The 71,020-nt window shown below is 47.5% G+C and overlaps 1 long non-coding RNA gene across 1 annotated transcript; it reads left to right on the top strand.

Annotated features, from left to right (window-relative positions):
* Positions 1-54,158: 54,158 nt before the first annotated feature.
* Positions 54,159-59,950, top strand: LOC135188168 (uncharacterized). The gene is made up of 3 exons (XR_010307584.1): positions 54,159-54,202; positions 55,308-55,394; positions 58,502-59,950. It is a non-coding gene; the product is annotated as an uncharacterized LOC135188168 (long non-coding RNA).
* Positions 59,951-71,020: the final 11,070 nt, after the last annotated feature.

Genomic DNA, 71,020 nt, shown 5'->3' with positions numbered 1-71,020 from the left:
TGCAGTGCTGTTGGTACAGCAGAGTGGGACTTTTCTTTCTGGTCCTTCTTACCCCTCCTGAAATTGACAGCCCTCCCTAAAAGGCAAAATCAACACCTGCTGAGGCATGGTGAGAGGCAGTCAGGAGGGTGCAAGAGAGAGAAGCAGCTTCATGATCATGAGGAGAGGCTGAAGGAGCTGGGATTGGAGAAGGTTGAGAGGAGACCTTATTGCGCTCTACAGCTGCCTGAAAGAAGGTTGGAGTAACACTTGTGTTGGCCTCTTCTCCCAAGTGGCTAATGGCAGAACAAGAGGTAATGGCTTTGAGCTGCACTGATGGAGGTTTAGGTTGGATATTGGAGTTTCTCTACTGAAAGAATGGTCAGGCATTGGAACAGGCTGCCCAGGAAGGTGGTGGAGTCGCCATGCCTGGAGGTGTTCAAGAAATAAGTAGATGTAGTGGTTTGGGACATGGTCTGGTGATCATGGAGATGTTGGGTGGAAAGCTGGGCTTAATGATCTTGGAGGACTTCTCCAACCTTAACCCTTCTATAAATCTCTTGAGCTGTGCTGTGGGGCTCAGCTTGCGCAAAGCCCTCATTGATGTGATAATAGCCACAGGGCTCAGCAAGAAGTGGGTGTCAGGTGTCTTGGTGGGTGCCTTCAGGAAGGGCTGGCTCTTGCTGTCCCACCTTTTTCAGGTGAGCAACAGTCCTTTGCACATTTCCTATGTTTTACATGTTCCGGCCTTGCCATAAAAGAGTGAGACAGAGAGAGGGCAGGATCCTTCTGCAGGGACTGCAAACTGGGTGGGTGAACAAGTTTTAAACGTGCCACTAATCTCAGAGCAGCTCAATGCTGGCTGCAGACCCTGCTGAAAATAAGGGCAAGCAGAAAGCAGGCTGGCCACCCTGAATTGGCATTGGTTGGGGCTGAGAGGGCAGGAGCTGCTTGCAAGGTGGAGGGTTATTAAGAGCATATCTGTGTCTAGTCATCAGAAGGGTCAAAGGGACGTGAATAAAGCTGGACAGAGGACCCACAGTGCAGTGTAGCCTTTCTGTGCCTGCACATCACTTAGTGGGGCTGAGAGACAAGCAGCTGTTTAGCTTGGAGAAAAGCAGCTTGAGAGGGAAGAGGGAATCTTAATGCTGCTCACTAGCTAAAGGGAGAGTGTCAGAAGGATGGAGCCAGAGTCTTCTCGGTTGTGTCTAGTGCCAGGACAAGGGGCACTGGACACAATGGAATATAGGAAGATGCCACATAAATATAAGGAAAAAAAAATGTCATTCTGAGGGTGGCAAAGCACTGGAACAGACTGCCCAGAGAGGTGATGAAGCCTTCTCTGGAGGCATTCCCAACCCGCCTGGGTGTGTTCCTGTGTGATTGACTCTAGGTGTTGGACTGCTCTAGGGGTTGGACTGGATGATTTTCAGAGGTCTTTTCCAAGCCTTACAATTCTATGTTTCTGTACAGGATCCTGAGTGCATTCTAACACATCTTGTGTCTCCCCAGAGCTCATTACGGTGGCTGAAGCATAGAACCTGCACAGCACCCAAGTTGGCTCAGTTAAAGGTAGTTTGAGTAGCTCTGCACAGACATACCCTGAGGGGAAAAGCACTGATTATTTGTTCTGCACTGCAGCTTGGCTACCTGTAAACAGGCATGAATCTTGCTAAATGCATCTGTGGTAATGAGCTGGGGCTGATGTCTAATTAATATTTCAAACAGTCCCAAGCTAGATTGATATACTGTAAATGAACAGTGTCAGGTGACAAGAGAAATTAGATAAGGAGCAGCTGGCAGTGATCTGCTTGTGTTTAAGATCTAGCACTGCTAGGAAACTGTTTTATTAGCAATAACTTGAAAAAAAAGCTTCAGGGATTTACATAGGAGGGCTACTGATGCTGAGTGAGAAGGGGGGTGCCCCAATCCAGAGGGATTTTGACCGTGGGGGTTTGGATTCTTGGTCACAGAATTAAGGCACAAAAGGTGTCAAATGCATAGGCTAGCTTTATGGCACTCACACAACCTCTGCTCTGCCCTGGTGAGGCTGCATCTGGGGTACTGTGTGCAGATCTGAACCCCCCCAGTTCAAGAGGGACATAGAACTGCTTGAGAGAGTCCAGCACAGAGCCACAAAGATAATGAAGGGAATGGAACAGCTCTGTTATGAGGAGAGCCTGAGGGAGCTGGGGCTGTGCTGCTTGGAGAAGAGGAGACTGAGGGGTGACCTCAGCAATGGTTATAAACATGTAAAGGGTGAGTGCCAGGAGGCTGGAGCCAGACTCTGCTGGGTGATGCCCAGTGACAGGGCAAGGGGCAATGGTGGAAGCTGAGGCATAGGAAGTTTCATGTAAACATGAGGAGGAATTTTTTTAACCTGTGAGGGTGCTCAGGGGGGTTGTGGAGTCTCCCTCTCTGGAGACATTCAAAACCCACCTGGACACATTCCTGTGTGATCTGCTGTAGGTGATCCTGCTCTGATAGGAGGATTGGGCTGGATGAGCTTTTGAGGTCCCTTCCAGCCACTGACATTCTGTGATTCTGTGACTTACATGAGGATAAAGATAGGGAGAGGGAGACAATAAGAGGTGGAGGAGAAAAGAGAAAGAAATACCCCCACGCAGAGAGGCCACCCCAGAGAATCAGCATCCTGAAAGTGTGTTTGCAGAGTGGGTGAGGAACATTCAGTCCATAGGTTGGAGCTTCTCTTCTTTCACCTGACTGCCTCACTGAATATACATTTCCCTCTGGGAATCACTTAGCATTTTCCAGGAGTGATTAGCCAGTGGTGCTGGCCATGCTGAGTGTCATCACTGGAAGGGCTGAGCCCCCTTTGTCAGGCTGATTTCTTTGAAAGGGTCACTCTGTTGAGAAACAAGGAGCTGCCAGTCTGCAGTTGGGTCAAAATGAGCATCACCTTCCAGAACAGGAAGCCTCTGCCTCCTGTCTGTGGTAGATGACATTGGCTGGGTGTTCCAGCTTTGGTGATCCAGAACAGTGGTCTTTTAGTCCATGCAAGCTGTGCAGTCAGACAGGTTGTCCCAGACAGCAGCCACAAGCTCACCCTGCGTTCCACTGGTCTGGTTGTTTGCATGTTAGGGAGCTCTTAAGGTCTGAGCTCTTGCAAGGGGATTTTTGGGCTGGTGAGTGTAAGCAGGATGCCTGCTTCACATTTCTCAGAAGCTTCATTGTTTTTGAGATGTTGGGACATCTTGTTTTCCTCAGTCTCTAACAGGGGGACTCACCATTTTGCTCCCCAATACCTGCCACAAAGGTCAGGCCCTTCATAAGCACAAACCAGAACCACTGTGCCAACCGTGTTTGTTAGCTGCACGCAATTGGCTTGTGGTTTGGAAATTGCATGCAGGGTTTAGTGGCAGAGCAGCTCTGTCTGGAAGTCATAATAAAATGAGAAATTGGGTAGCTGAGCAGAGAGATTTGAATTCCAAGTGAGGATGCTGTGCTTAATGAAAGGTAGGATTTCTTCAGCGAGGATTCTATGATTACCAAGGGTTACAATTTGTAGGCTCTCACAGCAAAAAAACACAGCTGCATACACTCCCCACCCCTCCTTACCCCTCCCCGAGTGACAAATTTGCCTGTTTCTCTTAATTATTATCCATCTTAGTCTACAGTTTGTGGTTCATTTCTGGCAGGGGTTTGGTTCCAGATCTTTGATCACTAATAGATGATTCCGTTGAGCGCCGCGGTTTGTGTTGCGTGTGTTCCGCCTGCCTCGGGTACCTGACAGATTACACATCCTTTCCTTCAGAGGAGATGCTCTGTCCCCTTCATCCTGAGCGCTTAACAAAAGTTTGAAGGCTGGCTGATTTGTTTCTGTCAGGAGGAGAAAGCAGTGATATGTAGCAGCTACATTTTCTCTCTAGCCCCTTTGTGTTAATCATTCGCACGCAGACACCAAACAAAACGAGAGGCAAACGCTGCATCCGTCTTGTTTCCTTAAGCACAATAGAAATGATTCAGGCGGATTCCTAAGCCAGAAATCAACACGTCTGCCACACTAGCGACGCTGTGACCGGAAAACTGAATCTCTCAAGCCCCCCATTTGTGACTTCTCTTGGCTTTCTGCCTCTGGAGCACAGAGCGTGTGAGCAGAAGGGCAGCTCTGCCCTTGCCTGCCTCCTGCCCGCACCTCCTGCGCTCTCCCAGGCTGCAGGCATCCTCCCTGTGAAGGTCCTGGCTGGCAGAAAGAATCTTTGGCAGGCTGGCCAGATTGTCTGGCAGAGATTGAGTCTGAGCAACTCGAAGAAAGTCTTCAGGATGCTTGTTTGGTACCAGATTTTGGGAAAGGCAGCTGGTAGATGTTGTTGTCCCATATGACACCATCTAGAAGACAGGATTTCTTGTCTCTCTTTATTGTGGCAAACTCTGAAACATACAATTTTGTCGTCGTTTCAGACTACTGTGGGCTGCTTTTCCTCTCACAAAACATACCCTGTTCAGTATGGAGTATGTATCTATCCAGTATGTGTTTGATACTTGTGTGTTTCAGGGGTCTGGAGCCATTCCTGGATTCAAAACAGACCCAGTAGCAGCCATTAGCTGCCTGGATTACAGTTCTTGACAGGGAACAAAACAACTCTTTGGTCTGTTACGAGACATGGGAACAAAACTGACAGAGTTTGTTTTCATTCTGGATGAAGAAGAAAAATAAAGCAATCTCTGTGATAGTAAAACTCATTTCAAGAGAGGAAGAGGAAAGTATTCATTTTATGAAATGTAAACTCCCTGCTGTGGAAAACTATCAAGGCAAGTAGATGGGGAAGATTATAAAAAGGATTAGATATGGATTATCCAGGATTAAGGCAACGAACTCTCTTGGATAAAATGCACAAGAGGTTTTCATCCTGAGTGTGTTTGGGCTCCTAGATAAACTGTTACTTCTCTATAGGGAAAAAACCCAACAGCCAAACCCTCCCCTCTCCTACATTGAGAGGAACAAAAGGTTGGTTGGGGTTTCCCCCTTTCAGTCCTTACAACACTCCTAACTCCCAGACTGAACAGGGGTTGGGTCTAAGGACCTCACAATAGTGCATAGTCATATCAGTGCCTGGTGACATTCAGTGGAGTTGAATATAAAGAGTTCACATGGTGGGGAGGAAAGGCAAACAGTTTTTAACTGTGGCTATATCCATACAAATATACATATGTGTATATGTGTGTGTGTGTGGTGGTCCTTGGTGCCTTGAGGAATGAGATGCTGGAGCTATTGCAGAGAGTTTCTAACAAAGTTTAGGCTTGGTGCTCAAGAGCAATGAAATAGGTGAAGTGTGAGGAATTATCAAAGGATAAACAGAGAACAGGACAAAAGATTCTGTCACAGCACTGTGCAAACAGGGCTTCTCTGAGCCCAGAAGCCAGGTCTGTCTTTCTGCTGCAGGATGCCTGGCAAAGCTGGGAAAAGAGAATAGGGCAGCTTCTACCTGGGGACCAACAACATAGAGCCAAAGAGTTCAACTTGGAAAAGAAGAGGTGGAGAGCAGATTATGACAGTGCTCAAGAAAACCAGGAGTGGCTTGAATTGGCAAGAGAGGTTCACTGCCTCTTCTAGACCCACACAGGCTCCAGCAGGCTCAGAAAACTCCAAAGAAGGGTTTGCTTCAGTCAGTGGACTGCTGAGAAGCAAAACTCCTGTGCACAGGACTTTGCAAACCAAAATCCTGGTATTAAGTTTGAAAAATTGACTTAGCAAAACTGTGTGTGTGTGAAAATCACCAAGGACTTCTCATCTCAGAAAGGCACAGACTCAGCATGCCCTTGAGCCAGAGGTTGCAGCACCCATCCCAGGGTTGTCTGAGTACTTGTCCTCTTCTTTCACATAGCTCCATGGCACATGTCAGTGGTGGCTGCATGAGAATGAAGAGTCAGACCAGGGCTGTCGCATGGTGGGGACATGGACACAGTGCTGCTAACAAGCTGTACTATGTTGGAAAGAAAAAGCTTTGTAGACATCATTCTCTGAGACTACCAGCACTGTCCTGCTGGAGCAAAGCTCCGTTATCCAGCTGCATCACCACAGAGCTTTAATCCTCAGCATCATCTTTCACGAGTGTTTGATCTTTGAGCAAGTTTGGAACTGCAACAGTCCAAGCTATGAGCTCCATCCCTGTTTCTAATAAAGGAACTATTGCTTGCTTGTAGACAGCAAGAAATGATTTTCAGACGTTGCTGCTACTCTCAGCAGGGTGTAATAGAAACTCATTATCGTTCACAAGTCTAACTTAATTACACTTTTTCATGAAGGATTTTGTGCTGGCTCAGCTGGAAGGGGGAGGGGGACACTCCTCTACATACATTTAGGGGCTGTCTGCTCAAAAACTTAGTAATATTGATGGTAAATGGCTAAGAAAGGTGGAGAATTACTTTAGGAGCTTCTTTTAATCACTGTGAGTTTTAACATGGACCCACAGGAAGCATTATGAAGCCCAGCAGCTGAATCGATAGACAATGAGATGTTGCTTTGCTGCTTCTGTGCTTGTTGCTTTCATCAGATGGTCACAAAGTCTGAAAATTAGTAATTTCTTCATTGGTCAGGTCTCAAAGGCTTTAATTGGTTTGTTCTTACATTTCCTTGGCAGAAAGAAATTTTCCTTCACAGAGGGCTCGAGGCGTTAGTGAAAATGGAAAGAGCAAAAGAGAAGACTTTGGAATCCAGCCTAGGGTGGCAAAAGCTGTCTCTGGTTGCTTGCTGCTGCTGATTGAGTATAACCAGGCACTGTGTGAGATGGGTTTTCTTACCTCTCTTGTGGAGCCATGGGGTGCACTGCTGCAGGTCACTCAGCAGGTAGGAGTGGAGAGCCCTTCTCTGAGGCTGCTTTCTGCATCCATACTGTTGTGCCAGGTCCCAGCATGGTGCGATCCAGAGGTTACATCAGGGAGATGAAGATGCCCAAACACAAAATGCTTTTGAGTGTTTTATTCATGAGTTGGCTGTCATGAGGGTCAGCACGAGGGTCACAAAGCTGCTTTCTAGGTCAGCCTGGGAGGTCTTTGCAGTCTGACCCCAGCCTGGCAATTACTGCTTCTGGTCACAGGTTTGGGTGGGTGGTCGTCGCCTGCACAGCGATGGGTCAGAGACGATGAACTTTGCAGGCAGGCTCCAAGACAGGAATAAAGAGGAGGTGAAAGGAGCCATACAATTAGCCATAAAACTAAACTTTCTCTGGGGCAAGGAACTCTGGTCCAGTTCTGCCTCCTGTGAACTGTGGTGACACCTCCAGCACCTCTGTAGAGAAATCAAAGCAGTGCCTTGAAGCACTCCTGCGAGGGGGAACGCAGCTATAGGAACAGTTCCCGTTGCAGGTTTAGCAAATGTCTTTGGGGTTAATCTAGAAGGATTTCAGCACCAGTATGGCAGAGGAGGTTGCTTGGCAATGCACACGGTCCTTGTAGGGGAGAGAGAGAAAGTCTGAAACAAAGCAAAAGTAATTAAAGCCAAGCAAAGCAGGCAGCACTTCTCTGCTGATAATCTATGCAAACGACAGGGCTTATTGTTCAGGCAATCAATAAACCAGCCCATTTCATTTTATTTTTGTGTGGTTGCATATACTGCTTGTATTGTGATAGAAACATTGCAAAGAATTGATTCCCAGATAGAACTGTATCTGGGTTGCTTGTGGTTTATTAAGAAGATCAAGATAACAAGTGCTGCATTATTGATCAAACCCAGAGGGACACTTCCTTTCTTTCTGCTTGTCAATGAAATCCTGTTGTAATTATTTTTTGCCCCTTTTTCTCATTCATCCTTTTCTCTCAGCCCTTCCTGACTCTCTGCAAATGCAGTGAATGAAAACAAAATGTCAGTCAGGGCTGGTGGTGGGCTGGAGAAGGGTAGAAGGAGGAAGACAGATGTTGCAAGGCAGAATGTGTTTGCCAGCATGTAGAGGAGTGCTAAGCTTGCACAGGGGCAGCAGCTTAATGGGAGCTGAAAGAGCTTCTTGGTTTGTGTCTAGAAATCTTTCACTGTGGATAGAAATCTTTATTTACAGCACAGTCAGGCCTCCCTGCTGGGTCCTATCTAGAGATGGATTTACCAAGCACAGATATTGTTGTGGGCCAGGGGGAAGAAGAGCTGCTGGCCTGCTGGTTTTAGCAGAAGAAAAAACTCTTTTCCCACCACTCTGCAAAGAGACTGCTCCATGTATACACGTCAGGGAAGACCATGGTGCAGCCTGATAAAAGATCTGGGCTGCAGAGATGAGCTCTGAAATGAGATCAGTGTTTAGTTGAGCAGGGCTTGGTGAATCTCACTGCCTCTCAGTTTCAGATGAAACTTTGATCCTCTGTGTCAGAGAATTGTTAGGGTTGGAAGGGCCTTCAAAGATCATAGAATCAAGCAGGTTGGAAGAGACCTCCAAGCTCATCCAGTCCAACCTAGCACCCAGCCCTAGCCAATCAACCAGACCATGGCACTAAATGCCTCATCCAGGCTTTTCTTCAACACCTCCAGGGATGGCGACTCCACCACCTCCCTGGGCAGCCCATTCCAATGCCAATCACTCTCTCTGGCATCAACTTTCTCCTAAAATCCAGCCTAGACTTCCCTTGGCACAGCTTGAGACTGTGTCCCCTTGTTCTGTTGCTGGTTGCCTGGGAGAAGAGACCAACCCCACCTGGCTACAGCCTCCCTTCAGGTATCTGCAGACAGCAGCAAGATTACCCCTGAGCCTTGTCCTGTCATGGGCAAGGACACTTCACATTAGATCAGGTTGCTCAGATCACCATCCAGGCTGGCCTTAAAATCCTCCAGGGATGAGGTTTTACCACCTCTCTGGACAACCTGTTCCAGTGCCTCACCACCCTCATGGTGAAGAACTTTTTCCTAACATCCAATCTAAACCTACCCACTTCTAGTTTGGCTCCATTGCCCCTAGTCCTACCACTACTTGAGACCCTAAAGCATCCCTCAACAGCTTTCTTGTAGCCCCCTTCAGATACTGGAAGGCCACAATAAGGTCTCCCTGAAGCCCTCCCAACTTTTTCTCACTCATCAGCATGCAGGTCACACAGAACTGGGCAGGTTTCCAGTGCCTCCGTGCCTGTCAAGTTTTCACTCCTGTGAGTTTGAGCTCATCTCAGCAGTTCAGAGGAGGTAGACTCTACAGGTTTTCTGTCCTTCATTTTTGCAGGTAGCCATTGGTACCTTGACTGTGCTCTCCCTGTGATAGATTCTGCTCAAGCATCAGGTCGTAAAATTCCATCTGTGCAGATCTGAGTAACAGAAACATTTAGACCTTGAGATAGTCCAGCTGTCCTGTCCTTCATGGCTGTGTCTGTCTGAAGTGTCTCACAGCTGTCCTTACAGTAAATCAGGAGTTTGTGTGCCACCACAAATTAGTGTTTCTTTTCCTCCTGTCCCAGGTCTTTTCTTCCCCTTGCCTTCCCCTCCCAAAACCAGAGAGGAGTTCACACTTCAGGTAATTTATCACAAGCCAGGGACAGCACCAGCTGCAAGACTTACAGTCACTCTACAATGCTTGGCCACGTCAGTGCTGCTCTTTCAGCTCTCATGCCAAAGCCTGGAGGCTGAGGCAACCATAGCACATCTGTGCTGTGCTGCCAGGGCCATGGCATGTGCAGGGAGCCAGGAAAAGTCCCAGCTGGCAATGCATCTTCAAGTGTCCTGCTGCAGCCTCGGGGACTGCAGAATGGGAGGAAGCCTTTTTTAGGCCTGAGTTTCATAGAATCAGAATGCTTTGGCTTGGAAGGGACCTTTAAGAGTCTAGTCCACCCCAGCCTGCCGTCAGCAGGGACATCTGCAACCACAGCAGGTTGCTCAGAGCCCCAGACAACCTGACCTGCAGTGGTTGCAGGCATGGGGCACCTACTCTTCTCTGAGCAACCTGGGCTAGTGTCTCGTCAGCTTCTATGTAGATGACTTCTTCCTTCTGTCTAGTCTGCATCTCCCACTTTTAGTTTCAAACCACCACCCTTTCTCTTGTCACAACAGGCTCTGCTCAAAAGTCTGTCCCAATCTTATTATCCCCTTGCAGACCTGAAAGCCTGCCAGAAGCTATCCCCAAAGCCTTCGCTTCTCCAGGCTGAACAACCCTCTTGGCCTGTCCTTACAGCAGAGAGGTTCCTGCCTCTGCATCGTTGCTGTGGCCTCCTATGGCCCAGCTCCAATAGGACTCCAGAGCTGACCCCAGCACAGCAGATGTGGTCTCAGCAGTGGAGCAGAGGGGCAGAATCCCCTCTCTCCATCTGCTGATTTGCTAATTCCTACCAAGGAAACACTCACTGGCTTTTAACATACTGGATTTAAAGTTCTTTCTCTTCCTCCCACTGCCTCTGTTCTATTTGTGCAGGCTGAATTTTCCCACCACATACATCCCACAGTCCCACAGAATTTTAAAGATGTGCCTGGGCATACTTTGGTCGAATTTTCTTTAGATAATCACACCAACAACACCTCCAGCATAGGAGGAGAGCAAAAAGTCAACTATGACAGAGCTAGGGAGAGAACTAAACTGGTTTGCACAGTTGCTTTGAGGACATACATGTTATGAGCATCTTTTAATTGCCCAGTGGTGTTTGAAAGCTCCCTGCTAGCACTTCACATCTTTGCTGGGAAGGTGAGGTGCTCCATCACTCTCAATTAAACCATCACTAACCAGTTTGATTATCTTTCTAACACAGGAGTGGTGTTGGTTGGTTGGTTTCTCTCATTGCCTGCAATACCTGACTCATTTTGGCTGAGCTATTTCAGAGGACCTCTTTAGGCTGAAGCAGGGATGTAAAATTCTAACCTTGTAGAAAATTTGGTGTTCTCATCCAAAGAGAATGGGTCTAACAAGGGACACTTCTCCTGGGGAGTGCTTCTGCTCCTGATGGTGATGCATGTGGCTGACAAATAAGATTTACTTAGAGGAGAAAAATAGAGACTGTTATTGGAGACCTATTGTTCCACTCCTATGTGGGAATAGGTGGGCTGGTCCCAGAGCAAACCAGGGGCCAGAAGCTCCTCACATGTCAAAGAGAGATGGTGTTGCCTATCGACCTTCCTGCTGGGCTTGGATTGACACTGGAACTAAAAATGGTTGTGAGAAGTTTTGCTTCTGGTAAGCAGCTGCATGAGGAAGGACCTTGGAGTCCTGCTGTCATCCATGGGACAGTAATGTACCTTTGTGGCCAAGGAGGCCAATGGTGCCCTGAGGAGCATTAAGAAGAATGTGATCAGCAAGTCTAGGGAGATTCTCCTTCTCTTCTCTTCTGCCCTAGTGAGGTCACATCTGGAGTATTTGAACCAGTTCAGGGCTCATTAGTTTAAGACATAAATACTAGAGAGAGTCCAAGGGAGGCTGTGAAGATAATGAAGGGACCAGAACATCTGTCTTAGGGAGAAAGGCTGAGAGGTTTGGGATTGTTTAGCCTGGAGAAGAGAGGCTGAGAGGGGATCTTATTAATGTTTCTCAACACCTGAAAGGTGCATGTCAAGGAGATGCCAGTCTCTTCTCAGTGGTGCCCTGTGATAGGATGAAGGGCAAAGGGCACAAACTGAAATCCAGGAAGCTCCTCCTCAGCAGGAGAAAAAAACCCTTTGCTGTGAGAGTGCTGGAGTTCTGGAGCAGAGAGGCTGTGCCCAGAAAGGTTGTGGAGTCTTCTCTGGAGACTTTCAAAACCCTCTTGGGTTGCACTGCACTAGGTGATCCTGCTTTTGCACAGGGTGGCACTCAATGATCTCCAAAGGTCCCTTCCAACTCCTACCATTCTATAAGCCTATGATCCTACATGTTAGGACCACTCTAGGTTTGTCCCACTGTCAGTGAAGGATGAAGCAGCTCCTGAAAGCAGTTCAGGACTGCACTCCTAATGGAAGTGGATGTGAGGTTGGCTTACTTGTGCCTCAATGAAATGACTGCAGCAGCAGCACCAGCTTTACTTGCAGAGGTGGGAGAGGGAATGAATGCGAGAAGGTAAATTTCCTATTCAAAGGTAGTCTGGCAAGTTCTTATGGCACTTAATAGCTGGCACAGTCCCACTGCAAGGGAAGCAGAAAGCAAATTCAATCATTTATGTTACAAAAATCCCACTGCTCTTTATTATGTGCACAGATGGTGTCTCAGGAGCTTTGCTGCCAGTGCTCTGCATGCCTAATGCCAGGCAAGAGCGTTGCTTTTCCAGCCCAGGTGACACTGGAAAGCTCCTTTCTCCATTTACTAGAGCTATGCTGGTTTCCAAGCACTCCCATTTTTCCATTTCATTTAAATCTGTCTTCCAGCAGAAAGTCAGAATGTTACTGCAGACTGCATTGAGCAGAGGTACAAATGAGACCTGGATATGCACTGTGGAGGTGAGAACCTACTGCAAGCAGAACAGCAAAGAGAAAGGGCTTGCAGGACATCTACTACGACAGCAAATGGAGCTGCTTGGTCTTAAATCCTTTCAGGCAAAGAGGTAAAATGTGGAATCAGCTAGATTTGGGGAAATAATTCAGCTCCACTGATGGCATAATCTCACCAAATGCCACTCTTTTTTTATGGAGGCTTCTTAAAGCAGCAACAGCTTTTGTGAGACCTGCATTTCTGCAGCCCTTTATAAACAGTTCTAGCCTGGCCTTTTCTAATAAGCACCATTTTTCTTGAGCTGGCCACTCTTTGCTGTAGCTGTGTACCCTGAGCTTGCTCTGTTCTGCTGCTAGCTGGGTTTGGGACAGTCTTCTCAGCAGAATTTGCAAGACTGTAGACAGGTCAGATGTGCTCAGCTTCTTCTTACAAATGCCACACAAAGACTGCCACTTACTTTAAGCAATACAACTCTGTAGGGTTATGATTCACCCCTCCATGCCTGTAGCTCTTCTAACACTTAACAGCCACTTTTCATGTGCCCTAGTAGTGTTGTATACCATAAAAAACACCATCTCAGGTTCTCAGATCAGAGGAAAAAGCCACAGAGAACCTGGCAGACTCCAGAGAATCACAGATCCTATCCCAAAAAATACTTTAGGCCAATAGAATTTAACTCCAAGGTTCCCCAGCTGACAGGATTGGCCAATTTCATGCTGATAGAGTAGTTCCTGTCAGCTGATGCCTTTGGGGGCTACAAGCCAAAGCCAGAGGAGATAAATACCATCAGGCTAGTACTGGTGTGTTCTGTTATTTGCCTTAATCTGTAGGCTGTGTGCTGTTGAGTGGAAATATGCTTCAAAAGGTGACCTGGAAATGGCCCAGAAGCCTCAAGGTATGTGGAATAACTGTAGGCACTTCATTTTAATGTGTGGCTGTATCTTGAATCCATTGAAGCTTGTGGATTTAATGTGTATGACATGTATGAGGCCATGGGCCAGCAGAGGTACTGACTGCAAAAGATTCTGGGTAGAGTTCCTTCTGTTGCAGAGCATCTGACCTTTGGTCAACTCAAACCCCAAAAGATTTCACCAAACCACAGTGCCTCTGAGCTGTCTTCACCTCTTACAGCTGGGCCAGGGTGAAAGTGAGATCCACAAGAGCATTGCTTTGAAAAGCAGACATCAGGTTCTTGGTTCTTTACCATGGCTTCTACATCTACTTCCTATGGACTTCTTGGCAGTGGTAGATTAACAGTTGGGCTTGTTGACCTAAAAGGTCTCTTCCCACCAAAACAATACTGTGATTCTGCATCTAAAGTGTTGCTCTGCTAACCTGACTGCTCAGAGCTGAACATCCAGAGACAGAACTTACTGGGAGGTTTCACAGAATCCCAGAATTAACCAGGTTGGAAGAGACCTCTAGGATCATCCAGTCCAACCTAGCACCTAAACCTTCTCATTCGCTGAACCATGGCTCCAGGTGCCTCATCCAACCTCCTCTTAAACACCTCCAGGGATGGTGACTCCACCACCTCCCCAGGCAGCCCATGCCAATGGGCAATCACTCTTGCTGTGAAGAATTTCTTCCTTAATGTCCAGCCTAAGCCTGCCCTGGGGCAGTTTGAGACTGTGTCCTCTTGTTCTGTCTCTGGGTGCCTTAGGCTTTCACATTTTCCTACCTTGTGTTTGAAGGGCCTTTGCTACAGGACTTTCCAGATTTCTCTACTGATCTCAGTCCTGTTAGGCACAGAGCATGCTGTGGGTCTGTGATTCTTCTGTATTTAGTGATTGTTGCTACAATCAGTGCTTTTGGTCTTGTTCCTGCTTTCCTGCTTGTGAATTAAAAGGTCAAAGTGAAGAGCAGCTTTTGTTGGCTGTGCCCAGGTTGCTTTGATGCCCTGGAGGGAATTGAGGAGTGGCTGTCTGTCTTAGCATAACTATTTTGCTGTCTTCTGAAAGGACCTGAACGTTTCTAGCCTTTCACCTTCAAGGACAGCAGCAGAGCTGACCTGAGAGGCTGGCCCAAAGGACACTAATGAGACAGATTGTGCCTGAAGCTGGAGGAGTCGATAATAATGAATATTTAAGTGGTGGAATTTTCCACTGCCACCACTGAACTTTCTTTATGTTTTCCCCCTACTAATTACTGCCATTAATAAGGTCCTGCCAACACCTGACTAATGAGGACTCAGCCTCAACTTTACTTAAACTGTGGCCTTTTGTCTTCTTGGTTGTGCAATGTGTGTGATGATTGCCAGGCTGCTGCTCATGAAGGGTTTGGAGGTGTTCATAGAACGTGGAAAGAGCCTTGCAAGGAGTCCATACTGATGAAAGTATAGATTCTTACTGAAAAGAATGCCTTTTGGAGCTGAGGTGAATGCTAGGCCTGCTGGTCTCCAGCCTCATGTTCAGAGATGATGTATTTTGTCTCTTGCTTTCTAGGGCAGCTCTTGATCACAAGATGTTAGGGATTGGAAGAGATGTCTGCAGATCATTGAGTTTGATGTTTGAGTTAGCTTCAATCTGCTCATGAGTCCTGCAGGAATAGGAATATCTGCTCCAGAAAGTAGTGAGGACAGTTTATGCTTACAGTGTTGCTCCCTGCCCTGTAACAACAAACAGTGTGGAGCTGGAGCTTTGTTTTCTACTAGTGGAAGCCAGAATGAAATCTCTGAGTTCTCTCCTTCCAGTTTGACTTGCCATAAACACCAGTTTGTGAAATGAAGTGCACAGAGGGAGGAAAAGAAACTCCTTTAGCTCTGAGCTGGCACTTTGGAATGTGGTTTAATGACCATAGTGGTGTTAGGTTGATGGTTGGACTTGATCTCTGAGGTCTTTTAAAACCAAACCAATTCTCTGATTCTCATCTCACTTCCACCTGACTGAGTCTGGATGAGGCACTTGGTGCCATGGTCTGGTTGACTGGATGGGGCTGGGTGCTAGGTTGGACTGGATGAGCTTGGAGGTCTCTTCCAACCTGCTTGATTCTATGATTTTCTTGTCTCAGATGGTCCAGTGATGGGAAAAGTTGTCTGTAAATATTTTATGTGGAGGGAGCTGAGGGGAAATTTCCTCCAGCCTGTGTGTCTGGGGCAGTGCTCAACCCTCTTTCTACCATGGCATGAAAGCAGACAGCTCCTTGTCAATCAGCTACCCACAGAAAGGATGTGACAGGGATTAGAACTGTGACAGCTAAAGATGAAAAACTGCTGCTTCCACAGAGTTGGAAATAAAAGCTTCATCTGGTGTTTTTTATTTCCTTGTGTTCTGCCTTTGTGTCTAAAAAGAAGTGAGAAGAAGGGCACAGAGTTTGCTGGTGACACCAGGCTGGGTGAGTGACTGCCACGGTGGAGAGTTGTGCTGCCATTCAGAGAGACTTAGGCTGAGAGCTGGGCAGGGAGGATGGAATGAAGTTCAACAGGGGCAAGTGGAGAGTCATACACCTGGGAAAGAACAATCCTATGGATCAGTGTAGCTTGGGGACTGAACTGCTGGAGAGCACTGAAGGGGAGAAAGGCTTGGGAGTCCTGGTGGATGGAAGGATGACCATGAGCCAGCAGTGTGCCATTCTGGGGTGTATTAGAAGGCACGTGGGAGGTTCTCCTTCCCCTTTACTCTGCCCTGGTGAGGCCTCATCTGGAGTATTTTGGCCACTTCTGGGCTCCCCAGTTCAAGGAGGACAAGAAACTGCTTGAGAGAGTCTGGTGCAGAGCCACAAAAATGATGAAGGAAGTTGAACATCTTCCTTATGAGGAGAGCCTGAGGAAGATGAGGCTTTTTAGCCTGGAGAGGAGGAGATGAAGGGGCGACCTCATTTGTGCTTATAAATATACAAGGGATGAGTGCCAGGAGGCTGGAGCCAGGCTCTGCTGGGTGATGCCCAATGACAGGACAAGGGGCAATCATAGAATCAGTCAGGGTTGGAAGGGACCACAAGGTTCAGCTAACTGCAACCCCTGTGCCATGGACAGGGACACCCTACCCTAGATCAGGCTGGCCAGAGCCTCATCCAGCCTGGCTTTAAAGACTAGGTGGAAGTTGAGGCAGAGGAGGTTCCATGTGAACCTGAGGAGGAATTTTTTCATTGTAAGAGTGACAGAGCACTGGAACAGGCTGCCCAGGGGGGTTGTGGAGTCTCCCTCTCTGGAGATATTCAAGAACCATCTGGATGCATTCCAGACTGATCTGCTCTGGCTGAATCTGCTCTGCGCTGGACCAGATCATCTTTTGAGGTCCTTTCCATCTCCTGATTCTGCAATTCAAAGAACAAGTTTATGTGGAAAAGTCAAGTTAAGCAACAGAAAAAACCATCAAGCTTCAAGTTGCTTATTTCTTTCTCATTTTGTGGCTTGGTTTTTTTTTTCTTTTGACCTTAGATGCATTGCTCCCCAGCATCTTCATAGGCTGAGGAATAAAACATGACATAACTAAGATGTACAGTGTGCTTTTGGGCTCAACTCTGAGGCTGGCAAAACATTGCCATCATATCTTTGGCTTTTATTTGAAATCATAAAGAGTTAAAGTGCCTCAGTTTGCTGCAGTTATTTTTGCTTCCTTCTGATGAATAGAAAAAAATAGTAAGAAAGAAGGATGTGGCAGTTAATTTAATGGTTTTTGGGGGGAGAATGGGCTGATCTGTGACAGCATTAATAGAGATGAAGGGCAAAGAAGAGTCATCTGCAGGAAAAAAAATATATATCTGAGGGGATATTTGGCAAATGACATCAATTAAAATAGGAGATCTGAGGGCCCATGATGACTATTAATACAGTTTCCAGATATCTTTCAGGGGCAAGGAGTAGCCCAACAGGGTGGCCTTTGGGAGAGGATTTGGGCTTTGAGTTGTTTGATGGTGTTATTTTATCCTTCAGAACATCATAAACTAGTAGATATCTGCCAATGAATATTCACTTAATTCCTACAGATTATAGAATCATAGAACCAAGCAGGTTGGAAGAGACCTCCAAAATCATCCAGTCCAACCTAGCACCCAGCCCTGGCCAATCAACTAAACCATGGCACTAAGTGCCTCATCCAGGCTTTGCTTGAAGACCTCCAGGGATGGTGTCTCCACCACCTCCCTGGGCAGCCCATTCCAATGCCAATCACTCTCTCTGCCAACAACTTCCTCCTAACATCCAGCCTAGACCTCCCCCTTGTTCTGTCACTGGGTGCCTGGGAGAAGAGCCCAACCCCACATGGCTACACCCTCCCTTCAGGTAGTTGTAGACAGCAATGAGGTCACCTCTGAGCCTCCTCTTCTGCAGGCTGCACACCCCCAGCTCCCTCAGCCTCTCCTCATAGGGCTGTGCTCCAGGCCTTTCACCTGCTTCGCTGCCCTTCTCCCCTTTAAGGGTTATACAGCAGCTGAGGAATGAGTTTCCAGACATAAGCATTTACTAAGGTAATCACTAAATCCACGTGTAGATACCCAATCTTTACTATCAGCATTTTACCTTCAAAGACTGATGGCAAAGAAATGATAAAAGATGTCTCTGGGTGCCTGGGATGAATATTTAGGCACATTTGTAGAAGTCTTGGAGGACTTTAGATGCAAGAAAGTTTGTCCATGATGGACTTATTGTAAATAACATCCACCAAATAGTACACCTCAAATAGAATCACAGAATTAACCAGGTTGGAAAATGACCTCTAGGGTCATTGAGTCCAACCTATCACCCAACCCTTCTATTTAACTAAACCATGGCACTAAGTTCCTCACCCAGCCTCCTGGAACATCTTAGATCCTGGTGTCTTTGAAAGCCCTACAGGCAGCTAGAAGGCACTGCTGATGCTTCTTCATCCATGCTTCACTTCATTGGTTACTCTTAATGGTCCTATAGGGCAAAACAGAAAGTGCTGTGATGCTGTGGGATGTAAACCTCTCTAACTGCTCTCATTTGCCTGACAGTAAGAGTGGAAGGAGGTAGCATTTACCATTAAGACTTGATGTTGTTTTATGGGTGAGAAATCTGCTTACAGAGAAAGAATCACAGAAGGATAAGGGGTGGAAGGGATGTCTGAAGTTCAGCTAGTCCAAGCCTCTATGAGAGCAGGATCACCCAGTAACACATCCAGGCAGGTTTTGAATGCCTCCAGAGAAGGAGACTCCACCACCTCTCTGGGCAGCCTGGTCCAGTGCTCTGCAACCCTCAAAATGAAGAATTTTTGCTTTCTTTAGGTGCAACCTCCTGCATTTCAGTTTGTGTCCATTGCCAGAGAGGGAGGAATACTGTGGTGGTGAGAAGGTGACTTAGCAGCTGTGAGAGTATCAATATAAGCTTTAGAATCACAGAATGTCAGGGTCTGGAAGGGACCTCCAAAGCTCATCCAGTCCAACCTCCCTGCCAGATCAGAATCACCTATAGCAGATCACACAGGAATGTGTCCAGGTGGGCTTTGAATACCTCCAGAGAAGGAGACTCCACAAGCCCCCTGGGCAGCCTGTTCCAGTGTTCTGTCACCCTTACAGGGAAAAAAATCCTCCTCATGTTTAAATGAAGCTTCCTATGCCTCAGCTTCCACTCATTGCCCTTTGTCCTGTCATTGGGCATGACCCAGCAGGGCCTGGCTCCAGCCTCCTGGCACTGCTGCCTGTGAGCTAAATACTGTGAACAGAGGAGCTTCTTGAAGGAACCAGGTTCCTGTGGTTGTATTCCTGACTCTTCTGACTTTGATGGCTCTATTATCCCTTCTTTTTGATCATTTCTGAAGGTGTTAGTCTCAGTGTTTGATGAAAGCAGCAATCTTCTCTGGAAAAAAACTATTTGTAAATACTGACAGAGGCAAAAAAAGGAACATCTGTAGTGGGATAAGCATGTCAACAATGCCAGAGACAAGACCAGTTTGGTTCAATCAGCATTGAGCTTCAAGCTCAGCAGCAGCACTTGTCTGAAGGCACTGGTGCCCAGGGAATGGGGAGGAGAGGCCACTGAGGGCTGGCTCTTCTCCAAGTAGGCAAGGTTAGATGTGCCACCAGAGTAGATGGAGACAGATGTTTAGGCAACACAACTGTGCACCTGTGTATCCTTCTCAGAAGATGCTCTGCTTTGAAATTTAGAACTTTAGGGGTGAGATGTTAGCACAGAAATTAATTTTTAGCCATCAGTGCTATCTGGTTAGAGTAATTGCTTATTATCTGCTTCCCTGGGGTTTTAAGCTCTTGGAAATGACTATTTACATCTCTGTGCATGCTCAAAGGAAGGAGAAAATTGCACTTCATTGGTTCAAGACTCTAATCTGGCTTTTTGAGATGCCAAGAAGAAAAAAATAAGTATTTAGAGCATTTTCTCCTGACCCATCTCCTCCTAGGAGTCCTGAATTCACACATTTGTTTGGCTGCTGGGGTAGGTGGCTAATGAACTATGAGATCACAGCTCACAGGATGTCAGGGGTTGGAAGGGACCCAAAGAGGTCATCGAGTCCAATCCCTCTGCCAGAGCAGGACCACACAATCTAGCTCAAGTTACAGAGGAACACACCCAGACAGGCCTTGAAAGTCTCCAGAGGAGACTCCACAACCTCTCTGGGGAGCCTGTTCCAGTGTGCTGGGACCTTTGCAGTAAAGAAGTTCCCCCTTGAGTTGAGGTGGAACCTCCTGTGCTGCAGCTTACATCCATTGCTCCTTGTCCTATCTCAGGCAGCAAGTGAGCAGAGCCTGTCCCCCCTCTCCTGATCCTCCAGCTTTCAGATACTTACAAACATTTATTAAATGCCCTCTCAGCATTCTCTTCTCCAGACTAAGCAGCCCCAGGTCCCTATGCTCCAGTTCCCAAATCATCCTTGTAGCCCTCTGCTGGACCCTGGACCCTCTCCAGCAGATCCCTATCCCCCTTCAACTGAGCAGCCCAAAGCATACCATGTTAGGCAAAGCCACAGGCTTGCTTTCACCATTATTTGGGAAAAGCATAGGCCTTGTATGATGGTTTGGGTGTTTCCTGCCCCCCCACACTTTGGAAATCACCCAGACTAGACTCAGCCAGCTCTGGAAATTGAATGAAGCTTATATTTGCAGCTGGCACAATATACAAGCAGCTAGCTACAGTATATACAGTTATAGACAGAAATAGACAAGGTAAAAGGTAATACAGAAACACAACTCCCCTCCCAGAAACCTGAGTCCCCAGGAGGGGCTCTCAACCACCCCTGCACCTTCCCCCTGCCCCTCTCAACCTTACCCCAGTCCCAAGGAAGAATGGAGGTTTGGCCAGGGGGGTTAGGAAGCAAAGTGGATTAGTCCAAAATGGAGGGTGAGGTTAGAGAGATGCAGCTCAGCCAGCAGCCCCAGTGAGAGTGATGCTGAGTGTGTTAGCTATGGTTTGCCTTATGTTTTTATACATCTCAGCAAGCCTATGAGTGCAGTAGACATCACCATAGTTTTCCTTTCACAGCCTGTAATCTAGTTCTTCTCACCAAAGCATTCTAGCCTGCTTCAAACTAGCACACCTTGCACTAGGCAGGCACAAGCTAAGTGTGTGTACCTTACCACAGGAGCCTGGGCAGGCCAGACTCAGCAGCTCCAGGTCCTTTTGTGTCTGTTTGCTGCACTTACAGTATCACAGTATCATCAGGGTTGGAAGAGACCTCACAGATCATCAAGTCCAACCCTTTACCACAGAGCTCAAGGCCAGACCATGGCACCAAGTGCCACGTCCACTCCTGCCTTGAACAGCCCCAGGGACGGCGACTCCACCACCTCCCCGGGCAGCCCATTCCAGTGTCCAATGACTCTCTCAGGGAAGAACTTTCTCCTCACCTCCAGCCTAAATCTCCCCTGGTGCAGCCTGAGGCTGTGTCCTCTTGTTCTGGTGCTGGCCACCTGAGAGAAGAGAGCAACCTCCTCCTGGCCACAACCATCCCTCAGGTAGTTGTAGACAGCAATAAGGTCACCCCTGAGCCTCCTCTTCTCCAGGCTAACCAATCCCAGCTCCCTCAGCCTCTCCTCGTAGGGCTGTGCTCAAGGCCTCTCCCCAGCCTCGTTGCCCTTCTCTGGACACGCTCAAGCATCTCAATGTCCCTCCTAAACTGGGGGGCCCAGAACTGAGCACAGCACTCAAGGTGTGGTCTAAGCAGTGCAGAGTACAGGGGCAGAATGACCTCCCTGCTCCTGCTGGCCACACCATTCCTGATGCAGGCCAGGATGCCACTGGCACTCTTGGCCACCTGGACACACTGCTGGTTCATGTTCAGGCAGGTATCAATCAGCACCCCCAGATCCCTCTGTGTTTGGCTTCTCTCCAGCCACTCCGACCCCAGCCTGTATCTCTGCATGGGGTTGTTGTGGCCAAACAACAACCTCACCTCTCTGATGGAGCAGCAAAACTTCCTTGAGCAAAGCAGGACACACAAAACCTACCACAGCAATAACCTGCGTGCCGTTTACTGGGTTAGAAGCCACAGCCTAGGCTGATGTGAGGAATGAAGAAGGGTTGGGTTTTTTTTTTTTTTTGTCTTTCTTTCTATTTTTTTTGGGGTCTTTTTCAAATGTATTCTTTTCAGAGCCCCCAGTAAACACTGCCATAAAGCATGCTGATGTAAACTGACTGCAAATGGAGGCATTATTTCACCTTATTTGTCCCGCGGTTTTATTGCGCTCACAGTTATTTACAGTATGGAAATCAGCTTCCCAGTGTAGAAAAATGCTCTGCTGTAACTCACTTGTTTGAGCATTAAAAAGAAGGGAGAAGGAAATCAACCCAAACCCATAGATGCAAGGAAAGATTATGGATAATATTATGGATTATTTCTTTCCCTTCCCCCCCCCTCCCCCTCCTTATAGGATTAGCTCTGTTTCAAAATAGTTTCCATTTCCCAAACTGCTGAAGTCTCTGTAGTGCAGCTACCTGGGTTGTGTTATAAATCCATAATGACTGTTTTCCACCAAATATCGTGGTAGAATTTGAATTATTAACTGCTAAATGGCTGCACATAGGTTGTAAAGCGCCGAGAGCTTCCTGCCCAGTGAAAGTGACCCCTGGTGTGGGCAAGAACACAGCTTGTGGTGAACATGGCAGTGTCTGGAGACAGAGGCAGCTATATGCAGATGGAGCACAGGAAGAGCAAAGGTAAATGTAAGGTCCTTTTAAATGCTGCTTGCAGAATTCCCTACAGGAATGTGGGCTACAGTGTAACTCCCTGGCTTTTGTGAGGCTCGATTTTTATCCCACTGAGCCTAATGGCAAAACATCTCTGGATTTGAGTGCCATCAGGGCAGGGTGCTCTGGCTCGAGGTGAGAGCAGAGTACCCTGGCTTGAGGTGAGGGTAGAATGCTCTGGCTCAAGGCAAGGGCAGTCCGAAAAGTTGTTGGGGAGAGAGGCAGCAAACTGCTTTGAGAGAAAATACTGATTGAGTGTGGAGCTTGGAGAGACTGTTCAAGTGTGGAAGAGGCTTCTGCATTTGTCCATACACTTTGTAAGATGGTTCTGGTTAGAGGCAGATCAGAACTGATTCTTTTCAGGGATTTGACTTCCCATCTCAGTCTCTGCCTTGAGTTCAGGGCAGGTTTGCACAGCCAGGGGCTGCTTTCAGCAGAGAGAAGTTGCTGGGCAGAGCCATGGCCAAGGTTTGGGCTCTTGCTTAGGTTTGCTCCTGGGCACACTGAGGGCACTGCTCTATGTCTTGTGCCCCACCTTGGGGTGCAGTCAGAGGTGGCATCTGCAAGGGAGGAGAAGACAGGATCAGTTGAGGGTCACCTCAACAACAAGGGATTGCATCTCATGGATGGCATCTTAAATACCAAGCTGAGGGATCACCAAGTCAAGCCTCTCCTTCGATGGCTGGTGTTCCAGGAGGACTTCATCCATTCTGCCTTCGATCCTGGTCCATGTGATTCTGAGTCCAGTTCCTGAATCCATCTCCTAAATCCAGTTGCTATATGCAGCTGAATCCATTCTGGGACCTTGCCAGTTCCTGCCTCCAGCACCCGTGGTGGCAGTGGCAACACCATTCCCATCAGGGATTGGGTTCCATACTGTGTTTTCCTCTTTGCCTCTATTCAATTGAATTGTTTGCATTTCCATCCCTGCTGGGTTCATTTCTTTCCCACTCCACAAGTCTTTCTCCCTCCTTCCCTTTGGGAAGGCAGAAGGGTTCATAGACAACCTCTGTCACTTGTCTGGTGGCCAGCCTGGTCCTGACCCTTGACACAGCAAGTTGGATGTATTTCCAGGACCCTGATCTAGGCTGGTATTGGTTTTGAATCTTCTTTCTTTTTCTGGAGAAATCCTGCTGGTTGCCAACTGTAGCACCAGAACAAACTGTTACAACAGCAGCAGAAGGGAGTCATTATTTCTAGTAGAAGGAGGGATTCAAAACCTAGGTGAAGCTGGTGTTTGATGGATCCAGTGCTGCTAATAGGAAGACAAGTTATCTCCAGGTGGTCTGTCCTATGTGATCTTACATGGTTAGAGGAGCAAGTGGAGTACCTGGACAGGGATGAGTGCTGTGTCCTGTTACCTCCATGTGTTTTGAGGCCGTGGGAGTATGAGATAGCTGCTGCACAGGATTCATAGGCTGTTGTAAGAGTGTGCTTAAAGAAAGTAAAGTAGTAGATCAAGCTGTCATGGGTGTTGCTAGACATCCTTCCAGTGTATCACCCCACAGCTGCATGTCTTGTGTTCTCAGTAGTTAGACAGGACGTGTTTGCTTCTGAGCATGAGCACAGAGCTCTTCACTGAGCGTGGAAACCACCTCCTGGCTCACACAGATGAACTCTTAGCTTCCCTGCAAAACATTTAGAAAAGCAGGCAAATCCTTTCTGCCAACTGCAGTGCTTAAATGTGCTGTGGAGATGGCCCTTTGCACCACTCTGGGTTGTCATTAGGGCAAGCAGTGCCTCACAGCCTGCAGAGCTGACCCTGCCTGCTGAATGTGCTGCGAGCTCTGTTGTCCTGGAAGGACTTTGGCTCAGGGGCAATGAATCTCCTTTGTGGGCAGCACTGCTTTTCCCACTGGCTAGATGAATGCACCTGCATGTGGGATGCTGTCATGCTGTCGGTTCTAGCTGGCAGCTTGGTACCTGAAAGTCATCCCCTTGGAAACAGAAAACCTTGAGGGTCTAAATGGCAGCAAAAGCAAGTGTGGTTAAAGTCCAACAGTGACAGCTGCTGTGTCACATCAGAGCTGGGGGGGTCTGCCCTTCCAAGTGTGGTTTAGTCCTCACTCTGTTCTTCAGCTTTAGCACCTGCTTTAGAATCCTTTGCAAAGTTGATGGCAAGGTGCATCAGTGCTTGTACCATGCTCTAGACCAGAGCAATATGTGCTGCACCTTGACCTCTGCTGAAATGTTTTTTTGGTGTGTAGGTGATGTGTTTATGTGGCTATTTTGAAAGCAAATCAGCCTTGGTTCTTCACAAAGTTCCTTTGGATAAAAACTATGGAAAGCAGATGCCTAGCTTGTTAGAGCTGATGGCACTGCAGAGATATGGAATGAATGTGAGGTGATTTGTTGGCAGTCATTGAAGAGCATAAGGCAGCTCAGCTATTCCTCATTATTACTTTTCCAAGCAGCAAGTAGATGGTTCCTCATACACAGCCTTTATTGACACTGATGCTGTCAGATGCAAGCCTAATTTCCCCCTCACCCCCAATTGCTTTCCCCAGTGCTTTTATAGTTGCTGCCTCTCCTCTGTTCCTAGGAGTCAAGGAAGGCATCTCTCAATCTTGGTCTGCTGGACACTCAATTCATACCAGGGCAAAACCTAAAGAGCAAGATGAGCTCTGTCTAGGGCTTCTCTCTTTGTCTTTCTACCAGCCATTGTGATCAGACCCCCCAGTAATGTGCAGTAATGAATCAGCACCTTGCAGGTGTGGAAGAAATGAGCCTTGTGAAAAGAACTTTACCATGGAAGCAACATAAACTTTTGCTATGGTACCCCAAGGTGCCTGGTAATTGCTATGATTTGGGGAGGGAGAGGAGAAGACATCCAGAGGAGAAATGCAATTTGTTGCTGTGGCTACTGGCTCCCAGATTTATTTTCCCTCCTCTTTCTCCCTGAGTGTTGTAAAATACACCACAAATTCAGCATCCTTGCTTTTTTTGGCTTTGTTTTGTGGTTGCCTTTTAATTTATTTTGGAGTATATTGTGTCCACAGCTTGCTAGTGCTGGTGAGTGCTGCTTTGCTGTGGACTTGTACCACAACCACTCAGTGCCTGCTGTGGGTGAACTGGCATCTATTGTCAGATCAGAGGTTGCCATTTAAATGTGCGTTTGACATAATCCCCTTCTTTGGAGTGCCTTGTCCTAGACACCATCTGAGGTAAACCACAGTAGCTTGGTTTTGATGTACAGAAAATGGAGAATGCATCTGGTACTTCCTGGAGTTCTGGTTGGAAAAGACATCCAAGGTTATCCACTTCAACCACTATCTAACTACCAAGTCTGGTGCTAAACCATGCCCTTCAGCACCGCATCTCTGCCTCTTTTAAACATCTCCAAGGATGAGGAATGGGCTGCCCAGGGAGGTGGTGGAGTTGCCATTCCTGGAGGTGTTCAAACAAAGCCTGAATGAGGCACTTAGTGCCATGGTCTAGTTGGTTGGCTAGGGCTGGGTGCTAGGTTGGACTGGATGAGCTTGGAGGTCTCTTCCAACCTGCTTGATTCTCTGAGGATTCAACCACCTCTGTGAGGACCCTGTTCCAGTGTATGTATTTTATATGTGTCTTATATATAGCAACTTGATTTAATTGGGGCTATCCCTGCTGACCTTTAAAGGTTACTTCTAACCCACTGCATTCTATGACTCTATGATATGTGTACAAACACTGTGTGGAAAATGAAAGCACTAATTCCTAAGATAAATTGCATGGGCAATGTTTTATGCATATAAAGCTGGGAAAGCAGCATGAGGCAGGACATTATTTTCAGGGTAAGAGAGGAATATGAAGTAGCAAGGAGAAAGGGAAGGCTGTTCCTTCAAGGAAGAGCCAGGTTCTTCCCTTGGGTTTTTTGGTGACCCTGGTCAAATCTTTTCAGCTTCCTAAGAAGATGAGTACAGTAACAGCACTGTTCAGCTTGGTGCTGTGAAGTGGTCAGCTATAGCTGTGAGGTGCCTTAGGCTATTAAGGATGCTGTTGCTTTTCTTCACCCTGATAAAGCTCTTATTTGGTTTCAGGTGACAGTAGTGTGAGCATTTCACCTCTGATTTCATTTGCATCTTCCTTCCACTAATAGAATTTTGCTTTTCATGGGATGAATCCTCGTTTCCACCAGCATCTCTTAAAGATATGGCCCACAGAACCAAGTTGGATGGAAAACATGGCAAGAGAAATTGTGATACCAGGACTGAAAGCTGAGCAAAAGCATCAAGAAAGCAAGGTGTCTTCTTCAGAAGTTGCTTTTTAGCACAGTAAATGGTGAGATGTAAGCTTTTAGATGATCTGGGAGTAAGGAAGCCTTAGCAATATCTCCTTGCCAGGAGTCTGAGAAACAGGCTTTTGATATTGGAGTCTTTTGGGCCAGTTATGGCCTTCTGATGTCCCAATTTGCTATGAAAAGATCATCACAGTTTTCGTATTTGGACTCCCAAACACAACCTTTGGACTAAACATCCTGATTTACAGATTTTAAAAAGCACTCCTTTTTTTCTTTGCTGTGGAAGAGATTTACTTAGATTGGCTGCAGAAGAGAAATCCAATAGAGAGTAGAGCACAGCAAAAATGCTCCTTGTGGCTGCTGCACAGCTTGGCTGGAGACACGAGAAACACTTTTCTTTCCTGGGTGGTTTAACCTTCACCTTCATTCCTTCAAGTGAGGGCTGGCTTCTCATGTAAATATCCTTCACCTACCTAAGACAAGCTATCAACCACCTCACATACTGCTTGCCCACTCTTTCTGTTTATTATGATTTCCTATTTCAAGCTGTAAAGATTTCAGCCTGGGTCTAGCTCTGTAGGCAAGCCATGTTCTTGTGTCACATCAGCCTCTTTGTGCCCTTTGCCTCCCAGCCTAATGCTTTCATTCTTGGTCTTGCCACCTTATGCAGGTCCTTGTTGGGTCAAGATGCCACTTCAAACACTGCAGGCAACAGAACTTCAGTCTTTTTGCAGCCACTCTGCATGGTGGGGTGAAAGCTTGTTCTTGAGAGCTGGATGTTCATTAGCTCACTGAATATTTGGGCTATATTTTGTCCAACCAATTCAGCTTTTTGAACTGATTGAGTTGGAAAACCAACCCAGCTTCTGAACATCTGGTACTTCCAGCTTCACCAGTTGACTCCCTGGTGACAGACATAGAATCATTTTAATAGAAAGACACCTTTCAGATCATCAAGGCTAACCTTTACTCCTATCTATCAGGCCACCCCTAAACCATATCCTTCAGCACAGTGCCTACATGGCTTTCAAACCCTTCCAGGGATGGAAGCTCCACCACTGCTCTCAGCTGAGTGTTCCAGGCCTTGACAACCATTTCAAGGATGGAACTCTTCTTAATGTCCAGTGTAAACCTCCCCTGGTGCAACTTGAGGTGATTTCCTCTTGTCATATCCCGTTACTTGGGAGAAAAGACCAATCCTCACCTGGCTCCAACCTCCTCTCAGGTAGCTGTAGAGAGCGATGAGGTCTCCCCTCAGCCTTCTCTTTTACAGACTAAACAATCTCAGTTAGCTCAGCTGCCTCTTACCAGACCTGTTCTCCAGATCCTTCACCAGCTTCATTGCCTTTCTCTGGACCTCCTCCAGCACCTCAATGTTCCTCTTGTAGTGAGTGGCCTAAAACTGAACCCAGTGTTCAAGGTGTGGCCCCATCAGTGCAAGTCCAGGGGAGTGTGAGGAGTGGAGAGGAAGCTTACCTGTATAGATTATCTTTTGATTTCACATTAGAATGTGTTGTGCAGTGGCAGCACAAGAGGTGATGGGCACTAACCTGTACAGAGGACATTCCACTTAAACATGAGAAGAAAACTTTACACTGAGGGTAGTGGAGCAATGGAACAGGCTGCTCAGAGAGGTGGTGGAGTCTCCATCAGCAGAGCACTTAAAACCGTCTGGACACCATCCTGTGCAACCTGATATGGGTGAACCTACTCTGGCAGGGGCATTGAACTAAATCTCCAGAGGTCCTTTCCGACCCCTGTTGTTCTGTGATGGTTTGCTCTGGGATCTTCATGGCAACCTGAGCTTCTTTGCAGACAGACACTGCAGCTGCTGAGTGCTGTGCACTTGCAGAAACAGGAGTGTTGCCACAAGGCAGAGATCTGTACAACCCAAAGCCAGCCTGGATCATCATCTCAAGCATAGGATGTTCACTCATCACCACCACAGCTCACTAAATACCTCAATCGCTGTGACAGCTTCTCCATCCCGTGCCAGCTTCTTAGCTTGTTCCCTGATCCCTGCTTAATGCTGGAGTGCTCCTCTATTCATTTTGTTATTCATGGCCCCTGCTGTCATGTTGCTTGGGTCTGTTAAATTTTATGCTCAGTAAAACTCTCCATGACTCATGGTGACCCTCATGCTTCTCTAGCTGCTGTGCGCAACTGCAGAGCTGAGTTCCAAAGCCAGGCTGCCAGATGCTGGAAAGCAAAACTAATCACAAAACCTAAAAAATCCTGATGTAGAGACTTCAGAGTGGGCAAATATGAAATGTCTTGCAGAAATGCTTTGGAATATCTAGGAATACTCTGCAACCTGCTCTGGGTGAGCCTGCTTTAGCAAGGGAGTTTGGCTTAGGTAACCTCCAGAAGTCTCCTTCAGTTCTTACTGTGCTGGGATTCTGGGATCACTCTGAAAAGCTCCAGTCTCTAGAGCAGGTTTCTGGTTTTGTGTTGGGAAGATGCTCTCAGATGTTACAGAAAAATACTTCACACCCTCCCTCCCCTCTTCTCTGCTTTCTTTTTCTCTGCTTTCACAGGAATTCATTGTGAAAAATCTGTCCCAGGAATCTGGGAGATTTCAGGTTCTGTTCTTCATCAGGCACTAAGTGTGGCTCTTTCAAAGGGTGATACACCACAATCCATTTGCAGCTGCAATCAAGAGCTATTTAAACCTCACTGGCTGACAATTATTGAGTGTACATGAAACTCCTGCTTTTGTCTGGGGTTTCAGGAGGTTCATAGGCTGAATTGCTGTTATTAAACTCAAGGCTTTTATGGTGTTTTTTTTTCTATTCCAAATTAAGTTATTAGTTCAACAACAAGTTTTTAGGTGAAGCAGAGAGATTTAATGTTCTAATCCAGGCTAACTTCTTAGAGAACACAGCTCATAGGGTTTCACTCAGGGATGTCCACCCCAATAACTTCTGGTTGGCTTGGGTTGAAACTATGTGCTTGTGTGTATGGAATCCAATCTTCTTCAAAGGATAGGAAATGATGGAAAAGCTTCTACCTCCCTTGACAGTCTGTTCCAACTTGGTAAAATAACTCCCAATTCTTCTTCAGACCTTCATTCAGATGAAGTTGGAGACATTTAAACTGCCTGACACAACACTCCTTTACCTGCAAATGTTTTTTGGTTTCCAGCCCTTCCAGCAGGTCCCAAGGATTGGAACTTCTTGTTCTGCAGACAGCCTCTGGAATTTTGTTGTATTTGAGAAATGAAATTTGATTGGATTGCTCAGAAAAATGTGCAGATGAAAACAGAGAACAGCTCACAGGATGTTAGGGGTTGGAATGGACCCCAAGAGATCAAGTCCAACCCCCATGCCAGAGCAGGACCATACAATCCAGCTCAGGTCACAGAGGAACACATCCAGACTGGCTTTGGAAGTCTCCAGAGAAGGAGACTCCACAACCTCTCTGGGGAGCCTGTTCCAGTGCTCTGGGATCCTTACAGTAAAGAAGTTCCCCCTTGTGTTGAGCTGGAACCTCCTGTGCTGCAGCTTCCATCCGTTGCTCCTTGTCCCATCTCAGGGAGCAGTGAGCAGAGCCTGTTCCCCCCCTCTCCTGACCCCCAACCCTCATGTGTTTATAAACATTTATTAGATCCCCTCTCAGTCTTCTCTTCTGCAGGCTAAGCAGCCCCAGGTCCCTCAGCCTCTCCTCAACAGGCAGTGCTTCAGTCCCTTCATCATTCTTGTAGGCCTCTGCCAAACCTTCTCTAGCAGATCCCTGTCCCTTTTAAACTAGGGACCCCAAAACTGAATGCAGTGCTCAAGAAGGGGTCTCACCAGGGCAGAGTAGAGGCAGAGGAGAACCTCCCTTGATCTGCTTGACCCAGCACCACATCTGCCAAATCACTGGATGTGAGTAGCGCTCTTTTGCAACTTGGAACTGCCAGGGGATGCTCTGCTGGGGGCCTGCAGGTATTCTGTGGTCTCTTCACAACTAGATGTGCAAGAGAGCATCTACAGCCCTCAGCTGGTGGTTGCTAAAGGAAATGCTGCCTGCAAATATTGTGTGATGATGCCCAAGAGATACCCTATAGCTACAAGCCCAAAGCAGCTCTGAAGAGGAGCTTGATGTTTCCCAGTCCTTACCACTGATGCTGCCAGCATTCCCTGAGCTTCTATGTTTAAATGGATCCTGAAGTGTTTAATTATTACCCTTTTCTATATCATTTAGTAAAACAGAGATGTGACCCTCAGACTTCCTTTGAGACCCCAGCCTTTGGCTGTTTGATCCCAAAGCTCCCTCCTGTTGATGGAATTCAACAGCAATAATGCTATGGGATTCAGAGGAGGTGCAGCTGCTGTAAACAACAAGGGGAGTCAGCGTGGGATAGAGATTTAAGAAGGATTTGCTCATTTCAGAACAAGTGATAGACTGCTCCATCACTGGGATCATGCATGCCAGGGTACAGCAAAGACTGACTCTGCAGAAGTACCCATGATGGATGATAATGAATGCTTCTTTGCATAAGATTTTCATTTTCTGGAGAGAAACATTTATTATTGCTGAGTGATAGTGTGCTCTTTGATTTTTCATCTGCTATTTCCTGATCCAGTGATAAATCTTAACCATTCAAGTTCTAGCTCTTCTTAATTATCTAAATGATCCTTTTCGAAGTTGACTGGCACAGACAACAGGCTGGGCAGCCTGGCCCATCAGATCTGCTGAAAGTCTGCTCCAAGAGGGGGGGAAAAAGGCAAAGGAAAGAGAGGAAGGCAGAGTGGATGCAACCTGCCAGCTTTTGGAAGGAATATATGGGCTTCGAGATGAATGGGAGAGTTGCTTCCTTTAGATCTTAACACAAATTCCTCCCTTTCCTTATATGTTCCAGGCTCCTGGGGTTAGCTGACCTGGTAAGATCAATTGAATTCCTAAAGGGTGCAAGGTTGAGCCAGGACAACTTTGACATATGGAGTACTAGATCAAATTCTGGGATCCCTAGCTCCAGAGACAGAGTCCAACTGTAAAGACTCCATCAGAGGCTACAAAGATGCTGAGGGGGCCTGGGACACCTCAGCTCCAGGAAGGAGCTGAGGAAGAAAGGCTGAGAGCCCTAGGGCTGTTTAGCCTGGAGAAGAGCAGCCTGAGAGGGGATCTGATCAATGCTCAGCAAGACCTAAACAGGTAGGGGTGTGGGGAGTAGGCAGAGGATGTGGCCAGACTCTTTTCAGTTGTGTCCAGTGACAGGACAAGGGGCAATATGCACAAATCCAGAAGGATCCATCTAAACATGAAGAAAAACTTTGGTCCATGAGGGTGCACCTGTTGTCCCTTGTTCTATCGTTGGACATCACTGAGAAGAGCTTGGCTCTGTCCTCCTGACCCCCACCATTCACATCTTCATAAACATGAATGTCACCCTTCAGCCTCCTCTTCTCCAGGCTAAAGAGCCCCAGCTCCCTCAGCTTTTCCTCAGCAGGGAGAAGTTCTACTGCCTTCATCTTTGTTGCTTTGTGCTGGATTCTTTCAAGCAGCTCCCTGAGGTCCTTCTTGAATTAAGTGGATCAAAGCTGGACGCAGTGTTCCAGATGCAGCCTCACCAGGACAGAGTCGATGGGGAGGAGAATCTCTCTTGATCTACTAACCACAGTCCTTCTAATACACTCCAGGATACCATTTGCCTTCTTGGCCATAAGGGAACATTGCTGCCCATGATCATCCTTCTATCTACAGGGTCTCTCATGTCCCTCTCCCCTGTACTGCTCCCCAGCAGATCAGTCCTCAACCTATACTACTCCATGGGGTTGTGTTAACTGCAAATCTTCCTTTAGGCAGACGTTGGAGGCCACCCCATGTTAGCTGCTGTGATGGTTTGGGTATTACCTGCCCCCCTCTCACTTGGGATATCACCCAGACTAGACTCAGCCAACTCTGGGAATTGAATGAAGCTTCTATTTACAGCTGGCACAATATACAAGCAGATAGTTACAGTATATACAGTTATAGACAGAAATAGACAAGGTAAAAGGGAATACAGAAACACAACTCCCCTCCCAGAAACCTGAGTCCCCAGGAGGGGCTATATAAGTACCACTCTTAGCTCCAATAAAGGGATTGACCTTCTATGTATCATACTGGTATAAGCTTGTGTCTTTCTGGGCTCCCACATGGCCTCTGAGGAACCAGCCAGTTACCATGCATTAATATCATAGAATCAACCAGGTTGGAAGAGACCTCCAAGATCATCCAGCCCAACTTATCCCCCAACTCTATCCAATCAACTAGAACATGGCACTAAGTGCCTCATGCAGTCTTTTCTTGAACACCTCCAGGGATGGTATTCAGTTTGATTGAGAACATCTTACAAGGATACCATAGGTAAATTGAATTGCTCATCTGGACTCCTTCCTCTTCTTCTCACATCACCCTACCTTTTTTTTTTGTGTGGTGCTCCTTCTCTGGAGACTTTCAAGGCCTGTCTGGATGTGTTCCTCTGTGATCTGTGTTAGACAACATTGTACTGCTTTGGCAGGGGATTGGACTCGACGATCTCCTTGGGTCCCTTCCAACGCCTCTAACATCCTGTGGTCCTGTAATAGAGCTACAAAACGTCTGAAGGAAGTGATAGAAAAACCTGCCTCTAACTACTTCTCACATCTTGTGTTTTCTGATGAGTGGTTTTTTTCAATGCAAAATTATCTTGGTTGCAAAAACCTTACACTCTTCTGTAATTGCATCATCAACCACTTTCTAATTGATAGGGAAGAGGAGGGGGGGGGGAAAGCCATTAGCCCAAACAGAGCTTTCTGTAACTCAGGATTATAATTAGATTTAGAATCTTCCAATACATCTTAAAAAATAGTTCCCACACATTCAAAGCACTTAAGATAATTTAAAATCGTTCTCATTTCTTCCTGCAATTTCTGTCAGCTGGATGGTGATATAAATTATTCAGTAATTACAATAAATATAAGCTTAATATACATATAGATCACTGTAATTAACTGTCCAAATAGCTGAAAGTAATTTATTTTTCTTTTAATTCTCTTTTGATTCTGTGGCTTCGAGAGTTGGTCCTTTGCTCAAGACTCTCCATCTCTTGCACAGTTTACTCCCACCAGTAGACAGCACCTAATTTATATGCTCTGAATTAATGGTGGTGTCTCCTGTGGTCATAAAAGGAGCCTGGCTCTTGGTGTGCACAGTCAGCCAGTTTTGCTGGAAGTGTCCTGCTGCCTGCATGACTGCAGCACTTAAATGAGGTGTCTTAAGTCTAGCTGTGGCTCATGCAGCCTCAAGCACCTCTGGTGTTTGGGACTTATATCCACACTGTGAGAAAGGGTTGGACTTGATGATCTGTGAGGTCTCTTCCTACCCTAATGATACTGTGATACTGTAATGAGTTGTGTCCTGCCTTCCCCTCCCAGCCTTTCCCCATTGTGTTAACTGGGATGCTCTTTGCTTAGCCTTTAAACTTTCCTTTCAATGGGAAGTACTTGGGTGATAGTTGGATGATACTTGGATGTGTTCTTGTAGAATCAGAGAGTGGTTTGGATATCAAGAGACTTTAACAGGTCATCTGGCCCACCTCACCTGCAGTGAGCAGGAACATCTTCAAGAGAGCTAGGTTCTTGACAACTGTTTCCCAGATTTTGCTGCCAGTGAGTCTTGGCTGTCCCCTGCTTGAACAAAATGTAGTGTGAGAGCTTTGAGGTATGCTGGGGATGTCTCAGCCCAAAGTGTTTGACACCTGCTCATTTTCTGAAGCATACTCCTGGGCTCTGTGTGAAGCTGCAGTGGAGTCACAGTATCACCACCAAGGTTGGAAGAGACCTCATAGATCATCAAGGCCAACCCTTTACCACAGAGCTCAAGGCTAGACCATGGCACCAAGTGCCACGTCCAGTCCTGCCTGGGAGACCTCGAACACAAATGGAGGTAGGAGCTGGGTGCTGCTTCTGTTTCTGGGGAACTCATTCAAGGGCAGGCTCTATGGGGCTCTCAGCAGCTCGATTTAGCTGGGGAGATCCCTGCTTATTGCAGCAGGGTTGGACTAGATGACCTTTACAGGTCCCTTCCAACCCAGTGCATTCCATGATTCTATGACCTGGCAGCTGGGAGAGTAAATGGGCAATGTTGGTAGGGCAGTAGAAGTCCAGGTTTTGAATCAGAGTGGTGAAGATATATCAGAAGAACAATTGTAATGATGAATTACAGACTGGTAAGGATTGGGAAGGACCTCTGGGGCCTACCTAGTCCAATCCCTGTGCCAGAGCAGGGTGTCTTGGTGGGTTTGGAATGACTCCAGAGAAGGAGACTCCACCACCTCTTTGGGCAGCATGTTCCAGTGCTCTGTCACCCTCGATGTAAAGAAGTTCTCCCTCGTGTTTAGGTGGAACTTTGTACATTCAAGTCTGTGCCCATTACCTCTTGTCCTGTTGCTGCTGGTTTGTTAGATTCATATTCATTTTTTGTGTGCTTGGGTTTCTTGTTTTTTAATGTGATGGGAGGGGGAAGCAGAGGAGGCTCCTGGTGCTTCCATTCATCTGACTAAAGAGCTGATGTTAACATTCTCTTTTTAAACCCAGCGCCGGCCTGTGTGTAAAATGAGCTTTGAAGTTCTGAGCTGACAAACCCCAGGGGGGAGCATGGCTTTTATTAACAGCTGCCAGTACGTGTCAGGAACTCTGTTTTAATGTTTAGTGAAAACCTTTTCTCTGTGAGCAAAAAGAACCTCTGAGCTGAGACCTGCACTGGAGGTTAGGTGTGAGCTTTTCTGCTCCCCTTCTGCCTGAAGCCCATGGATGGGGTGAGAGGAAAACCAATCATAGTGGCAGCTGCTGCTGAGAGTCCATGAATTGTAGAATGTTAGAGGTTGGAAGGGACCTCTAGAGATCGAATCCAATTCCCCTGCCAAAGCAGGATCACCTAGGGGGAGGTCACACCAGAACACACCCAGCAGGTTCGTGAAAGTCTTCAGAGCAGGAGACTCCACAACCTCTCTGGGCAGCCTGCTCCAGAGCTCCAGCACCCTCACAGTGAAGTTTCTGCTCATGCTGAGATGAAACCTGCTGTGTGTACTCATTGTTTCTTGTCCCATTAGTGGGCACCATGAAAAGAGATTGGCACTTTCATCTTGGCAGTGTGTTGTAGCTACTCTACGTGTGTAGAGTCATGACATGACAGCAGGGTTTGGTTTGATCTTGTTCTCTTGGGTTGCTGTGGGGTTGGTTAGTGGTGGTGGGGTTGGTGGTTGGGGTTTTTTATACTACTTTTTTAAGTGTTGAGGTGATGTAGGGTCTAAGGCTGCCCTTGAATTTCAGTGGCATGTTGGGTTTGGTTCTACAAAAGGCTCTTAGATGCTTTTGAGGACACTTTAACAGAGAAGCATTGTTAGCCTTCGCTATGGCTGTCCAAGTGTTTAAGGCCAGGCTGGATGAGGCTCTGGCCAGGCTGATCTAGGGTAGGGTGTCCCTGCCCATGGCAGGGGGGTTGGAACTAGATGATCCTTGTGGTCCCTTCCAACCCTGACTGATTCTATGACTCTATTCCAGTCATTCTTCATAGCTCCTTTCCTTACCGCATGTCTCACTCTCTCTGTTGCTGTAGTGGGATCAGTTTCTTTCTGAAACATGAATAATTTGCTGTAATAATTGAATTTCTAAAATGTGAGGAGTATCTGTAAATTGGAGGTGTTCCTGACCAGCCTGCAGTCATGATGATAAGATAGAGCTGGACCCTTGGACTAAAGGCAGAGGTGGACCACAACAGTGTGGCTGATCTTGCTGGTGTGTTGGAGGTGAGGTCAGCAGTGTAGCTGGTTTGGCTCTGGCTGATATTTACACACTTAAAGTGAAACCAGGGCAAGGTCTCTTGTTGAGAGCCAGAGCAGGGTGAACAGCATAGACTTTACCCTTCCAATGGTCAGTTCCAAACCCACAGCCTCTCCACAAAGAACACAGGCAGAGCACGCAGGAGAAGCGGAGCCTTCTTGTCTCTCTAGGGTGATCTCCTGAATAAACAAGCGACAGCCAGAGCTCTGAGTCCATGGACCAAGCACTGATGTTTCCCCCCACAGCCCAGGACCTCTCACCAGCTAATTTCTTGCAAGGGTCTCTCAACTACTCAAAATCCTGTGCAACTTCATAAGGGTTGATTAGAGTCATTCTTGTCCTGAGACTATGGCAGCTTTAATGACTTGTTGAAGGCTAGAGAAAGAGGTTAGTATTGATGCTGTGATTAGCCATTTGCAGTCCTTGGCTTTGGGGATCTGAGAATGGCTGCTATGGAATGAAATATGAGCATCCTGAATTTTTTATGTTGCAGTTCAAGTATATTTGGGCTAGATTCATCAAAGGAATAACTAGGAGAGATATTTTTCATTTGTAGAACCCTAATGAATACATGACACTGCTATTCATTATTTATCTGCTTTCACATTCTAATTAATAGCTCTGCTGGCCATTTCTGAGGATTTTTTTTTTCCCTCCCTGTATTTATAGAAAGTCATCACTTCAAAAATATTGAATCATGCTGCTGTTTGTTCCCTTCCATAAAATGTCCTGAGTGTGAGGACAGAACCAGAAGTTCTTCAGCATGAGAGTGGTGAGAGGCTGGAATGGGATGCCCAGGGAGGTGGTTGAGATCCCATCTCTGGAGGTGTTTAAGGCCAGGCTGGCTGAGGCTGTGGGCAGCCTGATCTAGGGTAGGGTGTCCCTGCCCGTGGTAGGGGCATTGGAACTGGATGATGCTTGTGGTCCCTTCCAACCCTGACTGATTCTATGATTTGCTTCCTGGCGAGCCCACAAACACTTATTTTCTTCTGCAAGCAGAATAACAGCTTGTTGTAGAAAGGCTTTGCACAAATCCTTGGAACATCAGCCCTTTCCATGAAAATGTCTAAGAGATTGAGTTGACAGGTTTGGAAAATAATAAAACATGTTTCTTCTGACCTCTTCCAACCCTGACTGATTCTATGATTCAAATCTTGCTCTAACTTTCAAGTACATAAATGAAGAATATAATCTAGTTTTCTATTCCTTCAAGTAAGAAGTTTGTGGTTTTCCTTCCCTCTTGCTTTTACAGTGCAGCTAACATAAATTGAGCAAGGAAGCTGGAGTTCCTTCTTGGAGAAGGAACCCCCAGACACCTCATGAAGTGAACAAGCACAGCCATGGACAGAGAAACTGGAGGAAAAAGAGCAGGGATGGGAAGGTGCTGTTTCCTACCACTCCCCTGGTGAATGATGGAGCTAAGCCAGCACCTACTTGTTGCTAGCCACCAACCACAAAGATACAAATACTTGCAACACCTCTTCATACTTAAGATAATAGACCAGGTCTGCCCAGAGGAGCTTCTCCCAGGAGCTCTGCAGAGCTGCTCTCACTGAGCTGGAGAAACACCAGAGGGCTGTTGCAAGGTAGAGGTGCGGATGAGGTGACACTTCTCACCAAATGAGCCTTTGCCACTCCTTCAGTGATTTGTACAGGGACATCCACACTGGACTTCCAAAGGGCAGACTTTGGCTTATTTAAGGAACTACCTTGGAAAGTTCTTTGGGAAACAACCCTTAAAAGCAAAGAGGTCCAGGGAGGTTGGACCTACTTCAAGGAAGAACTCCTGAAGGCACAGGAGCAGGCTGTGCCATTGTGCTGGAAGATGAGCCCACGAAGGAGGCAACCAGACTGGATGGACAAGGAGCTTCTGAAGGGTTTAAGGAGAAAAAAAGGGGAGGGATCCCAGGAAGGGTTGAAGGATGTTGCTAGGTCTTGTAGGAAAAAAATGACAGAAGCAAAAGCCCATTTAGAATTTTGGCTGCCACTGCTGGTAAAGAGAATGAAAAATGTTTCTATAAGTATATTAGTGGCAAAAGAAGGGGCAAGGACAACCTCCAGTCCTTATTTCATGGAGAGAGGAATATAGTAACAAAAGATGAGGAAAAGGCAGAGGTGGATGGATGGGTGGGCGGAGGCCAATGGGATCAGATTTAACAAGGTCAAGTGCAGGGTTCTACACTTTGACCACAATAACCCCAAGTAATGCTAGAGATAGTGTTTGGAGAGCAGCCAGGAAGGGACCTGGGGATACTGGTAGATAGATAGTAGCTGAACATGAGGCAGCAGTGTGCCCAGGTGGGCAGGAGAGCCAATGGCATCCTGGCCTGGGTAAGGAACGGTGTGGCCAGCAGGATAAGGGAGGTTATTCTTTCCCTGTGCTCAGCACTGGTCAGGCCACACCTTGAGTACTGTGTCCAGTTCTGGGCTCCTCATTTCAAGAGGGATGTTGAGGTGCTGGAATGTGTCCAGAGAAGGATGACAAAGCTGGTGAGGGGCCTGGAGCACAGCCCTGTGAGGAGAGGCTGAGGGAGCTGGGGGTGTGCAGTCTGCAGAAGAGGAGGCTCAGGGCAGACCTCATTGCTGTCTACAGCTCCCTGAAGGGAGGCTGTAGCCAGGTGGGGGTTGGTCTCTTCTCCCAGGCAACCAGCAACAGAACAAGGGGACAGAGTCTCAAGTTGTGCCAGGGGAGGTCTAGGCTGGATGTTAGGAGGAAGTTGTTGTCAGAGAGAGTGATTGGCATTGGAATGGGCTGCCCAGGGAAGTGGTGGAGTCACCATCCCTGGAGGTGTTGAAGAAAAGCCTGGCTGGGGCACTTAGTGCCATGGTCTGGTTGACTGGCTAGGGCTGGGTGCTAGGTTGGACTGGATGAACTTGGAGGTCTCTTCCAATTGATTATTTCTGTGATCCTTTCCAACATGACCAACCCAGGCTTGTAGAACAGCTGGGACTGTTTTCCATGGAGAGGTTAGCAAGGCAGGATGGAGGACAAACCTCTCCCACTTCTAAAGCTAATAGGAAAGGTGATTACAGTTTAAGGCAGACCTCTGCCTTGCAAGGTTTCCCTCAGATAAGGAGTTTCAGGAACAACAATAGGTTTAGAAAGCTTTCAAATGATGGTTTTAATGACAGCATAATGGTATCAATAAAGCAACTGGGGCTTGGGAGGTGATGTAGTTATGAGCATTTACCCAGTGCAACACCAGCTGCAAACCCAGCAGCGCCCACAGCCCCCTACATTTTGATAGCTCCTTACATATTCAAGGAAAATCATCTGTGACACTGTAGGCACACAAGGAAACTGCTCCAGAAGAATCAGATTGTGAAGCCTCAGTCTTGACCTCTTGATTGTAAAGCAAGTCCTATAGAGCAGTGAGCTCATTGTTTCTCGAGGCTCTGCAATCCTAAATGCAAACCCTCATGAAACCAAGTTGGAGAAGGTGTCTCTTTCCACCTGCCTTATACCTCTGTGTAGTGCTGGGGATGCCAAAAGAGTGCTGGACCTTACTTAAATGTCCTTTAATTCTGGAAGCAATATGCAAATCATGAGGAATCTCAGCTCAGCTGAAGACAGTAGCAAAATCTCTGATGGCTTCAGCTGCTGTGGGGTTTTGCATTTGGCCTTTGGCTTCCCTGCATGATTGTCTCTGCTGATACAGCTAAACCTCTGAGTGCCAGGGATTTCATGGGATGGGCAGGCACCTAGGAAGATGCTCCACTCATCTCTAAAATGCTTTTCTAAAATAGCTTTGGGTTTGCTTCTGAAGAGCAAAATCAGATGCACACAAAGGTAGCTTGCAAGGAAAGGCTGCACCTGATGTGAGGAAACCTCAGCAAGTTTGCTGTGTGGTGCAGCAGACAGGCTGGAGGGCAGGGATCCATCCAGAGGGACCTGGACAGGCTGGAGAGGTGGCACAAGCCAATCTCATGAGGTTCAACAGGACCAAGTGCAAGGTCCTGCATCTGCATCAAGGTAATCCCAAGCACAAATACAGGCTGGGCTGGAGAGCAGCCCTGAGGAGAGGGGCTTGGGGGTGCTGGTGGATGAGAAGCTCAACAGGAGGCAGCAGTGTGCACTTACAGCCAAGCAGAGCCTGAGCTGCATCAGAACTGTGGCCAGCAGGTTGAGGGAGGTGATTCTCCCCCTCTACTCTGCTCTGGTGAGTCCCCACCCGGAGTGCTGCATCCAGTTCTGGAGCCTCCATTACAAAAGGGATGTGGAGATGCTGGAGCATGTCCAGAGAAGGGCCACAAGGAATGGAGCAAAGCTGGAGGCGAGGAGATTCAGATTGGAGGTGAGGAGGAAGTTGTTCAGCATGAGAGTGGTGAGAGCCTGGAATGGGTTGCCCAGGGAGGTGGTTGAGGCCCCATCCCTGGAAGTGTTTAAAGCCAGGCTGGATGAGCCTGTGGCCAGCCTGATCTAGGGTAGTGTGACCCTGCCCATGGCAGGGAGGTTGGAACTAGATAATCCTTGTGGTCCCTTCCAACCCTGACTGATTCTATGATTCTATAATTCTATGAATTCTATGATTCTGACTCTGTGTGGAAGGCTTCTGCCAAGCTCAGGGGCATTACTCCAAATAATTTTAAGCAAATCCACTCCTATTTGGTTCTCAACATATCCTTCAAGATGGCCAAGGAAGCCTCATGTGATTATTGATCAAAACTTTCAAGAATTATCCCCCAAAGAGGTTTTTACTGTTAAACTTCCAGCAGTTTTCAAGCCTTAAGTTGAATGTACAACAGAAGCTTTTAAAAAAGAGAATAGTTGAGATTTCCCAGGTGGAACTTTGCCACTTTCTCTTTTAATTAATGCTTTTAATTAATACTTTCAAAAATGTGAAGCCTTTTCTCTTCCTTGTTGGAATGAAAAGAGCTTGGAGAACATTTAGGTGGATTCCTAATGAATCTGCTCTGAAACAGTGTGGTGTTAAAAGGAAGAATTGAATGTGTTCCTTTCCTCCTTCTCAGTGGAAGGGGAAATGATTTATTGTCCTGGTTGCATCCTCGATGAGGAATTCCCTCAGTAAATGCTTCATCTGCCAGTGATCATCTCTCCATTTTTTAGTGTAAATTAAAAGTTGGTTTGCCCTAAAACTCTCACACAAAGCTTTCTTTAATGGGGAGCTGGGGGTTTAGCCTTTCTCTGAGGGTAGGTCCTGGTGGATAACAAATTAATCATGGCACAGCAATGTGCCCTGGTGGCCAAGAAGGCCAATGGGATCCTGGGCTGTATTAGGGGGAGTGTGTCCAGCAGAACAAGGAAGGTTCTTCTCCCCCTCTACTATGCCCTGGTGAGACCTCTTCTTCAATACCGTGTTCAGTTTTGGGCTCCCCAGTTGAAGAGGGACAGGGATCTGCTGGAGAGGGTCCAGTGGAGGGTTACGAGGATGATGAGGGGGCAGGAGGGCCTGGCTGATGAGGAGAGGCTGAGGGCCCTGGGACTGCTGAGTCTGGAAAAGAGAAGACTGAGAGGGGATTTGATCAATGTTCATAAGTATCTGAGGGCTGGCAATGAGGGGGGGGACAGGCTCTACTCACTGCTCCCTGGGCTAGGACAAGGAGCAATGGGTGTAAGCTGCAGCAAAATAGGTTCCACCTCAACACAAGGGAGACCTTCTTTACTGTAAGGGTCCCAGAGCACTGGAACAGGCTCCCCAGAGAGGTTGTGGAGTCTCCTTCTCTGGAGCCTTTCAAGGCCTCTCTGGATGTGTTCCTGTGTTAGACAGTATTGTGCTGCTCTGGCAGGGGGGTTGGACTCGATGATCTCCTTGGGCCCCTTCCAACCCCTAACACCCTGTGATGGTGTTTGCTTTCACTGGGAGCTACCCTGCCTTTCTTTAGCTGAAATCAGAAGTGGGGTAAAGCCCATCCTTCAAAGCAGCCTTTCAGGGGAGCAACATTATCTTCCCTGTGAGGCTTGTGAGTGGCATCTTGCTCTGCAGGTACAAACCCTTCACAGATGCAATTTCTTTGCTGCAAAAAGGAGCATTGCCTGCTAACTCTGGGCATTTCAGACCTGGAGCAGCATCTCTGCTGATACTCCATCTGGGGGAAGGTGCAACGCTGGAGATGGGTAGGTTCAGACTAGATATGAGTAGGAAGCCCTTCAGAATGAGAGTGGTGAGAGCCTGGAATGGGTTGCCCAGGGAGGTGGTTGAGGTCTCATCCCTGGAGGTGTTTAAGGCCAGGCTGGATGAGGCTGTGTGCAGCCTGCTCTAGGGCAGGGTGTCCCTGGGCATGGCAGGGGGGTTGGAACTAGATGATCCTTGTGATCCCTTCCAACCCTGACTGATTCTATGAAACCCAGCCTCGGGATGGCCTCTGAATCAAGGAGGTTACTTGGCATCGAGCTGCTTCTTTTAACTGAGCATTTTATAACCGAGCTTCTATTCCTGTTCCTTTCGGTCCGTTCTGTGACCATGTCATTGTCTTGCTTCTGCAGGCTGAGCCTAGCGCGGGCAACGCTAAGCCCAGCTTGCGTCTGAGGTTCTCAGAGCTGTCTCTGTCCTGTACTTCCCAAAAGCAGCCACCAGAGGGAGACAAAGCCCCACGCACGGCAGGTCCCGCTCCTCAGCGCGCCGAACGCCTCCCATACGCGGAGCAGGCTGAGATGTGCTCACCCCTGGGTGCCCAAATGCCGAGGGTGAGGCTGCCGGCAGGCTGGCTGCCGAGCCGCGGGGACCAGCCTGCTCCTGCTGTGCTGTTGTATTTCACCACTCTACTGCTTCGTCCTGGAGAGGATTCGTGAGCAGCAGCACTTCGGACAGCTGCAGTTTGGCTGGGGGTAAGGTGAAAGCTTGAGCTCGTCTTGCAAACTGAGTTTCAGAGCTGCTCAAGGGTCTTTCCTGGCAACAAAAACCGCTGTTTAAGAATGACTACTTATATGTGTGAAGGTATCTGTTCCCCTCAGTTTTGGTCTGGTTCACTGAAAGCTGAAATACAGCTCATGTCCAAGCACTGAAGTTAGTGCCACCCATCCAGAAGGAAAAACTGCAACCTATGGCACTGACAACGAGAGGAGAAGCAAACGTGATGAGTATTTGGCTTTTGCAATAGCAGGCTATGCCTGATTGGATCCTGTAGGGAAAACAAACACAATTATTTCTGTGAGATTGAATTTCATTTCCACTAGGAAAGATAAAATCTGTCACCTGCCTGCTTGCTGGAGGATGCTGGTGGGTACCAGAAGTGGCAGCCAGCCCTTAGCTGGGGTTGGGGGGTGCACAGATGCCTGTGTCCTCCTGTCCCCACTGCCATGTGTGACCTCTAAAATGTGGCTCACCCCTGGGGCAGGACTCGGCTCCCTCCCAAAAAGCATGATGATGGCTAAGTAGGTCCCCTAAACTGAGGGGCCAGAACCTCCTCGAGAGTATGTACCACAGGCTGCAAGCTTTGGTGTGGTTTCTTGGCCAGCCAAGATGGGTAAAGCGAGTGTGAGATCTTAAGACATATAAATAATAGCTGGCCTGAGTCCAGCTCCTCGGTGCTGGACAGCTTGTTGCTGAGTGGAGTAGTTTCTCTCCAGATCCTCAGAGTCAGACCCTCGCCCGCATCCAGCTGTCCCTGCTAATTAAATGTTAATGCCTCAAGCTGGGAGCTTGTTGTGGTGTTTGAAGTGAAGCACGGTAGCAGCCCCCGCCTGGTCACCCTCAGGCTTTGAAGCTCCTCATCTGCTACCGAGGACAGCAGGGGACAGTCACACCTCCGTGGGTGCAGCCACTGAGCTTGGTCCCAGCTGAACCTACACAGCAGTTGTCCACTGATTTGGGGAACCAAGGAGTTTTCTCTTGTGTAGGCAGAAGGACTGGAAAGCTAATGAGGGCTTCTTCTGGTGGATCTGAAGAACACATTAAATATTCTGGAGACAGCCACAAAGAGATGCTCACAATCCTGCTGATAGCATCTTTGCTGTCAGTGTAGTGACACCCACAGATATGGTTCTGATGTGGAGGATGGGGTATGAGGTATGGAGACTCCTTCTTAGACTGTCCTGAGCATCAGCATCCCACAGACCTGAAGCTAGGTCTCCACAGAGGCTCCTCCTGGGCCTGTCTGGAGCACCAGCATCCCACAGACCTGAAGCTAGGTCTCCATGGGGGCTCCTCCTGAGCACTAGCATCCCACAGACCTGAAGCTAGGTCTCCATGGGGGCTCCTCCTGGGCCTGTCTGGAGCACTAGCATCCCACAGACCTGAAGCTAGGTCTCCATGGGGGCTTCTCCTGAGCATCAGCATCCCGCAGACCTGAAGCTAGGTCTCCATGGGGGCTCCTGCTCAGCCTGTCCTGAGCACCAGCATCCCACAGACCTGAAGCTAGGTCTCCACAGAGGCTCCTCCTGGGCCTGTCTGGAGCACCAGCATCCCACAGACCTGAAGCTAGGTCTCCATGGTGGCTCCTCCTCAGCCTGTCCTGAGCATCAGCATTCCACACACCTAGAGGTAGGTCTCCATGGTGGCTCCTGCTCAGCCTGTCCTGAGCATCAGCATCCCACAGACCTGAAGCTAGATCTCCAGGGTCACATCCAGGACAAGTCATGAGCTGGAAGTTCTCCTTTGCTACAGAGGAAAGAGACATTTAAGATGGAGGAGGTGACTAGGAAACCAACCTGGCTGCTTTGCAAGGCTCTCTTCCTCCTTCTTAAACCATTTCATTGTAATTACTGCACAAACAGAAGGCCTGGGTAATTATTCTGTGGTTTTGTGGGTGTAAATTTAACATGTCACTCCAATGCAGCTACACTGGGAAGGAAGATTTCTTCCTCTGAGTTATTTTCTCCTCAACTGGCTGCTTTCAGTTTCCCCATAGGTTCAGAGCAGATAGTTAATAGCCACCTGAGTGGGAAAGAGCTCCGAACGCTGAGCAGCAGCAGCAGCAGCAGGGACTGACACTGCTGTGAGGCACACCTGGTTTGCACAAGGGGCTGGGGACAAGCAACAAATGTTTGTGCAGATGCAGGCTCTGAACCAGGCCAAACCACAGGAGCAGAGTGCAGTTAGTAGGTCTCACAAGGCTTCTGAGTGTTGTTTTATCCCCACCCAAAGCATGGCAGCTAATGAGCTCCAAAGGGACACTCAAGCTAACAAAGCCCGTGGTGGAATGCTGGGGCTTTGCATAGGGATCCTGAGGGAGGGCAGCTCTGCTTTTCACTTCTCCAGAGCTCTGGTGGCCAGAGCTTTCCAGCTGAAGCATCAGCATCTCCCCCTCAAGTTAGCACAGAACAATGGCACAAATGAATCTCAGGGACACTGTTTCACATTTTCTTCCTGACTTCAGCATGCTGCACAAAAAGCCATGAAGCTCAGCTCGTGTAATCTGTTGCAAGTGAAGTTTCCATGGAATTAGAGCAGCTTCCCCTTTCAGCTGGTCATAATAAGCTGAGTTTTGTCGCTGCTTTGTCTGTTCAGCAGTAAGCAGGAAAACAAATCAGTGCAGATGTGGCTGGTCGGAACAATCCCACAGCTCAGGATGAAAGAGATGGCTGCAAACAACTTTAGATGTCTGTGTGCCTCTCTGTGTCTAATACAGTCAAACAAGCCTCTTCTGCTGTTCCAGCTGCACAAGAGATGATTTGGAAAAGCCTCTCAAGTAAGTGTAAACTGTTTCCTCTCACCCATGCTGTTGTCTCATTCTGCTCTTCCATTCCTTCCTATTTGTTTCCTTCCTCCTTCTTTATCCTTACATGAAAGCAAAGACAGCAGTGCTCAGTGCTGAAGGCTCCCTGACTTGTGCCTTGCTCAGAGTGTTTGTGGTGGAATTCCCTTACAAGGAGAAGCTGAGGGACCTGGGGCTGCTTAGTCTGGAGAAGGGAAGACTGAGAGGAGATTTAATCAATGTTTATAAATGTCTGAGGGCTGGGGGTCAGGAGGAGAGGGACAGGCTCTGCTCACTGCTCCCTGGGATAGGATAAGAAGCAATGGGTGTAAGCTGCAGCACAGGAGGTTCTACCTCAACACAAGGGGGGACTTCTTTACTGTAAGGGTCCCAGGGCACTGGAACAGGCTGCCCAGAGAGTTTCCATCTCTGGAGACTTTGAAAACCTGTCTGGATGTGTTCCTCTATGACCTGAGCTAGATTGTGTGGTCCTGCTCTGGCAGGGGGGGTTTGGATTTGATGATCTCTTGGGGTCCCTTCCAACCCCTGACATCCTGTGATGCCCAGGGTGCAGGCTGCCCAGCTCTCACAAAGAAAGCAGCCAGCGAAGCTCATTGCTGAGCAGCCAATTTTTCTGCTGCTTGGATAAAGATGTTGTCAGAAGTAGTTTCATCTTTTCAGCTTGATCTTTTATTTCCCACAAGTACTCTCCATAGCAGAACGTGTCCTGCTGAGAATTAAATCTGTCAGTGCTTTTGGACTTCCCTCCATGGCAGTAGTTGTTTCGTTCCAAGTCCCAGAGCATTCAGAATGTGCCAGGCTTGTGCTTCCCGTGCACAACCCCTCCAAGGTTCATGAGAAAAGCTGGAGGTGTGTGTTTGTGCCCACAAAGGTCTAGGACACACCAGGGTCTCTCACTCCACAACCCTGGCATCTTGGCTCAATGTCTCCTGTATTTCGAGGGACTTCACTATGGGAGTGGTTAGGGCAAGTAGGTTTAGGGACAATAAAGGTGTAATAGGCTATGATTGTCTTGTTTACTTGTTGAAGTCCACTGGGCCCATTTTATCTTTGGACCAGGGAGGAGATGAGTGAATACATACAAAATAACATATAGAACCAAAAGCTCCAGGCCTTTCTCTTTCCAGCGAGGGAAGTTCATTGTACTGAAGCTTTCCATAATATCCATAGGGAGCTTGGAGAAAGATAGAATCAAACACATTGGAAGAGACCTCCAAGATCCTCCAGTCCAACCTAGCACCCAGCCCTGGCCAATCAACCAGACCATGGCTCTAAGTGCCTCATCCAGGCTTTGCTTGAACACCTCCAGGGATGGTGACTCCACCACCTCCCTGGGCAGCCCATTCCAATGCCAATCACTCTCTCTGCCAACAACTTCCTCCTAGCATCCAGCCTGGCACATCTTCCCTGGCACAACTTGAGACTGTGTCTTCTTGTTCTGTTGCTGGTTGCCTGGCAGAAGAGCCCAACCCCACCTGGCTACAGCCTCCCTTCAGGTAGTTGTAGGCAGCAATGAGGTCACCCCTGAGCCTCCTCTTCTGCAGGCTGCACACCCCCATCTCCCTCAGCCTCTCCTCACAGGGTTTCTCTTCCAGGCCTCTCACCAGCTTCGTTGCCCTTCTCTGGACAGGTTCCAGTATCTCAACATCTCTCTTGAATTTTGGAGCTCAGAACTGAACATAGCACTTAAGGTGTGGCCTGACCAGTGCTGAGCACAGGGGCAGAAGAACCTCCCTTGTCCTGCTGGCCACACTGTTCCTGATTCAGACCAGGATGCCATTGGCTCTCCTGCCCACCTGGGCACACTTCTGACTCATGTTCAGCTGCTGTCTACCAGCACCCCCAGGTCCCTTTCTACCTGGCTGCTCTCAGCCACTCTGTCCCCAGCCTTTAGCACTGTTTGGGGTTGTTGTGGCCAAAAGTCACACCCTGGAGGTGGTCAAAAAACATGTAGACAGAGCACATCTGGATATGGTTTAATGGCCATAGTGCGTGTTAGGTCCACAGTTGGACCCTATCTTGGAGGTCTCTTCCAACCAAAGCACTTCTGTGATTCTAGGAGTTTTGATAGAGACCTAAAGGGAGCTCTCAGCCTTGTGCAACACAACTGCATCTCATTAGTCCTGGATTTTCACCTGCCTTGCAAAATTGCTTGTGGTGTTTAGATAATAGTCATTATTTCTGTGGTTTTGGGATTTCATTCTGCCTCATTCCAGATCTGCACTTCCCCAAGGTCTGGAGCCCAGCAGGAGTCTGGCTGGATTAATCTCTGGGGAGGGAAGCAGAAACACTTGTGTTGTCTCTGTGTCTTTTAAATGTAAGTTCAGAGCTCTTTTGTTCAGCACCTTGGAAAATAACTGATGACAAAAGAGATTTGGAGTTTGGATAAGATAAGAATTAAATTGAATAGTTGTCCTGAGCAAACAATGCACTTGAACTATGCAGGAGGTTGAAAGACCTGTGCTTGTTTTTTAAATAGTCTTTCTGGTTCTTCCTTCTCCCCAGATTGTCTGTGTTGATGTTGAGCACTAAACCAATTCATAATCCCTAAGCACTGAGGGGTAACAGCAAAATGCTGCTTGGAATTGGATAGTGCTAAATGTTCCCTTCCCCTTTTTGTCACAGGGATTACAAACCTCACCTGTGACTCTAAGCCTCTGGAGATAGTTGTAGACTTTGCCAAGCAAAAGATAACTCCCCAGAGCTGCTGATTCTCGAGGTGGCTCCCAAAGCCCAGCATTACCATGGGCAGCCATTTACCACACTGAGCAAAGCACTTCAAGTCAGGGTAATTAACCATGTGCAAATGCACCTCTGAACAGCAATTACATGCTGCGGTCCCAGGTTGGTAGCTCTCAGCCTTCTTGCTTTGGTGAATTGCAGCTTAGTCCTCTTGGACTGAGGCCTGGTGCCATCCTCCTTGGAGACAATTCCCATAATTCCAGGCTAATTAGATTAGCTCTGACTACACCTACCTGCAACAGGCAGGAGAAATGGTTTCTAACCTTCCCGGTTTATATTGAGAATGATGCCTGTGGTCCCTCCACATGGGAGCTTAGGCTCAGCAGAGATCACAGTGCCAGAAAATGGCTTTTTAAAAGAGAAGTTACACAGTATTAACAGCAGGACCAGCAAAGCTTAATAGAAGATGATGTGTTAAATGATAAGAGGTCTCTGTTTTGGCTTTTATTGTCTGAATCCAGTAACCTGGAGACCAGAAAGCAGCAGGGTCCAGCAGGAGATTGGGGTAAAGAAGATGTGTTAAATGATAAGGGGTCTCTCTTTTGGCTTTTATTCTCTGAATTCAGTAACCTGGAGACCAGAATCCAGCAGGGGCCATCAGGAGGTTGGAGCTGATACTGAAATTGCTGATTCTTCGTTGCCTCTTAGTGTTTGTTTAGAAGACACTAGAGCAAATTCTACATTTTCTGCCAAACCTGCCAATAAAGTTACTCAGTAGGCACAAATAATGAGCAGCACCAGGACATGGCTGACAGATGATTGTCCTACAAGCAACTTCAAATCCATTACTGTGGGATCAAAATTAGGTAAAAGCTTCAAGCAGCAAACCAGGGTCTAAAATCCAGGCTATCAGTGGTGACATGCTACCTGGTAATCAGCTACAAGGAAACATCTCTTGCTCAGGTTGTGTTTCTAGTTAGCACAGTGTGTGAAAATTAAAGAATTAGCATATTTGTGGCAAATAAAATATTATGCTTTCAAGCAAGTGAGTGTCCTTATTGAATGGAGTGGCTGTGGAGGCACATCCTCTCCGTGCCCAGCAGAGCCAGCTGAATTCTATGTTCAGAATAATTCATCAGATAAATTCATGCCCATGAATAATCTGCATTCAGATCGTGACCTTTACTAAGCTGTGCTTTTGCCAGAGCTCACAGCTTTCAGGCAATGCTGGGAGGAGACAAGAAGACCACAGAGCAGCTTTTCACCCACTGTCTCTACTCCAGCAGCATATCGTCATGCTGGGAGCAGGGCAGGAAAGCCTCAGCCCAGGGGATGTTTCACTCTGAAAAGAGAGGGGTTGTGAGCGTGATGCTGGGGTAGGAGTGGTGTTTGAACTGGCAAGGGGCTAGGAGCACAGGGGCCTCACTGTGTGTGGCTGGCAGTAAGCACCTGCCAAGCCTTGGCTTTGTCAGCACAGACTCCTGAGTCACACTTGCTGTCACTAATCATGGACTGAGACAAAGTGCAGTCTCTGTAGTTCATCTTCCCAAGCTGTAGTCCCTCAGTCAAGTGTGTGAATCACAGAATTAACCAGGTTGGAAAGGAACTTAGAGGTCATTGAGTCCAACCTGTCACCTAACACCTTCTAATTAACTAAAGCATGGCACTAACTGCCTCATCCACTCTCCTTTTAAACACCTGCAGGGATGGGCACTCCACCACCTCCCTGGGCAGCCCATTCCAATGCCAATCTCTCTTGCTGTGAAGAACTTCTTCCTAACAACCAGCCTAAACCTGCCCTGGCACAGCTTGAGACTCTGTCCCCTTGTTCTGTCACTGGGTGCCTGGGAGAAGAGACCAACTCTACATGGCTATAACCTCCTTCCAGGCAGTTGCAGAGTAGTAAGATCTCCCCTGAGCCTCCTCTTCTGCAGGCTGCACACCCCCAGCTCCCTCAGCCTTGTCCTGGAGTCCTGTACCCCTAAATTCCTCTCCTGCCCGGACTTCGGGGGGGAAGGGGAAAAGCCGCCTGGTTTCCCCCCCCCTCGCCTGCCCTGCAGCCGAGAAGGGGGCGGCGACTGCCCCGTGAGTTCCCGCGCTGGAGCCAGGCTGGGATTGGCCGTGCGCTTTCGCGCCTAAAGTGTGGTAACTCTGCCCTTTGTCTAGCGAAGGGTATAAATATTGGGGGTCTTCCCGCCTTTGGGGTTCCCGCTTTTGGATTTTGCCTGTGCCTGGACGAGTTCGCTCACTCTCCTGTGCCTGGACTGTAGAGAGACCAAAGGACTTGCCTTGGTGTTAGGCACACCTTTGTCTGCCTAACGACCCTTAACGACCCTTAACGACTCCTGTAGCCGCTGGAGGAGGAAGACCGACTGCACGAGCCAGCCTGAGTGAGTTATTTGGCTTAGCTTAATTTAGTAAGAAACCGCTATTAATTAATAGCAGAGTCCTTTTCCAAAAACTGACTTCCAAATATATATAGTCAGATTATTAATGGTATCCTCGTAGAATTCTCATGCAACTTAACCTGTTTATCAAACGAAATTAATCTTTGTATATATAGTTGTGGGGGCGGGGTTTGTAAAAATAAAAAATATCTATTTTTGATAAATTTTCTTCTCGGCCACGAATTATTACTGCCCTCCGCAACAAGCCTCTCCTCACAGGGCTGTGCTCCAGCCTGTTCAGCAGCCTTGCTGCCCTTCTCTGCACATGTTCAAGCACCTCAGCATCTTTCTTAAATGGAGGGGCCCAGAACTGGACACAGCACTCAAGGGGTGGCCTGACCAGAGTTGAGCACAGGGGCAGAATAAACTCCCTGTCCCCTGCTGGTCACACCATTCCTGATCCAGGCCAGGATGCCATTGGCCTCCTTGGCCAACAGGGCACACTGCTGGCTCATGCTCAGCTACTACACACCAGGAACCCCAGGCCCCTCTCTGCCTGGCTGCTCTCAGCTACTCTGTCCCCAGACTGTAGTCCTGCATGGGGTTGTTGTGGCCAAAGTGCAGAACCTGCCACTTGGACTTGTTAAAACTGATGGCATGGGATTGCATCTATCCAGCCCGTCCAGGTCCCTCTGCAGAGCCCTCCTACCCTCTAACAGATTGACACATGCTCCCAGCTTGGTGTCCTCTGCAAACTCACTGATGGAGGACTCAATCCCCTCATCCAGATCACCAGCGAAGATATTAAACAGGCCTGGACCCAGCACTGATCCATGGGGAACACCAATAGTGACTGGCCACCAGCTGGATGTGTCTCCATTCACCACCACTCTGTGGACCCAGCCCTCCAGCCAGTTCTTAACCCAGCACAGAGAGCCCTGATCCAAGCCACAGGCTCCCAGCTCTCCATCTCCTTCCTTTCCATCTCCTTCCTTTCCCCCCATCTTCCTCTTTAAATCTCCAGCTCCAGCTCCATCCTTTTCCTTTCCACCTCCCTCCTTTCAGCACCACCTCTGCTTTCCCACCTGTAGTGGCAGGAGGTAATGGATGTGAGATGGTGTTTTTTCCAATATATATGAATATAGTTTATCCATTTTGATACTCAGGAGTCTCACTATTGGCCACAAGCTTAATAGTGCTAGCTTCTTTGCCACGCTCAGGAGAAGTGTTACACATAGGAAAGCAGACTCTAGAACACTTAGGAAATAACTAGCAGTAATACAACACACATTAAACCATTAGAATGGGAAGAGAACTGGTTGATTATACCACTTGCTCACTAGAGGGACTTAAGAAGCTTCTTTCTAAGGCAGAAGGCTCTTGGATTCACTTAGAGAGGTGTTAAGTACTTACTCACAAAATACTAACATCTCCAGATTCTTGGGACCAACTGCAGTTTCCAGACAGTGCCCAAACACTTGCAGGGAGTTCTGATGATGTCTTGATAGCCATGGAGACTTCTGATGTGTGGTGTGGTCAGCAGGAGCAGGGAGGTCATTCTGCCCCTGTACTCTGCACTGGTTAGACCACACCTTGAGTGCTGTGTTCAGTTCTGGGCCCCCCAGTTTAGGAGGGACATTGAGATGCTTGAGCGTGTCCAGAGAAGGGCGACGAGGCTGGGGAGAGGCCTTGAGCACAGCCCTACGAGGAGAGGCTGAGGGAGCTGGGATTGGTTAGCCTGGAGAAGAGGAGGCTCAGGGGTGACCTTATTGCTGTCTACAACTACCTGAGGGGTGGTTGTGGCCAGGAGGAGGTTGCTCTCTTCTCTCAGGTGGCCAGCACCAGAATGAGAGGACACAGCCTCAGGCTGTGCCAGGGGAGATTTAGGCTGGAGGTGAGGAGAAAGTTCTTCCCTGAGAGAGTCATTGGACACTGGAATGGGCTGCCCGGGGAGGTGGTGGAGTCGCCGTCCCTGGAGCTGTTCAAGGCAGGACTGGACGTGGCACTTGGTGCCATGGTCTGGCCTTGAGCTCTGTGCTAAAGGGTTGGACTTGATGATCTGTGAGGTCTCTTCCAACCCTGATGATACTGTGATACTGTGATACTGTGATCTTCCCAGACTCTTAACAGGGTGCTGGAAGATAGGAGATGACCTCTGACCTGATCCTGGTTCCTCTTGGACAATCTGTGTCCCTTCTAGGGCTTTCTCTCTTGGCAGAGGGCTCGCAGGTGTGCAGTCCTGGCATGATGTGAAGAGGCTGGCTAGGTGAGCCTATCTTGTGAGGGTAGTCAATGCCAACCTTCTGGTAAACTGAGACAAGGCAGTTTCCAGGTATATACACCCAGAGTATCAGGGCTGGCTATTACATAGCAGAGTTAGCTTATAGCTTAGCAGAGCGTGGCAGGGTGCAAGGGCAGAAGCAGAAGGTGTAAGACTGAGCACTGGCAGAAGCACATTAAGGCAGAGCAACGGCAGAGCACAATAAAGTAGAGCATGTTGTCTTTACCAGCTCATCTCTTTACATCAAAGCATCCTAACAGCCCTTTGGACACAGATTAGCCACTCAGAATGGCAGCTTGCCAAATTTAACCAAATTAGGTGAAGTCAGGGCTTACTCTACCTTTTAAAGGCAGAACACAAACAAGTGTCAAGAAAAGACTGCTTGAGACACTTAGTGCCATGGTCTAGTTGATTGGCTAGGGCTGGATGCTAGGTTAGACTGGATGAGCTTGGAGGTCTCTTCCAGCCTGGTTGAGGCTCTGACTCTGTCAGTGCATAAACACAGTATCACCACCTGTTTACAAGTTCCAAAGGAGACTCAGAGGTACCAGAGCCTTTTGTCTTCCTTTCCCACCCTTGCTTCTCTCTACAGCAGAAGGAGGGAGAGCAGAAAACATGTCCAAACAAGCCAGGACATGTTTGGGCCTGTTTTGCCCTTCCACCACCCCAGGCAGTATTTTGCCCTTTTTCCCCCAAATGCAGAGCACCTGAGCTCTATTGAAGTCTCCTCCCACCCCAGGTGTGACCACTTTGCCCTCCCTGCCCATTCCCCTTTATATTCAGCCCCAGAGAGAGCAGAAGCTCCAAGTTTGCCCATCTGGGCAGAGGGATCCTCCTCGCATCATCACTGGTGAGTCCCCAGGGTGTACACCGGGTGAGTGGTGGAGGTGATCTAAAGGCCGGGGGGCCTGGTGGCCCCCCGGCTATCCAAACTTAGGCTCCATACTTGCTCTAACGTTGCTCACGGGTGCTGGTGGTGCCACTTGACTTAGGCTGAGGTCTTCTGTGTTCAGTTGCTCTTTTTTCCAGCTCACTTGTAAAGCTGCAAAGATGCCAGGAATGAGTTTGTGAAATGTTTTGAGAAGCATCAAATTCGCATGGAGGAAATGCTTGAGAACCCCCAACAAGGCAAATGGAAGAAGTCTCAGCTCTTGTTGGTGCTCTTTTGTGTCAGTTGACTTTCTTGTGTGTCAGAGTGGCTAAAACTCTCTTGTTTTGCAGCAGAGTTAAAGATGCAAGTGTGGAGTCTGTAGCAGCTCTCTGCTCTGGACCCGTAGTGGTGAGGAATTCTATAGTCCTTGCTAAGAACATGCTGGCTCCACTCGCAGAACCAGCAGCTCCAGGAGTGGTCAGATGAGAGACTGCTGCTTCTGAAGCTCCCCACTGCAGGATGCTGCTGGCAGCTGTTGTTTCAGTCTGGGCTACAGAGGTGAACCACCTGGGTGGTGGACAGTGCTGGAACTGTGTTAACTTCTGTATTCAAACTGCTGGATTGGGAAGTGAGCAGGGCAGACTGTCCAGGTGACGTAGGCTCACATATGTTTACTCACTGAAGCAGCTGGCTGCTTATCCCAGCACTAACCTGATGGGAGAAACACTAATGAAACAGCTCTCTGCTGATGGCAGCTCTTGCTGTGTGAGCTGAACTCGTTCCCCACACCTTAGTGCACTGGAGAGAAGGTAAAATTAGAAGTGTCAGGACTTGGAGAATCACAGATGATCTACAAGCAGTTGTAAGCTCTGGTAGGTTTTACTCATCTGGCCAAAAAATAATAGGAAATAAAAGAGGCAGAGAGCACCAGGGCTGTGAAGTGTCAGGAGCAAAAGCTGCATCAGAGACTTCCATTTAGCAAATATTATGTCTTAATATTAGATGAGTTTGTCTCAGGGACCTTAAAAGTGAACTTTGGCATTTTCAGTGTTAAACATTTGCATTTTCCCTCGTCTGCTTTCAGCAGTTTCACTGAGCTCTGTGCAGCTCCCACACACAAATGTCTGACGAGTTCTGCAGTGGCTTTTGTTTGCTTCACGTGGATAAGCTGGTAAGTAGAATTTTGTGTAACCCACTGCTGTGGGGGTGGAGTTGCCCTGTGGCCTGTTCCTCAGGCTCATCTGGGTGAGAAGGAGCTTGAGATGCCAGAAGTCCTGGTGCTCCTGCAGCAGTGGCCGCAGTTGAAGCTCAGGAGACCTTGATGGTTTGGTACATGAGAGGAGGATTTGATGCACCTGGTTTGATACACCAGGTCACCTGAGGAGTTGGTTCTTCTGCAGACTGAGCAAGGGAAATCAGTATCAGGGCTGGATTAGATGTAGGGTGTAGTCCTCACTTCTGGTGGAGGATGTGCCTCAGTTTTCCTGTCCATAAAATAGGGAATGTTAATGAGCATAGAATCATAGAATGCACTGGACTCAAAAAGACCTCTAGAGATCACCTGTTCCAGCCCCTCTGCAGTAAGAAAGGACATCTCCAGCTGTTGATCAGAGCCCCACCAAGCCTGATCTCAAATGTTTCCAGGGATGGGCCTCCACTACCTGCCTGGGGAATCTGCTCCAGTGTACGTCACCTTCATTGTAAAGAATTTCTTCCTAATGTCCAATCTAAATCTGCCTCATTTGTTGCTCCTTTTCCTAGTGCTACAAGCCCTTAAAAACAGTCCCTTCCTAGCTTCCCTGTAGGCCTCCTTCAGATACCAAAACACTCATATAAGGTCTTCCTGAAGCCTTCTCTTCTCCAGGCTAAACAAACCCTTCTCACAGGAGAGGTGCTCCAGCTCTCTGATCACCTTGGTGCCCTTTTCTGACCCCTACCCTTCTGTCTGTAGACAAGATGTCTAGTAAGAGTTTGCAGAGTGTGTGATGGTTTGGGTGTTACCCACCCCCTACCACCTAGGAAATCACCTAGATTAGACTCAGCTGGCTCTGGAAATTGAGTGAAGCTTATTATTTACAGCTGAGGACAATATGCAAGCAGATACTTACAGTATAGACAGAAATATACAAGTTAAAAGGTAATACAGATACACATCAGCCCTCCCAGAAACCTGAGTCCCCAGGAGAGGTCCCAACTGCCCTTCCACCTTCTCCCACCCCTCTACCTTACCTTGTGCCCCAAGTAAGAATGGAGGGTCAGCTGGGGGGGTTAGGAAGCAAAGTGGATTCATCAGAGAGACAGAGAGTGAGGCTAGAGATAAATGCAGCTCAAAGCCCAGGCTGTGCCTGAATGCCTTATCTATATTTGGTTTCTTGCTCTTATACCTCTCAGCAAGCCTATGAGGCAAGTAGACATCAGCCTTGTTTTCCTTTCACAGTCTATAATCTAGTTCTCACCAAAACACTCTAGCTAGCTTCAAACTAGCACAGAGTGGATGAGAAACTCTAAGTGAAAGACGTTGCTCTGTAGAAAACATATGAAGGACCACAGAAGCAGATCCAGCACTTGGCACTGCATACAGTGAAGTTTGTTTGCTGTTTCAGTTGGTTTGATTTTCCATCAGGCCACTGAACAACAGCTAATGAAGGAGGAATATCCTGCACTTATTTTGTGGGATATTCCTAGTCCCATGTCTTCAAACTCATTTACTAGCAGCAAGCTTCTAGTACAGGGTGTAGCAGTGTTGAGAACTCTTTATTGGGGCTTTGATGGCTGCTGGAAAAGCAGAAGTGTGACTGAATGAGGCTTTCATGTTTCAGTATTTCTTTCATTTACTTCTTTTGGACTGCTAAAGAATTAACAGGAATATTTTTTTCCTTTTCACCATCTGCTTTAGACTCCATCTCAAAGGGTTCTCAATGAAGGTGGTGTGTAAAACCCTTTAAAAACCATGCTCTCCATATTTCCCATGCTCAGCAGTCTGCTAATGGGGCCAATAGATCTAGGGGATGGGCCTGTGTGATTCAGAGTGGATCACTGGCGTTAGGATGAGCTCTGCAATGCTCCTGCTTGTTCACAGTTAGCAGTTTCATTGCAGCAGCCTGTGTCTCGGGAAGAGTTTTGCATTGAGGCCTTTACAGACAAAGTAGTTGCCAGGAATGTTCAGCCAGTGAGATCTTCACCCTGAGCTCAGGAGCACAAGCTGCTCCACATGTTTCCATCTTATTTCCCTCCTGGGCTGGGAACACTGAGGAACTCTGAGTTCTCCATCAGTGATGTGAGGGTAAGCACATGTCTCCCACCGGTGTTCAAAGAATCACAGGGGAGGTCTCAAGTGCCCCACTCATCTTCATGACTCTCTGCTGGACTCTTGCCATCAAGTCCCTGTCTCTCTTGAACTGGGGAGCCCAAAATACAGGACACAGAATTGCAGGTGTGGTCTCACCAGGGCAGAGTAGAGGGGGAGAAAATCCTCCCTAGACCTGCTGCACACTTTTCCTGGTAGATGCCAGGATGCCATTGGTACCTCCCAAAGAACTGTATGTCATGACTGTCAAGTCTGCATCTCTGCATTTCCTGCTCTTTCTCTCTCTTGGGTCCATGGCTTTTCACTTTGTCTTTGCCTCCCAGGGTTGGACCCCATGGAAACCTCTATTAAGCATCCTCACAGCAATGCCTCTCAGTACAGTGCATGAGTGCCCACCTTCCCTGCCAGGGGGCAGGAGGAGAAAGCTGAAGCATTTAACCTGCCTGTCAAACAACATTATTCATGGTGGATGAGTGGCTGAGCAGAGTTTTGTAAGGTTCTTGTGAATAATACATAGGCTGGTCAGTCTTGGCATGGGGCTGTTGCTCCAACTGCAGAATAATTCACATGCCTAAAGGCAAGAAGGTGCAGATCTTAATTTTGTTAGTTTTCTGTAAGTGATAGAAGTAAAAGGATCCTCTGATAGTTGAGCTTCAAGGGTTGCATCTCTGCCTACTGGGATTTTGCTTTGTGTCTGACCATGCCTGCTGCCTTGGGCAGGGCTGAGGAGCACAGACATGCTCAGCTCTGACCGTGGGCTGAGTCTGAGCCATAGCACATCCTCAGGCTGTGCTGGTGTGTCACTGTCTGTGGTAATCTGTGCTGATGGATTTATTGATGGGAGTAAAGTTGAATCATGATGAGATGATGCAGCTTTGGGACTGTACCTAACTCATCTCCTGGCATGGTGGGACCAGGGGGAGATCAATGAGCAACTACCTTCATCTCTTCCTTCTGGATTTTGTTTGCAGTTTGGAATACAGATGGACAGCCATGAGCACAAAATATACTCAGTCTTCTCCCTGAAGAATGACATCATTCTTGGGTTGGGTTGGTGTTTTTCTTCCCATGTTCTGGGTAAAATATTATAATGGCATCATTTCCCTCCTTCAAGAAAATAGTTGAGCAGATCTCCTATTCTTCTGAAAAGCCTCTGAGTCTATTACTTGGCTGAGAATTGGATTAATTTTTTTCTTGAGAAGGGCTCCTTTCATCACTTAAAGGGACAAAAAATCATATTTTGGCTGAAATACAGGTTTTGCCATCTTCTAGTGATTGAATGCATAAAGGACTCTGAATACTTTGGGCTTTGATTATGTATAGAAAGTCTTGCATTTATGTTTTGAGCTACTGGCATCGCAGGAATGAAAGGAAACAAATAAGCAGCCCCCAGGCTTTTGTATTTATAACCTGTGCCACACCTCCAGTCCTGGGTTCAGTTTTGGGCCCCTTATTACAAGGAGGACTTTCAGGTGATGGAGTGGATCCAAAGAAGGGCAATAAAGCTGGTGAAAGGCCTTGAATATGGGTCTTATGAGGAACAGCTGAGGGAACTGTGGCTATTTAGTCTTCAGAAGTGGATGCTGAGGTGAGACCTCATTGCCCTCTACAAGCACCCCAAAAGAGGTTCAAGTGAGGTAGGGATTGGCCTCATGTGCAACAAATGACAGAACAAGAGGAAATGTCTTCAGGTTGTGTGTGGTAGTAGGCTTGATAGAGCAAACATGGGCTTATCCATGCCCAGACATATTCCCCTGCCCCCCCAACTTCTGTGCTGGGGGGAGGCAACCGTGGGAGGGGAGGACAAAAGCCCTGGCTTCATCTAATGTGGTGAAGCCTGGCAAAGTACTGTTCTGATGAGCTAATCTATGTCCAATGCTCTACTAGTCTTGGGCTGGATATTGATAAAAGGGATAAGCAGGTAGCACAGGGGCTGCTGCCTCGTTTTACATCCTGACTTGACCTGGAGAGCTTACCAAAAACAGGCTCTAAATGCCTGCATGTGATGGGCCTGCATAGCCAGCCAGACATGGTGCTGAGACTGCACGTGGCAAGACTTCCTGCCTGCACCCAGTCTCCTGCCAAGACTAGAAGTCCTGGAGATACACAGATGGTCCAGAGGAGCCAGGAGACAAGATCTGAGATTGTCTGCCTCCATTCCCCAGAAGCCTGGGAAGAATCAAGTCTCAGCAGCCAACAAGACAGAGCTCCATGTGCTTTGGGCACTGTCTGATTTATACTTTGAGTAAATGCTCCAAAGCCTCTTTCAGTGTAATATTTATTTGCCACTTTAAGAATTAAGTGCTCTAGTTTTGCCTGTTCCCTGCATGTGTAAATTTCCAAACTGTGTGGGGTTTTTTTTGAACCTGTGAATAAGTTTTCTGGTGAGTTTTGCCCTTAATAAACAGTTTTCATAGTTATTAACAGTTGTTGTCTGGGTATAAAATGAATACAGATTATGAATTTTGCACAATCCCTCGCCTTGTGCCAGAGGAGTTTTAGGTTGGATATTAGGAGGAAGGGGTTATCAAGCACTGGATCAGACTGCCCAGGGAGGTGGTGGAGTCCCCATCCCTGAAGGTACTTAGCTCATGGATGTGGTGCTTAGTAACATGGCTTAGTGGCAGCAGCTTAGGAGTAGTGGTGGGACTGCAGTTGGGCTTGATGATCTCAAAGCTTTCTTCCAACCTCAATAGTTCTACAATTACATGATTAAGCTTTACTTGCCCTTTCCTTACTAATCCTACCTTGGGTTTTTACTCACCCTGGCAATCCACATCATGGTGAAAGTGAACACACACATGCTGGAAAAGTGCATCATCCAGCACTTCCCAAACACAGGCACATCCCTCATGCTGAAAACTACCTTTCCATTAATGATCTGTTTATGCCCACACAAAGGGGCCACAAAAATCTTGATGCAAACTATTAAGTCAAAAAGTGTCTGCCCAAGAGCTAGTGCTAGAGCACTGGACATAGAGAGCAAGAAGAGTCTGAGCCCCACACCTGACCTGAGGAAATCCCATGTACAATGCTCATCTCTAAGAGGCAGCAGAAGGTTATAGTGGCCAGACAGGTAATTAGAGAGGGTGGGTGGCAAGGCTGTAACGCATGGCTGCAAGGGCATTGGAGTGAGGCCTTTAATTTCACATTAGGATTCTTCTTGTATTTGTTAGATAGAACAATATTAACCTTTGGAATTTATTTAGAAACTCATTAGTGCTTTTTTCTATAGTCCATTCTTCTCCTGATTAGCTCTCCTCATTACAATTCAAATTTCTTTCTGCTACATTTACCACATTGTCCTGCTTTCTCTCATCTCTATTGTTGCTCAGCTTAATTTATTAAAGCAATGAGAAAGGAAGGGGGAGATGGGTGGACATAGCAACCTTCCCAGTCTTTACTGCTTGGGGAGGAAGAGAGGAGCAGGGGAGGTGGTGGAGTCACTGTCCCTGGAGGTGTTCAAGAAAAGCCTGGATGAGGCACTTAGTGCCATGGTCTGGTTGACTGGCTAGGGCTGGGTGCTAGGTTGGACTGGATGATCTTGGAGGCCTCTTCCAACCTGGTTGATTCCATGACACCTGGGAACTTGCCCTTTCCCCAGGCAGGGTGCCCAGGATGGGCACAGTGGCAGCAGTTTGTACATGGGCATGTGATGGTTCATAGTGGTAGCATCACATAAAAGACCTGGGTCTGCCTTGGTTTGAGCCCCAGGCTGCCAGCAAGGGAGCAGGTTTCACACGCACCTGCAGTGACCCTCATTTGCTGTGTGGGCTCAGCTTGCAGAGGCTTGACTTTGCTGCTTTCTCATTGCAGTCACTGCTCAGTCTCAGAGGTTTGTAATGGAATTCACTCTGAAGGTTCAGTGTCCTCATCACATCCTGGAAGCGTATGCAGCTAATGCCCCTGACTCCTCTGGCATCCCGTTGCTAAGGTTATTTTAAAGCCTATGTGTATGCATTTAGTGGTGTTTCTTTTATGTACTTTCCCCTGGTATCAGGATGGAAGTCTGGGACTTGCTGTAATTGCTCTCAACTTCACACATCACCAGTGGAATAGGAATTGGCTTTTCGGTCAGGGTTTTTTTAGTAAGAGACCTGAGCCTGTCCCTTTTTTGGGGGGATTGGAATGGGGAAGGATGCTGAGCTTTGGATCTAATTTTAGGCAATTACTAATTTCTGTGAGAAATATGGAATTTTTGCTCTTGATTTTTCCCTCCTGTCAGCACAGTGCTTGTTTCTGGAGAGCAATGCTGCTGTATCCCATGTGCTTGTGATTAAAGATGCATATGCTTCTGACAAGAGATGATTAAATACAGCCAGACGATTGCAGCCATCCCAGTCGCTGAGGTTCTGCAGTTATTGGTCTAGCTCAACATCTTGCAAATGTGAATGAATGTGTTTTCACAGCAGCCACCATAAACCAGCCAAGTGCCAGAGCATTTCACTTGAGGCACAGAGGAATTAACTCGCTTGGTGAAGGTTATGGAGGGAGGTCTGGGCAAAACCACACACAAAATATCATAGAATGGTTTAGGTTGGAAGAGACCTCAAAGCTCATCCAGTACCAACCCCGTGCCATAAGCAGAGACATCTCCCACTAGAAGAGGTCACTAAAGGCCTCATCCAATCTGGCCTTAAACACCTCCAGGGAGGGAGCAACCACAAGCTCCCTGGGCAACCTGTGCCAGTGTCTCACCACCCTGACTGCAAAGACCTTCTTCCTAACATGTAGTCTAAATCTCTTCTCTTCCCATTTAAACCCATTACTGCTTGTTCTGTCATTGCAAGACAAATAGTCCCTCTCCAGCCCTCCTGTAGGCCCCCTTCAGATACTGGAAAGCTGCTTCAAGGTCTTCTCAAAGCCTTCTCCTCTCCAGGCTGCAGAGCCCCAACTCTCATAGCCTGTTCTCATAGCAGAGCTGCTGCAGCCCTCTGAGCATCTTCATGGACCTTCTCTGGCCTCACTCCAGCAGTTCCATGTCCTCCTTGTGTTGAGAGCTCCAGAACTGCACACAGTACTCCAAGTGGGGTCTTAGGAGAGCAGAGTAAAGGTGAAGAATCCCCTTCCTTGCCCTGCTTGCAGCACTGCTCTTGCTGCAGTTGGCTTCTAAATTCCTGAGTTTTGACTCTAACACCTTAATTGTAAAATCATCTTTTCTCTCTGCATTCTTTCCTCTCTGTGGTAATCAGTTTTGGCTTGGTTTATGTCCTTTGTCAAAACCTGTCTTTCACACATGTAGTGAAACTGTGTGTGGGGGGAAGGGGGAGATCAGAAGACAAAGCCATCATCATTTTCTAGGTGTATAATTCTGGACTCCAGCAGAGGCCAAAAACAAGTCAGGCAATTATTCCACTGTGTTCAGCACCATTTGGAGAATTAGGCTGTTGTGTGAATTGTAGCTTTAAAATAAGACACACGAACTGGAAACAAAGTTCAGTGAGCAAAGATCCGAAATAAAACCCTCACAAATGTCAGCTGGGAGAGAAAAGGAGCTGGCAGCAGGCCCTTGGTGTGAAGGTGATTGGAGGAAGACAGGGAAGATGAATGCTGTAGAGGCAATGGTGAAAGAAAGATTTTATTGCTTCCTTTAGGTTATGGGAAAATGCCAGGGAAGACTTCTGGGACTAAGTTAATTTCTGGTGCAAGCTGAGGAGAGAAAAGTGAAAAAAAGACTTTCCCCAAGGATGAATTTAGCCTGTGGGCAATAATCATAGGAGGTCAGGCTGGGCAAGCTGCCCAGAGGAGGTGGAACCAGCTTTTGGAGAGTGGTGAAGGTCTAGACTAGACGTGCATTTCTTAGTGATGGTTAATTAACTTGTTCCTGGCAATCAGCCACCGGGGCAGGAGGTGGACTTGATTTGCAAGTGGTGATTGCCAAGAAAGTCAACCGTTATTGCCTGTGATCTTGTGGCTCTCCAGTTTTCACCTTGTGTCATGGAGGGTCAAAATGGGCCAGAATAGGCCTGAACACGTCCTGGCTTGCCCAGGCATGTTTCTCTGATCTCCCTCTTTCTGTTGTTGGGAGAAGCAACTGTGGGAAAGGAAGGCAAAAGGCTCCTGGTGCCACTATGTCTGTCTGAACTTGTTTACAAGATACCCACACATCTTTATACACTTGTTTGTGTTCTGCCCTAAGAGGCAAAAGCAAGCCCTGGCTTCACCTCCTATGGTTAAGCTGGGCAAAGTGGCTTGGCTAACCTGTACCCAAAGGCCCATTAGACTCAGGCTACATTGATAAAAGAGATGAGCAGGCAGAGACAATGTGCTTGCTGCTGCCACCATTGTTCCTGCCTTATTGTGCTTTCTGCTTCTGGCAGTGCTACTGTCTCACTCTAGTTGCATCCTGCCATGCTTTGCTATAAGCTATAGAATCATGGAGTCAGCCAGCATTGGAAGGAACCACAAGGATCATCTAGTTTCAAACCCCCTGCCATGCCCAGGGACACCCTACCCTAGAGCAGGCTGCCCACAGCCCCATCCAGCCTGGCCTTAAACACCACCAGCCATGGGGACTCAACCACCTCCATTGGGCAACCCAGTCCAGCCTCTCACCACTCTCCTGCTCAACAGCTTCCTCCTCACATCCAGGCTGACTCTCCCCACCTTCAGCTTTGCTCCATTCCCCCTAGTCCTGTCACTCCCTGAGAGGCTAAAACATCCCTCCCCAGCTTTTTTGTAGACCCCCTTCAGAGCCTGGCAGGCCACAAGAAGGTCACCTGGGAGCCTCCTCTTCTGCAGACTGCACAGCCCCAACTCTTTCAGTCTGTGCTCACAGCAAAGCTGCTGCAGCCCTCTGAGCATCCTCATGGCCTTGGGTCTATTCCTTTGTTCTTGGAAGCAAGAAAGAGGTGGAAGTTGCCATGATGCCTGCTTCCAGTTGGTCAGCCTTGGACTATTTCTTACTTTCAAATGAAACAAATCAGGAAGGATGGAAAATGAAACCGTCTTAATTGGTTTTGGTTTTTTTTAACCTCTTTCTGGTATACCAAAGTGAAAGACAAGGCTGGGAAAACTTGAATGCCTGAATGGATGTGGCCAGCAGCAAATTTACAACTGGTAGGAAAGAAATTATGAGTAGAGTCTTAGATTATGGTCCAGCTGTTTTGATGGGGATGTGGCCACTGTCTGAAGAGTGAGTGGTATCAAATCTGAGACAGAAGCAGTTGCAGATGCAGTAAGAGACAGAGGAGAGGGGGTTGTTACTGAACTGGAAAGGAATAAAAGCAAGGGAATGACATTATCATATAATTTCTGGCAGTTGTTGCAGCACATAATAACCTCAATTTAAAAGCTTCTCATTTCCCACACTTTCTGCCTTATTAAGGCTCCAACCTGTATTTAATGGTGGGAATATCACTTTTTTTTTGCTTCCCTGATTCGATGCCTGCAATTGATCTGCATAACCTGCTAGATCTTCTCTTGGATTTCTAAAACATGTGAAGGCTCTTGCTGTGTCCTGAGAGACACAAAATTACAGCTCAAGCTCTTCCTGTGCCTGTGTTATTTTGGTCCCTTGTTTCCCTGTGGGACAGTAGAGTAATAAGAGTGAAAAATACTGATTTTGTTGCATCTCAGATGTCTGTTTTCATGTTTTCATCGTGCCAGGCAGGTTTCTCTCCAAAACCCACTCAACTTCTTTTCCTTTGCATGGTAAGCTCTGCATGCAGGGCTAAGGCCACCTTGGAATCTTTTGGGGATCCAGGACCTCTAACACCATGACAGTCCAGCCAAGCAGACAGCTTCAATGAGTGATTTCTGAGATGCTTACTGGAAGGAGAGGTCTAGTTGTAGTTTGGCAAGTCTTTCCCACTGGTTAGAATCATAGAATCATTATCTGAGACACTTACTGGGAAGGAGAGGTCTAGTTGTAGTGTGGCAAGTCTTTCCCACTGGTTAGAATCATAGAATCATTAAGGTTGGAAAAGACCTCTTGAGATCATCAAATCCAACCCTCAACCCAACACTACTGTGACCACTAAACCATCTCCTGGAGTGCCATATCTAAATGGTTTTTGAGCATCTCCAGGAATGGTGACTGTGCACTTCCCCAGGCAGCCTGTTCCAGTGCCTGACAGAGCTTAGCACAGTATCACAGCATGTCAGGGGCTAGAAGTGACCTCAAAAGATCATTCAATCCAACTCCCCTGCAGAGCAGGATCACCAACACCAGATCACACAGGAACACATCCAGGCAGGTTTTGAGTATCTCCAGAGAGGCAGACTCCACATCCCCCCTGGGCAGCCTCTTCCAGTGTTCTGTCACCCTCATAGGGCAAAAAACCCCTCTCCTTGTGTTCATATGAAACTTCCTATGCCTCAGCTTCCAGCCATTGCCCCTTATGCTGTGCTTGGGCTTCACCCAGCAGAGCCTGGCTCCAGCCTCCTTGTACTCACTCTTTCAGTATTTATAAACATGAACGAGGTCATCTCTCAGTCTCCTCCAAACTAAAGAGTTCCAGCTCCCTCAGTCTCTCCTTGTGAAAGAGATGTTCCATTGCCAGACTTAACGCAGTCGCCTTGCTCCAGCTATGTATGCAACCACCTTGAGGAGCTCTGTGACTGGTGAGCTTAATTATCTGTGACTTTCATGTTAAAAGAGAAAAGGATGTGTTTCATGCTTAAGAAAATGTATCTATCCAAGTGCTTGTCTTGTTTTTAATCTCTAGGCTGCTCACGTTTCCCGCAGTCTGGACATGTCTCTCCCTGATGCTTAGTGCCAACTTCTCCTTTCATTTCCCTATCTGTAGTTGTGCTGTAGATCTTTTCCAGGTTTATGTGACTCATCCTGCTTCCTCAGAGAAAATGGAGCTTATTCAAACTATTCTAAATCTATTTATCCAGGCAAATATTTGGACATGTAAAACAGCAGTAAAGTGCTCCGATGTCTCTCAGGGCAGAAGAGCACACCGACTGCAACTCTCTCCCTGGTGTGTTTTATCTGGAACTATTAACTGGCAAAGAGCAACATAGAAACTTGATTCACACACAGCCACGTGCAGACAGAGTGAAGCTTTGTACGTGTTGGAGGTCCTTTTCCTCAGCACTAAATTTAGTTTGCACAGCCTTACTGCTTCATCAGATGCTCCATCAGAAAGGGGCTTTGAGGTTAGGTAGCTGCCTGTAGATCTCTCTCCTCCGTGTCACTGGTTCAGTCTTTAAAAGCCAAGAGTTGCCATGAGCTGGTGGCTGTGTAATGGATTCCTCAAAAGCAGCTGAGATCACAGCTGGCTTTATTTAGTTAGTTATTTATCTATTCAGTTATTTTCCCAAGCTCCTGTACTTTATCCAGAATCGATTGAGTGTTTGAAACTCACCCTTGAGGAGGATTTCTCATGCAGCTGCTGCTATGTCTTGCTCCTTAGCATGAGTGAAAAGCCCATGGAGGAATTGTTGTCACTGTGCTTGAGCCCTTCTTGCAACAGGACAGGCATCTGGGAAGAAGTGGTGTGGATTTTTTGGACTGGTCACAGAATAACAAAATCACAGAATCGTTTGGCTTGGAAAAGACCTTTGAGATCATCCAGTCCAACCATTCTGCATTAGCAGTGCTAAACCATGTCCCTCAGCACCACATCTCTGCCTCTTTGAAACACCTCCAGGCACAGAGATTCAACCACCTCACTGGGCAGCCTGTGCCAGTCTCTCAGAACCCTTTTCAGTCAAGAAGTTTCTTCTAATATCCAACCTGGTGCAATCTGAGGCTGTTTTCTCTCATCCTATCACTTGTTAGTAGGGAGAAGAAACCAACACCTACCTGGTTCCAAGCTCACTTCAGGGAGTTGTCGAGAGTAATGAGGTCTCCCTTCAGCCTCCTTTTTTCCACACTCAATAACCCCAGTTCCCTCAACTGCTCCTCACCAGACCTGTTCTCCAGACCCTTCATCAGCCCTGTTGCCCCTCTTTGCACTCACTCCAGCACCTCAACCTTTTTGGACTGAGTGCCCCAAAACTGACAACAGTCCTCAAGATGTGGCTTCACCAGTGATGAGTATAAATTCCACTGTAAATGTCATTCAAGTTCAGTCTTGATCACTTCACACTCTCCTCATGGAGGAGACTTCAAGAGAGACTTCTGAAGCCTGCTCTTTCTTTTCTGGCGACTCATTCTCTGAACTGTTGACACAGGCTGCTAGAGCCCACATGGGACAATAGGAGGTATAAATTGCCAGCAAAGTGCTCAGGAACTTGGCAAGCTTTCCTTGCTGCCAAGGCTACAGATGTGAAAGACTAAGGTCTGTTCTTTTTTTTTGACTTTAAACTTTTGGCTGCCTGAATTAATGTATTTCTTATTGATTTGGTAATGAAGACAGAGGCCTGGATTCATATGTTGCCTTCTATTTGCATTTTTACTACAGTTAGTCTCCTTTTCTCATTGCTGAAGGCCATTAGTGAGGAGCTGGATGACTTTTCCAGGCTTCTGCTTTTTGTAGGTTTCCAATGCTCTATACATAATAAATCAGGCACCTTTTTTTGCTTCTGCAATTAACTAATCCACAATGTAAGGGGAGCAGTAGAATTGATTGAATGCATCAAGTTGTAAGCCTTAAGAGAAAAATGCAACAAAATAAAGAACCACATTCATGGTGATGCTTTTCATAATCATTGTCCTCATTCTTACACTGGTCTAGCTGTGAAATTAGGATGAGGAAAAGGTTTTTCCACTGTGTCACACTGCAGTCAGTCCTAACTTGTGCTTGCAATGAACTCCTGATGTGCCATACTCAAGCCTGCAGCACACATGGCTTCATCTGCCTTTTCATCTCATCTACAGATGACCACTCTCTTTACTTCTCTTAAGGCAAGATGTAGTCCAGCAGCAAAACCAGCAGACAAATTGTCTGGCATGGATATCTTGACTTGCTAGTTATAGCTTTCTCATAGCAAGACCCTTTCTCCCCCTCTACTCCGTTCTGGTGAGACTCTACCTGGAGTACTGCATCCAGCTCTGGAGCCCCTGTTACAAGAGGGATGTGGAGATGCTGGAGCATGTCCAGAGAAGGGCCACTGGGATGCTCAGAGGGCTGCAGCAGCTCTGCTATGAGGACAGACTGAAAGAGTTGGGGCTGTGCAGTCTGGAGAAGAGCAGACTCCCAGGTGACCTTCTTGTGGTCTTCCAGTATCTGAAGGGAGCCTCCAAAAAAGCTGGGGAGGAACTTTTTAGGCTCTCAGGGAGTGACAGGAGTAGGAGGAATGGAGCAAAGCTGGAGATGGGTAGGCTCAGGCTGGATGTGAGGAGGAATTGGTCATCATGAGAGTGGTGAGAGCCTGGACTGGGTTGCCCAGGGATGTGGTAGAAGGCCCATTCCTGGAGGTGTTTGAGGCCAGGCTGGATGAGGCTGTGTGCAGCCTGCTCTAGGGTAGGGTGTCCCTGGGCATGGCAGGGGGGTTGGAATTAGATGATCCTTGTGGTTCCTTTCAACTCTGATTGATTCTATGATTCTTTGATTCTATTATTTCTTTCTTTTATGAAGACCTCTTAGTCTCATTGCTTAACTTTTCTTCCCTGAACAAGGAAGATGGAAGAAAAAGAAAGCTGAAGAGCCTTTCTCAGAAACATCTCTGAAGTCAGTGACTGGCACTGAGCCATGACACTTGGTCTAAGGCACATTTAAGCTGCATTTCAACAAGAAACTGAGCCCAGTCTGACCCCTTTTCTTAAAGAAGAATGTGGAAGTCTTCCCTTGCATTATGAGCTCTGTTGGCACAGCACCATGAAAGCAAAGTTGGGTACTGGCTTCTCTTTGTACCAACAAAGTATTCCCAAGTCAGAAACTACCTCTGCTGAACTAAAACTTATTGTCTTTAAAAGGTGCTTGTCATCTATATGGTCAAAACAGGTTATTTCCTTATGATACTTTACCTCAAGAACTTTCCCTTCTTGGCAGAGAAAGCCACAGGTAGCTGTGTAGTTCATACTCTTAAGTACTTCTGGTCCTTGCTGCCATGCTCAAAGATTTATTCCTTCAGCAGTTCAGGCTTAGCTTTTGCAGTTCTGCTTTGCAAAGTTGTGCTACAGTGGCACTCTATTCACACCTACAAGTGTGTAAAACTCCACCAGGGAACTTGAGAGGCTGGAGAAGTGGGCCCATGCCCACTGGCATCATGATGTGCAACAAAACTAAATGCAAGGTCCTGCAAAAGCACAAAGCTGGCTGCTGAGTGGATTGAAAGCAGCCCCTGTGTTGCTTCAAGAGAAGGATTTGGAGATGCTGGTTAATGAACAACCTGATTTAGTTTGAGGTGTAGTTGCAACTAGATGGTCTATAAGGTCTCTCCCAACTCAAGCCATTCTGTGCTGATCTGTGAACTAAATCAGCCTTGCAGAAGGGTGAAACCTGCGTGGAAAGAGTGAGCTTCACAACAGCTTCCCTATTTTTGTTTTGGTTAGAGGCCTTTATGCCTTTGAATGCATCAGCTTCTCCAAAGGTGTCGCTCTCCAGGATTAGGTGCTAGAGATAAGGCCTTCAGTGTTCTAGCTGAGCAGAGTGAACTGATGGGACATGAGATTTTATGCTTATTGAGTAAGGGAAAACATCTTTCAGGTCATATGGGCAAAAGGCACCATAGTAACTGCATGAATGACAGTGGGTTTTGCACAACATCCTTCCTCCTAAGGTGCTGAGAGCTGGAATCCTCTTTTCCTCCATACAGGGAAAGAGTCCCAGCTCTGTGTAATCATCTCCCAGCTCCCAAGAACATCTGCAACATGCTGCCTGCTGCAGAAAATTGGAGAGCCTTACAAAGATTGGGTTTTTGTTGCAAAGATTCTGTACCTCTTTGGTGGATGCAGAGATATTAATTGAGTCAAGTATTAATTGTCAGTGGAAGAATAACTGTAGCTTGAAGAGTAGGCAAAGATGCTGGAATTCACCCGTTAGCTGGTAACGTAGGAAGTGTAAGGTGCTAAAAATACTTAATTAAAGCATACACATTCAAGGAGAAAAAAAGGATGATTTGGCTTATTCTTCATTTAAAGAGGTACTTCCTCAACTTCACTGAGCCCTGATGCTCTCTGTTGCAGACAACTCATGTCTACTGCGTTTCCCATCTATTAAGCGATACCATATTTACAGCTGCTTTGCTACTGTGCCCTTTGAGAAGGGTGACAAAGCTGGTGAGAGGCCTGGAACACAAGGCCTATGAGGAGAGGCTGAGGGCGCTGGGGGTGTGCAGCCTGCAGAAGAGGAGGCTCAGGGCTGAACTCATTGCTGTCTGCAACTGCAGTTGCGGGAAGCCAGAGGAGGCAGGATCAGGGTACTGACGAGACGACTCAGTCTGAGTTAGGTGCATGTAGTGCAGTATGCTTTATTGAGGCAATACAGAGGCTTATATGCTACTTGGAAGAGGTGTGCATAACTAACATAGATTGAGATTGGTATGTGTGGAAAGTATAGATTGGCTCAAGGTTATGTGTGTGATACAGATAGGTCAATCTATATCAACAGCCCCTAAAGTCCATCCCCTGCAGCTGGCAGGCTCTGCCATGC

This window comes from Pogoniulus pusillus, chromosome 29, assembly GCF_015220805.1.
Source record: "Pogoniulus pusillus isolate bPogPus1 chromosome 29, bPogPus1.pri, whole genome shotgun sequence".
Lineage (NCBI taxonomy): Eukaryota > Metazoa > Chordata > Aves > Piciformes > Lybiidae > Pogoniulus > Pogoniulus pusillus.
This window is presented reverse-complemented; position numbering and strand designations above follow the sequence as displayed.